The 72,089-nt window shown below is 33.9% G+C and overlaps 3 protein-coding genes across 5 annotated transcripts; 2 read left to right on the plus strand and 1 right to left on the minus strand.

Moving 5' to 3' along the window:
* Positions 1–23,899: 23,899 nt before the first annotated feature.
* On the plus strand, positions 23,900–33,821 carry LOC139844444 (CHD3-type chromatin-remodeling factor PICKLE-like). Of its 2 annotated transcripts, XM_071834666.1 has the most exons (31): positions 23,900–23,982; positions 24,262–24,331; positions 25,197–25,340; positions 25,422–25,559; positions 25,643–25,797; positions 25,883–26,044; positions 26,130–26,374; positions 26,462–26,557; positions 26,650–26,786; positions 26,887–27,087; positions 27,163–27,270; positions 27,379–27,429; positions 27,853–27,952; positions 28,056–28,198; positions 28,306–28,403; positions 28,563–28,701; positions 28,770–29,006; positions 29,769–29,891; positions 29,996–30,105; positions 30,194–30,275; positions 30,372–30,566; positions 30,666–30,810; positions 30,927–31,032; positions 31,145–31,219; positions 31,504–31,565; positions 31,658–31,734; positions 31,854–31,984; positions 32,064–32,382; positions 32,887–33,019; positions 33,112–33,185; positions 33,273–33,821. In XM_071834666.1, exons 3-31 carry the CDS (start codon positions 25,200–25,202, stop codon positions 33,579–33,581), a joined length of 4,092 nt encoding a protein of 1,363 aa, XP_071690767.1. In that variant the 5' UTR covers positions 23,900–23,982; positions 24,262–24,331; positions 25,197–25,199; the 3' UTR covers positions 33,582–33,821. The 2 variants fall into 2 exon arrangements, with proteins under 2 accessions (XP_071690767.1, XP_071690768.1); XM_071834667.1 differs by lacking the exon at positions 24,262–24,331 and having other exon boundaries at positions 23,905–23,982.
* Positions 33,822–36,782: 2,961 nt separating this feature from the next.
* LOC139844445 (Golgi SNAP receptor complex member 1-1-like) lies at positions 36,783–41,046 on the plus strand. 2 transcript variants are annotated; one of them, XM_071834669.1, is made up of 6 exons: positions 36,783–36,876; positions 37,641–37,871; positions 38,658–38,825; positions 39,873–39,986; positions 40,063–40,181; positions 40,960–41,046. In XM_071834669.1, the coding sequence occupies exons 1-5, from the start codon at positions 36,838–36,840 to the stop codon at positions 40,174–40,176; spliced, it is 666 nt and encodes a 221-aa protein (XP_071690770.1). In that variant the 5' UTR covers positions 36,783–36,837; the 3' UTR covers positions 40,177–40,181; positions 40,960–41,046. The 2 variants fall into 2 exon arrangements, with proteins under 2 accessions (XP_071690770.1, XP_071690769.1); XM_071834668.1 differs by lacking the exon at positions 40,960–41,046 and having other exon boundaries at positions 40,063–40,335.
* A 665-nt stretch (positions 41,047–41,711) lies between these two features.
* Positions 41,712–43,561, minus strand: LOC139842236 (putative F-box protein At1g47730). Its single transcript, XM_071832403.1, has 3 exons — positions 42,502–43,561; positions 42,210–42,295; positions 41,712–41,783 (listed from the first exon to the last, which is right to left on the minus strand). Exons 1-3 carry the CDS (start codon positions 43,559–43,561, stop codon positions 41,712–41,714), a joined length of 1,218 nt encoding a protein of 405 aa, XP_071688504.1.
* Positions 43,562–72,089: the final 28,528 nt, after the last annotated feature.

The raw sequence follows: 72,089 nt of genomic DNA on the forward strand, positions 1-72,089 counted from the left end.
ATATATATATATATATATATATATATATATATATATATATATATATGTATAATCATAATTTTAATTAATAATTATTCTCACTTATTCATTATCATAATAATAATCATAAATACAACAACAACAACAACAACAACAACAACAACAGCAATAACAACAACAACAACAACAACAATAATAATAATAATAATAACAACAATAATAATAATAATAATAATAATAATAATAATAATAATAATAATAATAATAATAATAATAATAATAATAATAATAATAATAATAATAACAATAACAATAACAATAATAATAATAATAATAATAATAATAATAATAATAATAATAATAATAATAATAATAATAATAATAATAATAATAATAATAATAATAATAATAATAATAATAATAATAATAGACAAATATGACTACCTTAAAAATCAAGCTTTAAAAAAATACGTTATTGCCCGGACTCGAACCCGCGACCACCCGCTCACACAAAAACACAATCAACCATCCTGCTACATCTATTTTTCTGATATAATCTACACCCAAATTTTATTTAAACCGTTCCTGTTTATCTCCTATCTTCTTCTTCATAATTCAAACGACCAAAAGTAAATCAAAATCATAACAGCTGGATATTTTGATTGACATAATATTTGTAATTGAAACAGAAATGATCTCTAGTAATAGATTGAATTAATTGGAACAAAAATAATTAACCAGCTGTAAAATCAGTTCGTGAAGAACACACTTGAACTCAAAATCAAACTCGAATTTTTAGAAGGTTTTAGACCAAGCTTACAACACGAATTATGTTTTAAATCACACCTAGAAACTATTGGAGACTTCAATTGATCTTAAAACATAACAGAAAAATCGAATTTTACTAAGAACAGATTGGTTGACTTTTTGAAAATTAACTTTGACCTCAAAATTCTTACTCAATACTAAAAATTAAGGTTTGAAACTTTCCAGAAAGTTTAAATGAAGGATTTAGAATAGAACTACATTAATAGAATTTGAAATTAAACTCAAATTCGATGTTTTAGAAAAATGTATGAAGAACGGGGGTCGACTTGTGTTTTTCTATTTAATTTACGAATTATTGTGAGGATTGAATTACTCTGAGTCATTTAGTGGATTGTACTAATTATAATTGTTCCTAATTTGTTTGCATTAGCTGGATTAGGTCGCGTAATCAAATCAGACAGGAAGTACCATCACTCTGTATTAGATGAAATAAAAAAATAAAACAGATAGGTACTCTCAACTGAATTCTTGGATGTTATGGTGATTTAATTCGTGATTGGTACTGGATTTAGAAATAGGAATCAATCATCTACAGTTTCTGAAAAGGATATGAAACAGAATACGTTTTTATATGTGTATAATTTGTGTATAACCATATATATATACATCTTTAGCTGTATATGCATTTATTTATATAAACATATATATATATATATATATATATATATATATATATATATATATATATATATATATATATATATAACTGATTTTATATAGCTGGATATCGATTATCTCTATATCATAATAATATTAATTATGCAAACATTAATTTTAATAATAGTAATGGAACTAATAATAATAAATATATATAATCTTGATACTAATAAAAATGATAATAATCCTATTATTAATGTTAATAATAATAAAATGTATTGTTTTCTAATAAATATTAATTATAATAGCACTAATAATAATTATATCAAATATAATAATATTATATATTAATAAAGATATTAACTATAAAATGGTAATGATATCCTTATTCATAATTCATAATACTAATAATAATACTAAATATGATGATATTAATATTATTAATGATAATAATAATATTAATAATAATAATAATTTATACATATCAAATCTCATATTCGTACCATAATATTATTAATACTGATATTTATAATAATGATAATAATAATAAAAATAATAGTATTATTATAATAATTATATTTTAACTTGTGGTTTAATACTTTACTATTAAATAGTACTAATTATGTAATATTTAATAATTAGATAATATATACATATAATATTTATATCTTTTATATATATTCCACTATACATAATAAATATTTACAAAAATATTTTATATATATATATATATATATATATATATATATATATATATATATAGTTTTAATTTAATAATCACTTAGTTATGTTATTTTATATTTTTGATTTCAATTGATTAATATATACATTATTAACTCAAAATTTTATATATGCACTTATATTTATATTTATATAAATATTTACATAATTATTTATACACAATTGTTCGTGAATCGTCGGGAGTAGTCAAAGGGCAATTGCATTCATGTAAACTGTTCCAAAGTTTTCTAGACTTAACATTACAGACTTTGCTTATCATGTCAGAATCATGTAAAGATTAAGTTTAAATTTGGTCGGAAATTTTTGGGTCGTCACACTTTGAATCCTTCCACAAGCACTCGACAATCCATAAAAATTGCTAAAACATCCATATTCGTTCAAACCAAAACGTTGACTACAAAGAACAAAGTTTGACTTTCTCGAATTCGGACTTGATTCTTTGAATTAGAAGCTGTAATTTGACAAATAGCACAACGAGATGAATTAGAAACGTTCTGTAATTTTAGATTTCTGTATTTCATTACGAATTGATTCAGAATGATCGATTTTATTGTGTTTGGTTAAAAAAGAAACACGTTAATTAGTTGTTGTTAATATGTTCCGAACGATCTCGAAAGCTAGGAATCGGATATTAAACACTTTTCCGATCTCAGATCTTGCAGGGAAGCATGAATCGATGATGTTGATGAATAAGATTCGGTATGTGTTAATCTGATGTACAGTTCGTGAAATTGATGTTGATATTGATGAAGATAATCTGAAGTTTGAAGATGATGAAGGTGCTATGTATCGATCTGATGATGTAGATCCGATATTGTTGAAGATAGATACGGTTTTTTTCTTATTTTGATCGATGAATATGTTAGAGATGAGAGACAGATCGATGATGATAGATGTATCTGTATTCGGTACAGTAAAACAACGGGATATAGAAGATAGGGATCTATGATGTCTTCCAATTGAATAATTTTCTTGTTTAACTTTGAAAGTGTGGGTTTATGTTGGTTTTTTAAATCAGAAAGATCTTTTTCTAAGAATTGAACTTTTTTCGCAAGACGTTCTGATTTTAGATGATAATCAGTCCTTTCGACTTTAATTGGATAAATATTATTTTTAAGATCTTCCAACTCAAATTCCATAGAGCTGAGTTGGACTTTCAATCTTTGCATCTCCGATTGTAATTTAGATGATGAAGGTTTGGTCTCATTAAGTTTGATTTTATCTTTTAAAACCTTGTTATCAGATTTTAAACCTTTGACTTCTTTTGACATTGAGACCAGATTCTTCATCAAGTCATTTTGCATTTTTATAAAATCAGGTGGGATTTCAGTTGATTGTACCTCATCATCATCAGATGTGGAGTTAGAATTCTCCATTGCTTCCTTTGTTTTGATGAGCTTAGTCACCTTGCAAACATTTGCATGTTCCACCTCTGAATCTGAATCATCAGTCCAGTTAAACCTTTGCCATCAACATTTTCTTCTTGTAGTAAGTTGCATCCTTTTTCACGAGAGTAATGACCAGCTTTGCCACAATTGAAATAGATTGAATCTTCCTTCTTGGAATCATCAGCACGTTGATGTTTTGATTGATCAGGTTTCTTGTAGTAGGAGGAAGAAGATGAGTTCTTGCGTTGATTGCTTGATTTGCCTTTGAACTTGTGTTTGTTCAAGGCTTTGGTGAACATGACAGCCATCTTGACTAATTCAAGGTGAGAATCATCAACATCAGAAAGATTCAACTCTTCAGAATCAGTTGATTCTTCAACAAGCACTTTCTTGGATAAACTTTTAGAAGTAGTAAATGATTTGCTCTTCTTTTTGGCAATCAGAGCAAGTGGATCACCCGGAGAAGACTCTTTCCTTCCCTGTTGAAGTTTAGACACCTCTGGTTGATAATGCATAAGAACTCCAACAAGCTCATGAATAGTCATCTTGTCAATCTCTTTGGTAGATCGAATGATGGTTCCATAAGGAAGCCAATCAACATTGAGCTTTTTGAGGAATTTCATGTTGATTTCAGCATTTACTTTTGTAATCTTGCACCTTTTTAACTCACTGAAAACACCATTGAAGCAACGGTAGGTTTCCTTGAGTTGTTCTCCGGGTTCCTGCTTGAAATCTTCATAAGATCCAAGAGCCTTATTCAGTTTAGTAACATCGGACATGTCATAACCTTCTTGTTGTCGTTTGATCTGATCCCATATGTCTTTTGATGTGGTGTTGCTATCAACATTTTCAAACAACTCATACGGGATAGCTTGCATAACAATGTTCTTAGCCTCTATGTCACCCTGAGCTCTCTCACGTCTATCACCCGAAAGTTCATAGACTGGAATTGGCATACCAGTATCCGGATGATACTCTACAACTAGACCATCTCTCAGAGAAGCCCATATGTACTTTGCTTTCTCACCCTTGTAGTCTATGTACTGAGTGATACGGTGGATCCACTAAGTATACTTGCCATTAAACAACACTGGAGGTCGGGAATGTGATCTAATGATCAATGTATCTTGAGTAGACATCTTAAAATTGAGGTAGATTCGGTAAAGATTCGGTATTAAACACAATCTAAGATTAGGGTTCACAAAAATCTAACAAAAGTGTCAGATTCGGTACTGTAACAGATTCGGTAATGGTTCCGTACTGTAGCAGATTCGGTAAATGGTTCGGTACTGTAGCAGATTCGGTAAACCAGATTTTGTATCAGAAACTGATTAGTAACACAAGTATCACACCCAGATTCAGTATAGATTCGGTAACCACAAGACTTGAAGCCTCAGAACACTTAAAACCAAAGGATTAAAAGTAACCGAGATTCTGGTTCGGTATTTGACTCGGTAGTCAAATTCTGTAAGATTTTGAATGCAAACACAATCCAATTCCTTTGAATTAGATTCGGTAACCTTGCTGCACAAGGAAACAAGTTAGTACAACATAGAATATCAATGATACCTAATGTCAACTGTAGCAGTTGACAAACCGAGTCTAAGTATAGAACTTAGAAAATCAATCGAATCCTATCTCAAACCACACCAATTAGCTGCGTATGATCAAACCGAATGTGATAGAATCACTAACACACCACAATCTGCAACACTTAAGATGAATTTCCAACTCTGAAGCAGATTCGGTATGGCAGTTACGATACCGAATGTTGATCGAATCTTCAAAACTTGAAGAATTAAAGAAATTGAACCGTCAACAATGTGATTAAACACTTCACAATCATAACCGAATCCACAAACCTTCACTAACACACAGAATCAAGCTGGAATTGATCAATACCGAGAGTTTTAGCCACGAACTCTAAAAATCAACTTGATTCTTCATAATTGTTGTTAAAAAGCTGTAATGATAATCGAAACTCTTTCTAATCAATCTAATAAACCTTCTCTGAACTTATCACAATAATCTGAACGTCAGATTATCAAATTCGATGTTACCGAATCTGATTCAATTTAACCGAATGTGATCAGATTCTGTAATCTTCCATCTCTGGATCGATATAGTAATGTAATATAACTCCCTGGGAGCTCTGATACCAAATGTTGGGGTGTATTGGGATGAATATCGTATGAATGTATGAATATCTATGAAGATTGATATGAATATTGAGAGGAAAAGTCAATTGGTCAAGATTGACTTTTCCAAAACTCTCTTGAACTCTTTTAGGTGCTTTGGCTATGTGTGTGAATGGCTCACTTCTAAGGTTGCCTTGTTGGATATTTATAGCCCTCTTCAATATCCCACCATTACAAGGCTTAGCACACAATCTATGCAATTCTCGGGGTCCTAACAAACACAGATGATTAATTACCTTATAATTTTCGACTTTATAAAAGGTTTTAATCACGTTTATTGGTGGAAGGACGATAATAACGAGGTTTAATATCATAGACAGAAAGTGAATACGAAACGATAATCATCCCTAACTAACATTATTAAATCATGGCAAACAATTAAGCATTTACTAACATATCATGGCAACAAGTATTTCTAATATTAATAAATCACAAACATCGAACACGAATATTATAATAAATTAATAAAAGAAAGGATAGATGTTACCGAATAATGTCGGCAGAATAACACTTGTATTTCTTCATAATATCCATAGCGTTACAATGCTCAATAGCTTCTACTACTAACTACATACTAATCTCCTATTGATCACTAGAGAGCGGCAATAGAGAGATAATTATTTTCCTAATCTCTGTATTTTTCTCTCTCTAGAATTTAGAGAGAAAGTAAAGAGAGAACTAATCTCCTACTGATCACTAGAGAGCGACAATAGAGAGATATTTTAGAGAGAGAAGTGAAGAAGGTGTGTGTTGAAATGGTGGGATGCAGCCCCCATTTACAGAAAATGCTTGGTGGCAAAGTTATAAATAAGTTGCTGAAAAACCCCTGGCAGGCCGTTTGGCAAGCCGTTTGGCAAGGCCGTTTGCCAGGGCAAGCCGTTTTTGGTGCACGTTTGCTGGCAAGTCGTTTTTCCTACTGGAAAGCCGTTTGGTAAGCCGTTTTTGCTGGATCGTAACTTATCTTTCACCGTTTTCGCTCTAGAATCTTCGTTTTAGCTCCGTTTCTGACGATTCTTGCACCCACGCATTCGTAATTAAATATCCTACAATATGAGATTAAGTAAATAAACTTTTCCAAAAATTATAAAATAAGTTATTTAAACGCGATTTAATCGTCTTAGCCGGTTTTGCTAGTTTTTCCTCGTTTTTCCTCCATTTTTAGTGATTCTTGAAACATAGTCTTTGTAATGACATAATCTACCAAATGGAGCAAATAAATACTTATTTAGATGATAAAGTCAATTATTTTATCATCTGGAATACCCTAAAGTTCATCTTAGCAGCATATGCCAAGAACAATCTTATAGCTTCCATCCTAGCCACCGGTGAATATGTCTCTCCATAATCCAAACCTTCTTCCTATCTAAAACCTTGAGCTACCAATCTAGATTTGTTTCTGACCACAATCCCATCTTCATCCATCTTATTCTTAAACACCCACTTGGTACCAATGATCTTCTTTGTTTCATCGTCAGGTTTAGGTACCAATGTCCAAATCTTATTCCTATCAAACTGGGAGATCTCTTCTTGCATAGCTCCTGCCCAGCTAGGATCTTTCATTGATTCTTCTGGACACGTAGGTTTAATGGTAGACACAAAATTTACATGCATACAAAAATTGATGGTTGCATGTCTCCTTGTCTTAACACCACTAGCCAGATTACCAATAATCTGCTCAATTGGATGTTCCTTAGTCCATCTAGTGTTATGAACATGTGAGCTTGTTGTAGAACACACAACATCTTGATCATCAGCTGGTTCAGCAGTATGTACAGTAGTAGAAGACAGTTGTTCATTATTAGTGGAACCAGTACCAGCTTGTGATTCTTCAGAACCAGAAGACCTCTGCTCAATTGGTAGTACTTCAGTAGAGCTAGTAGGTCCACATGGTTTAGACACAGATGGAACAGAATATTCCATCTCATCTTCAGAGAACCCAGTAACCTGGATTGGAGAGGGAGTTGTTGCTTGTTCTTCATCATCATCTAGAGCTTACTGAGTAGGCTCTTCAAATAGTAACTCCTCATCTTCTTGACCAAAAGATGAAGTGGAGGAAGTTTCATCAAATGTGACATTAATGGATTCTTCAAAATAGCCCCTTCTTTTGTTGTAGACCATATATGCCTTTGACATGTTAGAATATCCAAGAAATATTCCTTCATCAGCTTTTGCATCGAACTTGCCAAGCTGGTCCCTATTGTTTAGAATGTAACAGGGAGTACCAAATACATGAAGAAATGAAATTGAGGGTCTTCTGTCTTTAAGAACTTCATAAGCAGTTTTCTGATGTCTTTTCACTATTAAATATCTATTCTGGGTAAAACAGGCAGTATTCACAGCTTCTGCCCAATATGAATTTTTCAACCCAGACTCAGCCAACATAGATCTTGCTGCTTCAATGAGTGTTCTATTTCTTCTTTCTGCAACACCATTATGTTAAGGTGTTCTCACAGCAGAAAAGTTCTGTGAAATACCTTTGTCAGCACAAAATTCTTCCAATGTTGCATTTCTGAATTTTGTACCATGACACTTCTTAGCTGCTGTACTAATTGCCCATTCAATAATTCCATTCTTTTGATAAAATTGATAATTTCATCAGTAGCTTCACTCTTTTGCTTTAAAAAGAATACCCAAGTGTATCTAGAGAATTCATCAACAATAACTAGTGTATATTTCTTCCCACTATAGCTGGCTACATTAACAGGACCAAAGAGATCCATATGAAGTAGGTGAAACGGTTTCTCAACAGATGAAATCTGCTTTGACTTAAATGAAGCATGGTGATGCTTTCCCTTTTCACAACCAGGACACAATCTGTCCTTCGCATAAGACATGGTGGGTAGCCCAGACACTAAACTTTTACTTGATAATTTGTGAATATCTTGAAAGTTGAGATGTGAGAGTCTCTTGTGCCATAACCACTTGAAGTTGTCTGCTGCCTTTGAATAAAAATAAGTATCAGTTGTTGTGACTGTTGTGTTCATGTCAATTTGATACATGTTCTCATGTCTTTTTGCTGTCAGCAGTGGCTTCCCTGTCTTATCAAAAATATATGAAACGATCCCCAAACCGAATTAACAATTAACTTGTAAAAATACGACACTTTTTTACATTGAATTAAACCACCACATTCATAGGTTGCATACATTACTTGTTCAAATTCAAAAGCGAGTTTAAAAAAAATACAACAATATAGTTATTTACATCATCGGGTACACAAGACCCACAGGTTTAACCAATTGTTTTAACCAAAATGACCCATTAACGAGCATGAACGTCGGGACCATTACCAAAAGCGCCTTCTTAAATCCGCCACAAACAAGCTAGGACAAACTCTTACCCTTGTCCTTCGAGGTGCCACAATCTATAAAAATAGTAAAAACAACGAGGGTAAGCAAAGCTTAGTGAGAATAGTAAGTATACAAGTATGCATACAACTTACTAACTTGACTTACCGCACAACCATTAAATATATGAATAAACACTAAGCACCACAATCACCTAGCACAATTAGTCCAAATAGCATGCTAGACGCAACATGTACAAAAGTCCAACACAATCATGGTTAACCATTTTCACTAGGGAGCGGTTCGTTAGAGGAACCACCGATCGTTCACAATAACCATTAGTGTCATGACACACGTTTTGCACTAACCCCGCGGTGTCACGACACACGTTTCACCATAAGACCTATGTGGTGTCGACACACGAACTTGAATGAAACCTCGACACATGTGGTAGCACTCTAGTGCACCCCGACGCATGCGGCAACACTAAACCACAACAAACTCAAGCAAGTAAATTATACACATAGATGCATAAATATTCCACTCACCTTTGCCAACTTGAGCAAATGCCAACACTTTAGCTTCACTACATACTCGACTCAAGTCACCTATCAATTACGCATAATAACAAGCTAAATCAAACATAGCTCTAATGACCCACAGTGGCCCAAGTGCAATTTCAACCCAAATTGCACTAAACATTCCAACTAAGTCAATCAAGACCCAAATACCCCCAAATCACTAATGGCTAGTGATTTGGTCCCAAAAACACCAAAATACAATTTAGAATCAAGTGCTAGGAGCACCTCAAGACCCAATTCAAACAAAAGACCCATTTTGACCCAAATCGAGTCTACACCCATATCATTCCTCCACACATACACCATTGGGTCCCAAATACCAACAAAATCACTAACACTGGTGATTTTACCCCAACTTGCAAGCCCTAACTAGACCAGAACGTTTTTCAACCCAAAACCCACCAACAAGAGTCAACCAACACCCACACTAGCTTCAAACACCCATTTGTGAGCTATATGGGTTATATCAAGAATATGTAATCACAAACCCTAACCTCAAATTCAAATGAAAATCGGAGTTAGGACTTACCACTAGTATCAAAAGATAGCTAGGAACGAGATGAAGAAGATTAACACTTGCACTTTGGAGAAATTCAACATCTTCTTCCTCAAATCAAGCTTTCTCTCACTAAAGAAGCTTTCTCACTCTAGAATAGTTGAGAGTGTTTGATCGATGTGAAAAGGAAATTAAAGTGAGTCTAAAATTGGTTCACTAGTCATAAGGCCATTCTTAAGTGAAAAGACAAGATTACCCCCACTTAAACCCTTTTTAAAGGCAAAATTCAGCCTTTTGCCCCACAGATAGGCACGTCACGACCTCCTGGCCCGTGGCGTGGCTTGTAGAGTAAATCGACATCAGAAGATATCCCAAAATCATCCTTCAGCTCAAAGCAGGAGGCGCGGCGTGCCATTTTCTCCACGCGGAGCGGCTCACAGTACAAATTGATATCAGTAGCTTTTAAACACAACCACCAGATATGGCGTATAGCCGCGGTGTGGCCTGGAGCCACGTGGCGCGGCTCCCCCTAGTATTAAAGCTTGGGGTGTTACAACTTTCCCCCACTTGGACCCGATCGCGTCCCCGCGATCAACGCAGCATGTAACGAAGGCAATTGCTCCTTTATAAAATCCTCGGATTCCCATGTACACTCGGACCCCTTTCGGTGATGCCATTGCACCTTATAAGTCTGCAAGCTCTTATTTCGAATCTCTTTAACTTTCTCATCGAGAATAGCAACCGGCTCTTCCACATATTCTAATTTGTTAGTTAAAGTAATTTCGTTCAACGGCACCCACATCGAGTCATCTGCAAGACACTTGCGAAGATAGGAAACATGAAATGTGTTATGGATTCCCGCAAACTCTTCGGGTAACTCCAAACGATACGCAACTTCACCAACACGAGCCAATACTTTAAAAGGTCCAATAAACCTAGGAGCAAGTTTTCCCCTCTTTCGAAACCTAATACACCCTTCCATGGTGACACTTTAAGAATTACCATATCAACTTCATTGAACTCAATTGGTCACCTCCGCTTATCCGCATACGACTTTAGCCGAGCTTATGACGCTTTGAGGCGGGCACGAATCACATCAATCTTTTGGTTCGTCTCGAGAACCACTTCGGTACCACCAATTTCCTTTTGACCCATCTCGCCCCAAAAAATCGGGGTTCGGCATCGTCGCCCATAGAGCACCTCATACGGTGGCATTCCAATACTAGCATGATAGCTATTATTGTACGAGAACTCCACCAATGACAAATGCTCATCCCAACTTCCACCAAAGTCAATTACATACGCCTGAAGCATATCCTCCCAGGTTTGGATGGTCCTTTCGCTTTGGCCGTCCATTTGAGGATGGAAAGCGGTGCTCAACTTCACTTGAGTACCCATTTCGGTATGAAACTTACCCCAAAATCGAGAAGTAAAACACGTATCTCGATCCGAAATAATAGACACCGGTACCATGTGTCTCGAAATCACCTCTTTAATGAACAACCTTCCCAATATCTCCAATGAAATCGTCTTGTGTATGGGAAGAAACAAGGCACTTTTCGTCAACCAATCAACGATTACCCAAATTGTTTCATATTGGGTTCTCGCCGTTTTTGGCAACTTAGTGATAAAATCCATGGTAAGATGCTCCCACTTCTACTTCAGGATCTCTAACGGTTGCACTATACCATATGGCTTTTGATGTTCGGCCTTGACTTGCAAGAAAGTAACAAATTGCACAACATACTTAACCACATCACGCTTCATACCCGGCCACCAATACTCTTTCTTCAAGTCAAGATGCATGTTTGTAGCACCCGGATGAATAGAATACTATGATTTATGCACCTCATCGAGTAGCACCGCGCATTGTCCACCCAATTTTGGCACCCACACCCGGACTTGAAAGCACAATAACCCATTCGTACCTAGGACAATCGACTCCGTTTGTCCTTGAATTCGCTCTTCACGCTTATGATTAACAATTGCCTCAATTTGAACCTCACCGAGTTTCTCGAGAAATTCATTTGAAAGAATCGCTCGCAATGATTTTACTTGCAAACTTGGAACTTGGTTCTTCCTGCTTAACGCATCCGCAACCACATTAGCTTTACCCGAGTGGTAAAGTATCTCGTGGTCATAATCTTTCAACAAATCCAACCATCGCCGATGACGGTTGTTCAAATCACGTTGATCATAGAAGTACTTTAAATTCTTATAATCCGAATAAACCATGCACTTAACACCATAAAGATAATGGCGCCAAATTTTCAACGCATGAACCACCGCTACCAACTCCAGATCATGAGTCGGGTAGTTCTTCTCGTGCTCTTTTAGTTGTCTCAAGGCATAAGCGATCACCTTACCCCTTTGCATAAGAACACAATCGAGCCCACTAATCGAGGCATCACAATACACCACCATGTCTTCCACCCCTTCTGGTAACACTAACACCATGCTTGGCACAATTTGCTCTTCAATAATTGAAAAGCATTTTCTTGTACATTACCCCATTCGAACTTCACATTCTTCCGAGTTAGCTTCGTTAATGATGAAGCAATCTTGGAAAAATCTTGAATAAACCGATAATAATAACTGGCCAATCCGAGAAAACTTCGGACTTCTGTAGGTGTAGTCGGCCGTTCCCAACCTTTAACCGCCTCAATCTTCCCCGGATCCACTTTAATCCCCTCGTGATTCACAATATGGCCAATGAATTGTACTTCCCTTAACCAAAATTCACACTTAGAGAATTTCGCATACAACTTCTCCTTACGCAACATCTTCAACAACTAACGCAAATGATGCTCATGCTCCTTCATACTCTTTGTATAAATGAGTATGTCGTCAATGAACACAATTACTGACTTGTACAACATAGGTTGGCACACTTGGTTCATAAGGTCAATGAATGTTGCAGGCGTATTCGTAAGACCAAAAGGCATCACAACAAACTCAAAATGCCCATAACGCGTCCAAAACGCCGTCTTCTCTATATCTTCTTCATGGATCGCATTTGATGATAACCTGATCGCAAGTCAATCTTAGAGAAATAATGCGCACCTTGAAGTTGATCGAATAAATTGTAAATCCTAGGCAACGGATAACGATTCTTAATCGTCACCTTATTAAGCTCACGGTAATCAATGCACATAAGCATACTACCATCGTTCTTCACAAATAAGACTGGAGCACCCCATGGCGAGCTACTCGGTCGAATAAAACCCTTTTGTAACAAATCTTGGGTTTGGTTCAACAATTCGCGCATCTCGTTTGGTGCCAATCGATAGGGAGTTTTGGCAATGGGATTTGCCCCCGAAAATTAATGCGAAACTCCACTTGTCTTACCGGCGGAACACCCGATAAGTCGTCGGGAAAAACATCCTCAAATTCATTAACAACAGGAATAGTTTTAATGGAAGGTGGCTCATCTCGAGTATCAACCACATGGGCTAGATAAGCCATACCTCCACTATAGACGAGTCAACGTGCCCGAGCATAAGTACAAATAGGCACGGGACGCTTTCGAGCTTCACCATACACGATTAGCTCTCCCCCACTTGGGGTTCTTACCCTTACAAAATTCTCATGACAATCAAGATTAGCTCTATTATGATCGAGCCAATCCATACCCACCACGACATCAAATTCACCCAAGGTAATAGGAATCAAGTCGATATCAAACCTCTCGGTTCCGAAATCAATAACACAATTTTTATATACCCCATTAGCCACCGAGAACCTACCATCCGCGATCTCTACTTGCAAAGGAAAGTCTCGATCACATAAGGGACAATCTAAAGTAGCCGCATATTTTAAGGAAACATACGACATATCGGCACCACTATTAAATAGAACCTTAGCGGGTTTAGAGTTAACCAAGAAAGTACCTGAAACCACCTCGTTGGACTTCCTAGCATCATCGGTAGTCATCATGAAATTTTGACCTCTCGCGAGCCCAGCCGCCTTTTCTAACCGCTTGTGTTGTCGTTGCTCTTTTCTACCCAACACAAATCAGGACACTCGGATTTTTGATGACCCTCCTTTCGAAAATTAAAACAAGTAATCATCTTAGAAGAGGAATTAGTACAATCATGGGCTAAATGACCACTTTGCCCGCAATTATAACACCTTGGAACACTATCACATGAACCACCCTTCTTTACACTCCCCACACTCTCGGCTCCACTCTTCGCCTTCTTACTAGGCGCACTATTCGACTCAAATTTCCTCTTACTAAAAGCAACATCACTCGCTTTCGGGACATCGGACTCAATACCCTTAGCCACATCAAACAACTCGGAAAAAGACTTAACGTGGCCAAGACTAATCTTCTTACGCATATCATCATTCAAAGTCTTATGGAAGTCCTTCATCAACATACGGTTGTTCCCGTTATATTCGAGGCAAAACTGTACTTTAGCAAGAAAAGTAGCCTTTAGAGTGTTTAGGTCCATTGACCCTTGTCTCAAATTTCGCAATTCATTCCGAATTCGGTTAAGATCGGCTTGAGTGCGATACTCCAAAAAGAACTCGATCTTGAAATCATCCCAAGACAAACTCATAAAAAGCCCTTCAGCCATCACCAAAATTTTATCATCCAACCAAGTTTTCGCCGCACCCCTTAATAGGCTCGTAGAAAGCCTTGTCTTTTTATCGGGTAGGCATTCACTTACCCGGAAGCACCCTTCAACATCAGATATCCACCTAGTGCTTATGAGAGGATCGGGATTCCCTTCGAAGATTGGAGGCTTAGTTAACTTGAAATCTTTGTAACTAAACCCCCTCACATTAGTGTTGTCGGGAATACCATGATTAAGGAACCCCTCGTCGGCACCTCCTTCGACTTGAGGCATTGGAAACCTCTTTTCAAATTCTTCCTTTACCGCCTCACCCACACGTTCACGTATGAGATCAGTGATTTGTTCATCCACAGTTTGTTGAAATATCTCCTTCACCTTCTCGGTGAATACCGCGGAGTAACTCTCAAGAGCGGCCTCAATTTTGGCCGTGAGGTCATCATCATTATTCGCATTCTCATGACTCGGACCCTCAAGATCCACTACACTTCGTGTACTCATTCTATAATTTAAAATAGATTAGATCATGATAAAAGATTCACCGCACACACTTAATAACCCCATCTTGCTTGAAGCTCGTTGTACTTCATTCGTTTGACACGATGTGCAACGGTACTAATGGTGGCCAATCATTAATACACTTGCGCATCCTATCAAACTCTTTAATACAATGACATCTCACTTGATGTTAATCAAATACACGCAATTAAACAAGCACACACACTAAAGTGCCTACAACCATCCCTTGGTCCCGTAACCCGAAAAGTCATGCATAAAATGTCCATTCAATCTAAGTCTAGGCTCCTGTCCTGAGGCAACCTAGATCCCTTAGGTCATGCTATGATACCACTTGAAACTATCCCCAAACCGAATTAACAATTAACTTGTAAAAATACGACACTTTTTTTTACATTGAATTAATTAGGGGTGTGCATGGTACGGGAAGAACCGAAGACCGTACCGGACCGAATAGATTTCGAACCGAATTGAGCTTTTTCGGTCCGGTCCTTGGTCCATAATTTTACAAATTTTCGGTCTTCGGTCCGGACCGAACAGGACTAAAACCGAAAAAAACACTAAAAATACCGGAACCGTACCGTACCGAACCAAACCGATAATATTTGGTCTGGTCCTCGGTCCATGTTTTTGCTTCAAATTGGGATTCGATACGGAGCCGAGCCGAACAAGTTTGGTCCGAAACCGTACCACGCACACCCCTAGAATTAAACCACCACATTCATAGGTTACATACATCACTTGTTCAAATTCAAAAGCAGTTTAAAAAAAATACAACAAGATAATTGTTTACATCATCGGGTACATAAGGCCCATAAGTTTAATCAATTGTTTTAACCAAAATGACCCATTAATGAGCATGACCGTCGGGACCATTACCAAAAGCCCCTTCTTAAATCCGCAACAAACGAGCTAGGCCAAACTTTTACCCTTGTCCTTCGAGGTGCCACAATCTATTTTAATAGTAAAAACAACGAGAGTAAGCAAAGCTTAGTGAGAAGAATAAGTATACAAGTATGCATACAACTTACTAACTTGACTTACCGCACAACCATTAAATATATGCATAAACACTAAGTACCACAATCACCTAGCACAATTAGTCCAAATAGCATGCAAGACGCAACATGTACAAAAGTCCAACACAATAATGGTTAACCATTTTCACTAGGGAGCGGTTCGTTAGAGGAACCACCGATCGTTCACAATAACCGTTAGTGTCACGACACATGTTTTGCACTAACCCCGCGGTGCCACAACACACGTTTCACCATAAGACCTATGTGGTGTCGACACACGAACTTGAATGAAACCCCGAAACACGTGGTAGCACTCTAGTGCTCCCCCAGGTATTAAATCTTGGGGTGTTACAATAGTGCCAATTCTCCTTCTGAATTGGACTATCTTACTTTTGTTTATTGGTTGGCTTACGTTGAGTAAGTTGTGTTTAAGCCCAACGACATATGCTACATTTGAAAAAGTAACATTCCCATTTGTTAAAGTACCAAAACCCTTTGTATAACCTAACGAATTATCTCCATATGAAACAATTGGACCATCTTTTTCCTGATAGTCCATCAGCAGGGACTTACATCCGGTTATATGTCTCGAAAAACCACTATCGAGATACCACATTTGCTTGTTTTGAATGCCCTGCACAGTAGCTAAGAGATTAAACAACTTAAAGATTTAACTGATTTTGAATTTCTTCGATTATTTTCAGTTATTTCTTTCTTGATTTATCTTTCTTTAGGGGTTATGTAGTAAATGCTTGAGGGATCAGTAATCTCATCATTTGAAATACTGATATCCTTAGCTTTGACTTCACTCTCCAAGATATCTTTCATGAACGGTGGTGGGGTCACTGTAGGTCTGACAAACTTATTTGTTAAGACCTTTTTACCTTTAACTATCTTGGCATAAGTGTTTGACAAGACAGCTTCAGGATCAGTTTCAAGAGTAGGGTCCATAAAAGCAACTTCTGCAAGAGCAGCAACAGTATAGTCACCGACAAAGAAAGCTTTAACTTGGGCAGACACCTGCCCATTAACACACTTGGCCGTGCGTTGAGCTGATGTACACCATGAAACAACAATCTTTTTAAGACTATTCAGCTGGTCTTTGACTTCTGCTGCCTCAACGTGAAGAGAATTTAAAGCAAAATTTTGTTTCTCAAGCTTGGAAATTTCATCTTTTACGATTTTAATTTCATCAATTTTGCCTTTAAGTTTCTCATTTAAAGATTTAATATCAATTTTAAAAACTTCTTCGCGTTTAATGCCTCTGCATAAATCAACTCTTAGATAGTCAAACATTTCAGCTTTTTCATCATCAGTATAAGTTCAAAAATTATCAATCTTATACAATATTTCATATTTCCATTGAGGTGAATCCCCTTTTTAAGTCAGCTTCCCTCATGTCAGCTACAAATGTACTACCATTATCATCCTCGTCAAACTCCTCAACCTCCTTGGCCATCAAATATAGCTTTTTACCAGAAGCATAACTAGCACAATCATCATTAATTTCACTATCAAAAGATGAAGATGAACTGGTTTCAACCCAATCATGATGCTTAACAACTAGTACCTTTACTGGGTTCTTCTCCTTTTTATCAGCCTTTGAGTTTTCCTTCATATGAGCCTTCATTGCCCTGTACTTGTTCTTGTACTTTTCAGCTTTTGAGAAGGAGTTAGCATGTGATGAAAGTTTCCTCGACATGCATTCAGCTGCAAAGTGTCCAATCTTCCCACAATTGTAACACTCAGATTTGGGTCCCTTGATTGATTTGCTACCATACCTAGCACTTGGTTTCTTACTCACTTTGTATGGCTTGTTGGTCCTATTACGATTGAACTTTTTGAACTGCCTAGCCAGAAATGCCATACCTTCTGCAAACCCTTCAACATCATCATCATCATCATCATTGCTTTCCTCAGACCCAGTACCACTACCCTCATCATCTTCAGCTGTCTCTTCTTCTGCCATCAACTTTTAAACCAGTAAAGCTTTTTGAGCTTTCTTTTTAGCAGTAGCAACAAGAGCAGTATCATCTGATTTTACAGATTTTGAAGTGGTGGGGGCAGACTTAAAGTTTTCTTTTAAGTTAAGTTCAAGTTTGGCCTCTGCCTTCTCATGGTTCCAAAGTGTACCATAGAGAGAATACATGTTGAAGTTCTTTAAAGTCTGAGTGGTTCTTAAGGGGTCAGTGATGCGTTGAAACAGTACCTTTATTTATGAACGAATTTGAGTTGTTTTGTTACACGAATTGATTTATTGTATATATAATATTTTAATGAATTTAGGTTGGTTTCAAACATATATAGGCAACTAGTCCTATCCGTGTAGTTTAGTTTGTTGGTAAATCCGGTTCGTTCCACAGGGAGATAGTGTTCAAATTAATTTTTTAATAGTCTTTGAGGTTAAACTTATTTAAAGGGGGTTTTGGATTAGGAATTTATAATACTACATAATAATAATAAAATATAACTTAATCCTAATTTAAGTGAACTACTTATTAATTTATACGAATACATTATTTATAATTATTAACTTAAAAGTGAATTAATTGAAAGTATACTAATAAGTTTATTACTAAATGATAATTAATAAAATAATAACTTTTAATAAAACTAATTAATTAGAATTTTGTTTTGAGCAATTATAATATAAATTTATTTAAATTAACTAAATAACATATTTTAATAAAATTAATATAAATTAATAGGAATTATAATAATTAACTAATTATAAACTAATTACTAATTATAAATTATTATCTTAAATACTAGTTATAAATTAATAACTTAAATATAATAATAAAATATTTAAAACCCTAGATTTTAACCTAATTGCTACAGTACTCGTATTAATACTTACGCGTTTCGCGTAATGATATACGCGTTCCGCGTGTGTGTTAAAACGTACGCGTATCGTGTGATGTATACAGGATCCGCGTATGATATAATCGATGTGACAAAACAGTAATGTTTAAACTGAATTATAATGTTGTATAATTTTTTTTTGTTTTACTGAATAAATATACGTAAATAATAATAATAATAATTAGCAATATATAAATGGGAGTGTTTACTTAAATGTGTCACTTCTAGATTCATGGATTGTTTTAAGTTTAAGCTCGTATTAAAATGTTTAGTATAAAACTTATATTTTCCTTTCGAATAAATATAAAGTTTTGGCTAACTAAATTAAATCTAATTTTCATTAGATTATATTTAGATAGTTACTAATCCTTAAGTATTTAAATTGAGACCCAACCCAGTTTTGACCTTCGCCAAAACCCAAATCATAACGGTTTCCCTTTTTACAATTTCACTATTATATGACTAGTGATATTACCCAAACCACCGAACTTTACTTTTAATTTAGTGTTAGTAAATTAGTTATAAGTTCGTCTAGATCACTTTTAATGTTGAAGCTTAATTTATAAAAATAAAAATAACTTTCATTATTTTAATCTAACAAATTAAGTGACAGGGGTTAAATATCCAAATACATAATAATGGTTCTTTTAATTAGGCTCAATGTTAAAAATACTAGAGTTACATTTTAATTTTTACAAATGATAACAATCCATTTCACTAGGGGCTCTACATCTAAGCAAACACTAGGGAAATTAGCTACTCATTATACTAGGGTAAACATGAAAATATAAATCTACAAACATAATAATAACGATAAAAATTGATAACGATAATTTTAATAAGATATACTTACGAAAGTCTTCACTCTCATTTACTTTAAACGGTAGAAAATTACAATAACAATATCCCTTTAGCGCGTACAATAATACCCTTAATCACGAACAATACACCCTTAAAACTAAAACTATCCTAATTATTGAATTTTGGAAATTAAAATTAATACAGAGTAATTGAAGGAAAAATAAACAGAATAAAAGGTTGTGTGGAATTTTTGAGTTGTATGAATTATCTACTGTCTTGTGTCTGCCTGTAATGTGTAAGTAGTACTCCGTATTATAAGAGTCTGAGATTCAAGTAGTAGGTAAATTTTGAGCTGTTAATTCCTTTTCTTCTGTAAAGCTGAAAAGTAAGTTATATTAAACACAAAAGCAGCCGTCCCATTTGCATTTGGAATCTGGATCTGGACAGGAGATTACGCGTTTCGCGTAGACACTCACACGATACGCGTAAGACTTAAATACTACGCGTTTCGCGTAAACCTTCACACGTTTCACGTAAGAGTAGTCGACAGTTTTACTATTTTTATTTTTTCGTTTGTTCTCTGTTGATCCCGTGTTTACGTATATCGACTTGGAACTTTTCATTTGAACTCTTCTCTTCGATCATCTTGAACTTGCATTCGGGTAAACATTATCTTGATATATATTTGGTTTAAATCCGTCGTTTTATCGTTGTTTTATCAAACTTCAAGCTCGCGTTTACTTTTGTCATTCTTCTCGTGAATTATGCATTTGAATGTCTTCGTTTCGATAAATACTGATGAAATATAAATGATATTGCGTCGAAATATATGTATGTTTAAAGCAATATCAGTCAGTAACAGGTTTCTATTTGGCAGGCAGTGAGTCAATAAATTTATTAACCTGTTCAAAATCAGTATAGGTGATTTTCAAGGTAAGCAGGTCAGCAACTAAGGAGTTAAACCTAATGAAGGTTTGCTTAAGGGTCTTACTCTTGTAGGCAAAGAACATTTCATATTCTCTTTTCAAAGCAATAATCTTATTTTGCCTAACCTCATCCATACTTTCATATGTAACATCAAGATAGTCTAACATAGCTTTAGCATTTAGTTTTCCCTTAATCAGTTTGAACAAATGGTTAGGTAATGTTATAGCTAACAAGGTTCTTATCTTAGGGTCAAGTCCAACACGACGTTTGTCCTCAACATCCCATCTATATGGGATGAGAACAACTTCTGTGCTAGGAATAGCAGGAGTGCCTGCTGTAGCAGGGATACTATCAATTATCTCAGTATGGATGAATGGACCATCAGTAGCAATGCCAGGCATGAGTGGGTCAACATACTCAAGATGGGGCAAGAACCTAGCCTTCAAGGTTTCATACTCATCTTCATCAAATTTAGGTGGTCTATTAGATGACCCATTTTCAAGGTAAGTTGTATTGGTGTATGCAGCCATTAGAAAATTCAGATCTAAGATATGAGATTATCAAGACTGAAGCTTTAATACCAGTTGTTGGTCCCTTGATTAACAACGGGAGTATGGTAGGGGGTGAATACAATTCTTTTGTTTAACTTAACAATTATAGCAGTTTAGTATTCAAGCAAGTAATCTAAACTAGAGTCAAAGGTAATTTTCAATTGTTTATTCTTTATTGATATGAATCACAAAGAGTTACGACTATCCTTGGCGGAATGATAGTTGGTTGGTACAGATTATACCTTAGTTATAGCTATAGAGGATATCTTTAAGCTATTACAAGTTTGGACTCTAAATAAATAAACCCACACCACTAACTGTTACAATAGTGGATACTTCTATTTATAGTAGTCCTATTATCCAGGTAATTGTTCCATTGTCCATTGGTACATAGGATGTATGTACTTGTGGAGACAATTGCATCAGAGAGCGTGCTCTCTTCTTTCCTCTTTGGTAGCTATTTGCAGGAACACACCAATTCGGTTTGGCACCACTATTTGAATAAACAAATAGAATGTTGTGTTCCTTAGGCATTGACAAAGAATTACACATGTCTGCACATGCGTTAAACTTCTGCATTCCCACGTGGTCTTGTAAGGTCACTTGTCAGCTGCCGACACGTGTCCTTTTTTGTTCAACTTTGTCTTCGACTTCTGTTGAATAGTACAATTGATGTAGACCACTCAGAAAACCACTATGCTTGTAATGGAGCATAGATGTCTTTGTGTAGTATGCTACTTATCAGCCATGCTAGTTCTTCTGTGCTGAGTTACTTGATCTTCATGATTTTCTGGGCACTCATCCTGTGCTAAATGAAGAACACTGTCTACCTTGTGCTGGTAGACTAGGCAGCATACTAAACACTTGACACAACAGCAAATGCTGTCTATATATAACTAAACCTATGTTGGCTGCACATAACATTTTAGTGTACATATTTGCTGTTTTTGTCATAATTAAATCCTTAATTACTTTGGGGACTCAACAACATTTGATATTTTTCGAGCTTGGGGGCTTATGATCCAATAAAAATAAACTGGTAAGTTAGCTAGTGGATGGGTGAAGATACTATTGGAAAAATTGTTCGTGTAGGGTAAAATAATCGATGACCGGATATATCATTGAATCGTGGTATCACTTTTCGAACGTGATTATTCGACTCTTATTGTCGGAATTACACGAATATCACTTTGGTATAAGACAAAGATTATGTTATTCTTTTTGGCACACAGGAAGAACCCGTCTCGTTGGATAGTATTAAGAGTGTGGCTGGAGTTTTCGGAGACGTTCTTAGCGTGGCAAAATCTTCGAGCAAGTTGCGTCAAGCTTGTACTAATGTTGGCGTGGTTCATATGTTTGTACACACATCCATGATAGGTGTACCAATGAATCGTGTAATTTAAGATTGAAGAGGTTAAGGACGTTTTTACTCTTGATAAAGCCCCCCGGTGATGGCTTTCCTTATGATTTGCTCACTCAACCGAATAAAGATGTTTTGAACCTCCCTAAAATTGGACCGTTGTTTATATGGCGATGTTGATCACTTCGAAGCTATTGTTGAGAGGTCTCCGATCGATTTAAATCGTGATCCAGATTTGTTGGTCTCGTCGTTTCGATATTCACCTGACATCAATGTTTATTTGTATCAATTTGCTTCGGTGATTGATGCACTTTATGGTTTGGGCGTGGTACGCCACTATTTTGTTCTCTTGATCTTAAATTTTCTCGCGTTAGTGAGGATTGCGAGTACAATTGCGTGAGGTACATACATAATGTTCTTTTGCATAATGCTTCTTTGAATTCGAGGTTGGGCTAAATGGAGGTTTCTTTTTGTGTCTCGCCTTCGACGCTTGCGAGCAAGGGTATTCTAAAGGGGTCGTCGGCGTCCATTATATCTGATTCGGATGTAAACTTATCTCATGTTGGTGATGGTGCTGGACTTTTGGATAAACTTGGTTAAGATGGTTGAAGTGGATGAGGTTGGTGATTCGGTTCCCAACTCGACGACAGAGGTTTATATGATTATTTCGTTTCCAATCGTGAGGTAAAGCCATTCAAATTTATGAAGTGAATGGTAAACTTCCCAAGCCTTTCATAAGTACAAGCTTAGTCAAAAATTTTGTAAGTGTATTAGTAATTTGTTTGGAGGGGTCGATCATTCAGGTTCTTAGTTGGTTTTGTTTTCATTTTTGACTTTTTTTTTTTTTTTTTTGTGCTTGGTTAAGAAGTTGGTTTATGGTTTATTTGTTTTGTTGGGCTTGTACCATTTTTTTGTTTCATTAGTTTGTTGGGTTGTTTTCATGTTTTTACGGGCTAGCCCATTTTTGTTTATTTGTGAGTTTCGATAAATGTTCATTATTTCTCAATAAAGTTTTTTGTTTTTCGGAAACAAAATAACTTAAATTAAATTTAAATTTTAAATTTTAAATTTTAAATTAAATAAGAATAAAAATAAAAAATTAAATTAAATTAAATGAAAAAGGTAATAAAAAATGGTAAAGTGAAAAAATAGAGGTGTAATGAAAAATAAAAAAGAGAGAAATATAACTTTATTTACGCTCAAGGTTTTCCCCAAATTCATCCACTTCTTTATTCTGGGATTCAAACACAGAATCTGGTCATCATCAGGTCAAATTTTATACGGATTACCATCTATTCATCACTCTTATTTATTTTTTATTTTTAGCTTATTGTTGATTGTTGATTATTAATTATTAATCATCTATTCTATATCTATATTAGTAGGTAGTATTAATAATTACTGAATTCAATTATTTTTAATTTCATACATACATACATACATACATACATACATACATACATACATACATACATACATACATACAGACACGCGTTCGCATTTTAATTTCAGATTTAGTGAAACATTAACGCCCAGTTCCCCTGCAGTTGTGAAATCATTGCTGAATTTTGATTCTGTGACTGAAACCCTAAATTTACTAGATCGGTGTGTTTTCAGGTAAGGTTTGCTAAATTGTTTTAAAATTTCTTGTTTTATTAAAAGTACATGCTTCTAGGGTTCGCATTTTATTTGCTTTCAGGGTTTTGTAATTTTAAAATTGAGCTTGTTACATTTCTTCTAATTGTATGAATTTGTAGCATGTAATTGCTGTGTACAGGTAACCCTTGTAGACATGATATTTTGTATTTATTTTTTAATGACCATTAAAAACCCTAACTTCGTACATTTTCGGTCCCCTAGTGATTTTTTGATTTAGGAATTTATAAGTGTGCATCTGAATTTTCTAACTTTATAAATACCTATCAATGAGAAATGCAAGGTTTAACATATTAGGGTTTCATGTTTCAGTTAAATTGCTCATCATAAGAGTCTTCGATTTATGCTTGAATTTGCTTTTTAATTTTGTATTCTAAATGCCAGTTTAAGTTTAAGTCATAATTAAAGTATTCAAGTTAACTTGTATTCCAGATCTTGTTCACGAAGTCCCTACCTTTATGGTGGTTAAGTAATACAGAAGATTTACTAGGTTTACCTTAAAAGGCCCTAACAACGCTAGATCGGTTTTATTATTAGGGTTACTTTAAATGTTCACACGTTATCTTTTTACCATTTGAGGGCAGCCATTATGGCAATTATACAAATTTCGTTATATAATCTTGCCCTTTAACAAAAAACACATACTTTTGGGGCACATTTGTTTAATTCTACGGACTGTTCATTGTAAAAATCTGATCTCAAACACAAAAGTTGAGTTTAATAAGATACTTTTATAAACATGCTTTCTCTTTCATTTTATAGCAACTTATTACTGTTTTTTGTTGGTCAATGAAAAGTAATAATAAAGTTGTTGGTTATGTTACAGAGGATGAGTAGTTTAGCTGAGAGACTTCGTGTTCGATCAGACTCAAGGCCTCGCTATAGTCTGGATGAATCAGATGATGAGTCAGATCTACTCGATAAATCCAAGAAAACCAAGCAATACGAGAAGATTATTAGAGATGATTCGGTACATACAACACATATTGAATATTTATTTACACATGCATTTGCATATATTTAGGTAATATGTACTTTTTTTGAATTATAGAAAGAAGATTCGTGTAACGTGTGTGGTGAATCTGGGAATCTACTCAGTTGTGAAACGTGCACTTACGAATACCATCCTAAGTGCTTACTACCGCCTCTAAAAGCTCCTCTTCCTACTCAATGGAGGTGTCCAAAATGCGTATGTATTAAAATATCAAAAAGATTTTCATTTTATACTTTTATATACTACAATTTCATTTTATTAATGTATTGTACTTGTAGGTTAATCCTCTGAATGATATTGAAAAGATTTTGGACTGTGAAATGCGGCCTACGATTGCTGATGATGGCGATGCATCCAAGCTTGGTTCGAAGCAGATATTTGTAAAACAGTATCTTGTTAAATGGAAAGGACTATCTTATCTCCACTGCACATGGTATATGTTACTGTATTAAACATCATACTTATTCTAATATTTCCTTTTTTGGATGTTTTTAAATTTAAAATCGTCTGTAATATAGGGTGCCAGAAAAGGAGTTTATAAAAGCTTACAAGGAACTGCCTCGTTTAAGGACAAGAGTTAATAATTTTCGCAAGCATATGCCAGTGGGAAACAGCTCAGAAGATGATTTTGTTGCAATTAGGCCAGAATATACAATGGTTGACCGTATTCTTGCTTGCAGGTGAACTTTTTTACAAATTAAATATTAAAATTAAGAATTTTTTTTTAACGGGTACTAAAATTAAGTATGTATTCTGTTGAATTAGGCAAGAAGAAGGTGAGGAGAAGGAATATTTAGTAAAATGGGTAGGTCTTAACTATGATGAATGTTATTGGGAATCAGAGTCAGATATCTCATCATTTCAAAAACAAATTGAAAATTTTAATAGACTTCAGTCTAAACATCGCAAACTAAGGAAACAAAAAAGCAATATTCGTGATGCTGCTGACCTAAAAAAGAAGGCAAAAGAATTTCAGCAATTTGAAAAAAGCCCCGAATTTCTTCCTGGAGGTGTGCAAAGTGTTTCATTTTCGTGATTCTGTTATTATTTTATATAAAGTTTTTAAATTTTGTTAAATGTTTATGGTATAATCGTAGGTGAGCTTCACCCGTATCAGCTTGAAGGATTGAACTTCTTACGTTTTTCTTGGTCCAAACAAACACATGTGATACTTGCAGACGAGATGGGTCTTGGTATGTATTTCTCGATCTTCAAATTTTTTCTAGTTTTTATCAGTGTATGATTGTTTTATTACAGTAAATATTAATTTTCATGTTTAAATCAGGAAAAACCATACAAAGTATTGCCTTTTTAGCTTCTTTATATGAAGAAAATGTGTCCCCACATTTAGTAGTAGCACCACTTTCCACGTTGCGAAATTGGGAGCGTGAATTTGCCACGTGGGCACCTCATATGAACGTCGTAAGTCACACAATCTTTCATGATACTGAACAGTTAGATAGGTTATGTCAGTTTTTTTTTTTTTTTTTTTTTTAAAGAATGAATAAGTTTGGTGCTGCAGGTTATGTATGTTGGAACGCTTGCTGCTCGTAATGTCATAAAAGAATATGAATTTTATTTCCCAAGGTCTTCTAAGAAGGACAAAAAGAAAAAGTCGGGTGAAAGTAAGCAAGATAGGATTAAATTTGATGTACTATTGACATCTTATGAAATGATCAACATAGATAACGGGTCGTTGAAGGCAATAAGCTGGGAAACCATGGTAATTATTTGACTTTTTAAATCAATGTTTAGAGTATTTGCATGTTTGTTTACCGTATTTTTTCTAATTGTGTAGATAGTGGATGAAGGCCATCGTCTTAAGAATAAGGATTCGAAGTTGTTTTCTGCATTGAAACAGTTCGACACTAGACATCGTACATTGTTAACCGGAACCCCTCTTCAGGTTTGTTGTAGTGTAGTGTCATTCATGCTGGTCAAGGTTTGTTTTATGAGATATATTAAGCGTGTTACCTTGGTTTTAATTTTGATATATATTGCTAATGTCTTGTAGAACAATTTGGACGAACTTTTCATGCTTATGCACTTTCTTGATGCTGGGAAGGTTAGTTTTACTGAAACTTTTTAGCACTGACTGTCTGTAACTTTAAAGCATCTCCGATTTCGCCTAAAATTTAAAAGCAATCTTTAATTAGTTAGACTGTTAATAACAATCATAAGCAGAGATTAATAGAAAAATTAAACCATAACAATATGGTATCAGCTTTAAATTTCTCAGTTAGCTCGTTTAAATAAGAGTTTTCTTACGAATTAATTGTTTTTTTGTTGGTTGTATAGAACAATTGCTTTCATAAACATTTGGTGGGGTGAATGGTGTTGCTCCATATTTTTACACCATTTTGGGGTCTTGGTTGGAACTTGGAAATGAAATACATAACATTTTGACACCATTTCAATGTTTGATTACATTGAAAAGGGCTGTATATTAGTTGTTTTTGTGTGCTAATTTTATTACAATATATTGCAGTTTGCAAGTTTGGAGGAGTTTCAGGAAGAGTTCAAGGATATCAATCAAGAGGAGCAGGTTTCAAGGCTCCATACGATGTTGGCCCCACATCTTCTAAGAAGTAAACATCCTGAAAACTTATGCACGTTTTATTTAAGTTGAATTAAACTTGATAATAAAATAATACTAATCTTTTGTGTTTTTTGGGTGATTAAAATTACTAGGAGTGAAGAAAGATGTCATGAAGAAGCTACCTCCTAAAAAGGAGCTCATTTTACGTGTAGAATTAAGTAGCAAGCAGAAAGAATACTACAAGGCAATTCTAACTCGTAATTATCAGTTATTAACTCGCCGGGGTGGTGCTCAGGTGAATTCATAATAATTCATATTCATAATTATAATTATAATTGTGAAATAAATTTATTATTTTTGCTTGACCTAAATTAACATACAATGTTTATTGTTGAATTTCAGATTTCTCTTATTAATGTGGTTATGGAATTGCGTAAGCTCTGTTGTCACCCTTTCATGCTGGAGGGAGTTGAACCGGAAGACACCAATGAGTTTTATAAGTATTCTTTTATCTTTATTTATTTATTTATCTATTTATTATTATTACTGTTATTATTATTATTATTATTATTATTATTATTATTATTATTATTATTATTATTATTTTGTTGGTGATAAGAAACTGTTTATAAGTTGGGCTAAAATTTATCGTTGTGCAGACAATTATTGGAAACTTCTGGGAAATTGCAGCTATTGGACAAAATGATGGTGAGGCTGAAAGAACAAGGGCATAGAGTTTTAATATACACACAATTTCAGCACATGTTGGATTTGCTTGAAGATTATTGCAATAACAAGGTAGGGACTGTAAACAAGTTTGACCTTTTAAAAATTTGAACTTGGTCTGATTTTTATGTGTTTTTCAGAAATGGCTTTACGAACGCATTGATGGAAAAGTTAGTGGTGGAGAAAGACAAGTTCGAATTGATAGGTTCAACGCCCCTAATTCCTCAAGATTTTGCTTTCTGCTATCTACTAGAGCTGGTGGTCTTGGTATAAACCTTGCGACTGCAGACACCGTTATTATTTATGACAGCGATTGGAACCCTCATGCCGATCTACAAGCTATGGCTAGAGCTCATCGTCTTGGACAGAAAAATAAGGTCAGTTATCGTTACACTAGGGTTTGTTCTTTCTGAATTCATAGCATGGGTCATTTTTAGTACACGCTGGCCAGGTTGGTTGACCCAAAACATAAGCGCTATTTTTTGAGTTCTGTATCAATAGTTATTGCATTAGTTACGCCTGCAAGAGTAATATTTGTTTGACCCATTTCCCCTTAAGCTAGTGTGTTTTTTTTATTTGGCCTATTTTACATGTTCCCTTATTAACTAGTTCATTTCTGGTTGACCCGTTTGGCCCGTCCCTCTTTTAGCTAGGTTATTTTCTATTGTCCCGTTTGGCCCGTCCCTCTTTTAGCTAGGTTAATTTATTTATTTTGCCGAATTGACGACGTTAGCTAGTTTCTTGGCCCATTGAAGATTTAGCACAACTTAAATCGATCTGATCCTATGTGAATGGGTTGAAAGTGCCACCCTTAAAGAGGAGGAGGAGGAAGGGGGGGAGAAGGGGAGGGGGGGGGGGGGGGGGGGGGGTGGTGGTGGCGGTTTGCAGCTTAGCTAATGTGATGGAGCTTAAGCTTAACAGTTTGTTAGCTTATATGCTTGAAATGCTCTTTTTCTTTCAAGTTCTGTCTCACTGGGCTCACAAATTGGCTTTTTCACCTTAAAAAAGTTACAAAGCTAAAATTTTGGGAAGAAACTGGCTTTTCACCTCAAATAAGCTAAAAAGTCCTCTTAAGCAGCTAACCCTAACACCCACTTTTTGTATATATTTCTAACATTGTTGTTAAACACCATTTTCAGGTAATGATATTCAGACTCATAACAAGAGGAACAATCGAAGAAAGGATGATGGAGATGACCAAGAAGAAAATGGTGTTAGAGCATTTGGTTGTTGGCAAGCTCAAAAATCAAAACATCAACCAGGTATGTTTTTTACAGCTGGACACCATTTTTTAGATCAAATATATTGCATTGAGAATAAAAAAAATTGTCGGTACACATTTTAGAATGATCTTATTACAATGTAGGAAGAGCTGGATGATATCATTAGATATGGCTCCAAGGAATTATTTGCTGATGAGAATGACGAGGCGATGAAATCAAGACAAATTCATTATGATGATGCCGCTATTGATAGGTAATTTTTGTTGTATTATCAATCAATTATACTTGTGATTTCTGCATATTGGTTTTTACCTTTGTAATTGTTATAATTTGATTGATAGATTACTAAACCGTGATTACACTGAAGATGAAAATGCTACAATGGATGAAGCAGAAGAATCCGGGTTTTTGAAAGCTTTTAAGGTTCTTGTTCCCATTGCAATCTGACATTTATTGGCAAGTATATTACTAGAATAAAGATTGTAATTTTATGATCCACTTATCTTGTTTTATCATTAGGTGGCAAATTTTGAATACATTGAGGAGGTAGAATCAAGAATGGAAGACGACATGGAGCCGTTATCAGAGAACAAAAGTGGAGCAAGTAATCCCGAAAGATCGAGTTATTGGGAAGAACTCTTAAAAGACAGATATGAAGAACACAAAATTGAGGAGTTCAATTCAATGGGTAAAGGAAAAAGAAGTCGTAAACAGGTCGGTCTCCTTTTTGAATTCTCCTTTTAATTCATGCAATTTCATGATTCTAATAAACCAAGTTGAGATCTTTTTTAATGATGTTTTTTTAATGTTCAGATGGTGTCTGTTGAAGATGATGATCTTGCTGGTTTGGAAGATGTAAGTTCTGATGCTGACGATAATTACGAAGCTGAGTTATCTGATGGGGAAAATTCGGGTGGAACAGCGCCTGTGAAAAAGCCTACCAGGAAGAAAACACGTGGTACGTTTTCTGGTTATACTTAACTTTTTGCATAACTTGCAAAGTTTTATTTTATGTTATTATTATATAAAGGTTGAGAACATTTGATGATGGGTTATTTTAATCTCTTTTAACAGTTGACAATGCTGAGCTACTTCCTCTTATGGAAGGTGAAGGGAAAGCCTTCAGAGTACTCGGATTCAATCCAAGTCAACGGGCCCAGTTTGTTCAAATCTTGATGAGGTATATTCTTTTAATTTGATAAACAAAGATAAAATGACAAATATTAAGAGATATAATGAAATGACGTATATACACCTTTTTGATGGTAGTAACTATGTTTGCTGTGTTGCAGATTTGGGGTTGGAGACTTTGATTGGGCTGAATTTACTTCACGCTTGAAGCAGAAGAGTTATGAGGAAATTAAAGCGTAAGAGTTATGCCAGATTCAAAATTCTTTTAATTCCATTACATTTGACGTTTGATTGTTTTAATGGGACTTCTTAAAGATTACCAAGAGTTGTTATAGTTGTGCATCAACGTTATGCACACCGTATTACAATAGTAATATATTTTAAGACTATTAAGCTAAAATGTCCATCCTGATCTGCATTCTGAAATGTGCATTTGGAAGCTTTATGTTTGTGCAAAGGTTTTTGTTAGTAGATTGAAATATTCAAAATGGTTTTTTGGTTTATAATTGACATTATGCAGTTATGGAACTCTTTTCTTGTCGCACATTTCCGAAGATATTACAGATGCAACAACTTTTTCAGGTAAATTTTTGTGGTTAGAACCATAATTAGTTGTCACTCTACTGTATTCCATCATAAAACCTAATCATTTATATGACTTATCTTCATTGCAGATGGTGTGCCGAAAGAAGGGCTAAGAATAGAGGACGTACTTGTCAGGATTGCAGTCTTGCTACTTGTAAGAGATAAAGTAAGTTCCAGCCTTCGACGAACAACAAACTATACAAATTTATGTAGCTAAATGTGTTTTTTGTTGTCTACTTTTCAATTATCTAATCTTTTGTGGGCCCTTATTTTTTACTGCTGCAGGTGAAGTGTAAATCAGAGAGTCCATCTGCACCCCTTTTCACAGACGACATCATTTATCGTTATCCAGGTTTACGAGGTTTAAAATTCTGGAAGGAAGAGCATGATCGCACCCTACTCCGTGCTGTTTTAAAGTAATTTAATTTTTCAATATTAATAAATTATTTTCCATTTGATTCTGTTCTAAAAAAAAAAATAAATATTTTTTTGTAGGCATGGTTATGGAAGATGGCAAGCTATTGTTGACGATAAGGATTTGAGGGTGCAAGAAGTAATTTGTCAAGAGTTGCATCTCCCTGGTGTAAATTTGACCGTCCCTGGTGCATCTCAACCTCAGTTGACCACCCCGGGAAGCGGTGGTGTTGATGGTCAAACCGCAAATTTGGGAGGTACGCAACCGCAAGATACTGCTGCTGCAAATAATGCGTTGTATCACTTTAGAGAGATGCAGAGGAGAGTGGTTGAGTTTGTCAAGAAACGGGTCCTCCTCCTTGAAAAAGGACTTAATGCCGAATATCAAAAAGAATACTTTGTAAGTCGATTGTTACACGTTTTATTTCTTTAAATGTTTGTTACGTTTTTTGCAATGTATTTGAGACCTGTATACCTGTATTCTTTTATTTGCTTATTATCTCAAACGCAAACTACTCAAACTTCACCCAGAATGATCTATTTTTTTGCTTAGAATATCTTATATATTTTCGTTGAGTAGATGGATATTATATTTTATTTGACCTTTTTTTACCACTGCTATTGTATAAAAGATTTACAGAAAAAGCTTTATGGGCAAACCCCCATTTTGACCCCTTGCCAAATGCCAACCCAAATGACCTGCCCATCTTCTCACCTTCGTTTTCATGGGTTCTCTTGTCTGTTATTATTATTTGTTAGTTATTTATTGCTTATTATTGTTATTATTTTTATTTCATTTTCTTATGTTTATTAAGTTCACTGATTTTCCAGGACGTAACGTGTTATCTTCCATTTATTTATGTTTTTGGTTGCTCATTTGGTGATTTGTTAAACATGATAACAGGGTGACGAAAAGCCCAATGAGATTCGAAATGATGATATGGAGACTGAACAGAAGGTTGCAGACAAAATAGCCACAAACCACAATGAAACATCTTCCCAGATGATTGGTCAACTGCCTAAAATTGACATTCTCTGTAAGTGTTTGAATATAGTCATATAAGACAAAACGATAGCAGTAACTACAGTTTATTCCTTGATTTCAATATATCTCTATGTATTTGTATAGCTCCAGAGGATATATCTGTGGCTGCTTGTGATGATAACAAAGATCGTTTGGCAACAGCCCGTCTTTATAACGAGGTAATTAACCACTTCTCTAAATTATCATAACGTTTTATCATTATTTGTTAAACGGGTTTTGTAATCTTTAAATTGTACATTTTTCAGATGTGCAAGGTAGTTGAAGAAAACGCTCTCGATTCGGTTGAGGCGTATTTGTCCAACAAACCCGCGGGTAACAAGATTAAAAAGAATCTTCAACCACTAGAAGCTATACATCAAGAATTAACCAAAATCCTCACTGAAAATGAGAAGAAAAGCAATGGTGATGTGGCAACTTCAAGTACAGCTCATCATGAAGCCAGTCTAGCAAATGGTACTACAAGTGCTGACGTGGAAATGGAAGATGTATTGCCTGATGGACAAGATAAGTCAAGTGTGGAAAGGCAAGGAGATGATGTCATTGTTTTGGAGTAGGACACTATTGTTATAAATTCTTGTTAGACTTTCAAAAAGATATGAAGTTTTATACAAAAGTGGGGTTAGATCTCCTTCAGCCATGATTTCAGTTTACTAATCAAAGTTTATTACGAGGATTAGGTGTTTAAGATTGTGTAAGCTGTTGATTCACCAAGGAAACACCAATGTTGTTGATTTGAATAGTTGACTTTGTTGTTGACCATAGGAACTAAAATATTTTGGCTCCATTATTATTATTGTTATATTTGGAGTTTATTATTATGTTGAACGTTATAAATTTCCAGTTTTTTGGTGCTTGGAAAAGTTAATATGCATTAATCTGATTTGTTTTAGGTTTTTAATGTGAATAATCGAGCTTATGCTTTTAACTTATAGTTTATTAATATGCAGTTATGTTTTGTTCTAAAATACTATACTAAAAAGCTTAACTAGTTGAAAATTGAAAGTCAAACTTTTTCTGGAGTTAGTTTAAAGTTAGATCTGGCATCATTATTAAAAGTTTATGAAGTGTAAACTAAGAAATGTTGGTCAGTCTTATTTTAATAATAACAAGCATTATTCGCTGGTGGAATAAAGGTAAAAGGAAGAATAAAAAAGATACTAGTATTTGATTTTTTATTGTTTTGCAAAGATAAAAACTGGAAAAATTGTTCAATATGCAAACGACATGCCGAGTTACATGGTATTTCAGAATGCTATGTAGCATCGATGATATGTATTTGACCACTGAAAAATTATCCATTTAAGTGGAAAAGACATCCAACGATAATGCTAGATGATGTTGATCGTATGATAAGTGGAATGACACGCTTACTTTGATTCGATGGGTTTGTATAACAATATCAATGTTCTAAACCAAACAGATTTACGCAGTGCTTTACTAGAAGATAGAGCTCCAGAGGTAAGGTATATTGTATTAATGTGAACGGAGTTGTGTTCAATAAAATAATTTTACTTCGCGGATGGAATTTATTAGGAGAGGGCAAAGCGTCGTTGTCTTATAAACGTCTGGTTGAGCTAAAATAAATATAAAATACTAAAGGTTCCGTGAAGCTGCAACAAATGATGCATAATGAGCATTTTGTGTTCTTGAAGGTCGTTTGGTAATATTGAAAGTTCTTCGAGACCATACTCTATCAACAAAATATGCCGAAATATTTACGTTTATGTTATTCTACACATTATGATCACCGAAGTTAACAGGTACAATTTATTCTCACTTGAAGAAAAATATCTCGCATACTCTCATAACATGCCGCAATATTTGTGAAAGGAGAGGGTTGACTCTCGTGAACATATACAATTTGGAGTATTTTTCATAACAACAAACTTTCAACTTTTACTTGGATCAGATGTGGCAGGCCTTGATTCTATTTCTGGGCCTAAGATGGATCATGAAGTTTGTTTCATGATGGCCAATATCTGCGATCAAAAGGGAACATGAGGTGATTTTGGGTTGGATTCGGGTCCAAACCGACCAGCTTCTATTTATGCGGGAGGGCCGACGTCCAAGGTTGGACTTGTATCCGTTGATGGGCCTCTTTGTAAGAAGATTAAATATGGTTCTTTTGCGATTGATGATGTCGATTTGGTGAATCTAGATTCGACAATTGACAAAGATGTTAAATTCAGGGATATTATTAAAAAAAATGCCCACTGTTAATTTGAAGTCAAATGTCCTTTCTAAGGATCTAGTCGAAGGGGCTAATGACGTTTCAAATGATTTATCGGAGCCGAATGATGATAACATTACGTTTGCGATTAGATTGGATCGATTGAAAAGGGAGAAAAAGGAAAAGAAGAAAGAATTGTTGGCAAAAAGTAAGGAAGATTTGTACGTTGAAAGGCCTAAACCAATTTTGTTTGGTCGTAGTGGAAGGTGTTATTGTGATTGCGAAGTCCCCTCGTGTGACGGATATTGTAAAGCGTGATATGTTATGAATAAAGATGTTTCAAGATGTTTACTTAGTGAAGCTAACCCAAAGTCAAGAAAGAAAGGGAGGCTTCCTCTTCGGGTGCTTACAAGCTTAATGATAACTTTGGTGACGTGAATTACGGGGACACAATTCAAAACTTGTTCATGGGTTATCAATATGGAAGAGAAGGCGGCTCATCGAAAATCGGGAGAGGTAATATGTCCGTGGAGGCTTTTGCGGCATTAGATAATATGATGAAACGTTTGGCCGAGGTGATGGATCTACTAATGGTTTATCTTACAGGATTGAGAATCGGTCTGGGAAGAATTTTTTGAAAGAGACGGTCAATGGAATATTAAAAAGGGCGGGTACCCGAGGTTGATTGTTGCGATCCGTCTTGTGTATTCTTCGGTTGGTCTAGTTCATTGTATTTTCGTGTAACTTTTGGTTTTGGTTTTCTTAGTTTCTTTGTAAGGTTTTTTTGGGATGTTAGGGATACTCATTTTTATTTAGATGCTGCTTTCTAAGTGTGAGCTTTCCCGTTTTCCCTGTCCTTCTGTATTCCTTGTTGAGAGGTTTTCCTTTGGAAAATGACCTCAGTTTTATATAACTTTTCGTTATTTCACCAAAAAAAAAAAAAAAAAAACCCTCGAGTTTAACAATTAATTTAGGACCGACTGGGATGGCAATGAGCGGGAAAAACCCGTGACCCGCGGGTACCAGTGGGCGTGACGGGGATATTTATAAAAAAAATGTACCCGCGGGCACGGGGCGGGTAAAATTTTGTACCCGTTGGCGTGTCACAAGCGAGTCGCGGGTGTCTCATACCCATCGCGGGTAAAATCCGGCCCGTCAATTCGTAAGTTTGAGCTACTTGCGGGTATATCCGTTTACCCGCATACATATACTTAATTATATACTATATAATTTAATTTTTTAATGTATTTTCATAATTATTCACGGGTTTACCCATGAGTAATGGGTATCTGCAATTAAAAATTAGTTAAAATGCACATTTTATAAACCCGCGTGTCGCGGGTACGGGTAGAAAAATTCACCTATATTAACGGGTAAACAAGTACTCGCGGGTAAAGAAAAAATGGATATCAAGTATCCCTGCCCGTTGCCCGAGTTGACATCCGTTAATGAATTATACATACACGAAAAGGTTATACACACGGAGTACTTTTTTTTGCTCGTCCAAATAAGATGGTTTCGTCTATAATCATCTGTCGGTCAATCACAATTCCAAACAATTAAACTAAAACAGCATTTCATTTCATTTCATTTCATTTATATCATTCAATAAAATTACTCTACTTCTATTTCTCCTACATATGGATCCACCAACCTCTTGGGACTCCCTGCGAAAACAGGTACTCTATCTTTTTATACTTAAATTTCTTGTCAATTTTGTGTTTTTAATTGTTAAATTTCACTTTTTTACAACTGGGTCTTTGCTGTTTTGTGGATTTATCTCACCTTTACTTGGAAAATGCTGAATTTGAGATCAAAATCAAGATTTTTATTGCTACTAGATTATTATCTTGTTTACTTTGTGTTTTTGATTTTTCAATGTTTTTACAAATGGGTGTTTGTTGTATCATTGATTTATCCCACCTTTACTTGAAAAATTGTTGACTTTGAGATTGTAATATGATATTAGGATTGGATCTAGATTAGGATCAAGTCTATTGGACTTGAATATGTTTGAAATGGCTTTATTGGATCAAGGGATTTAGGTGCTAGTTTGTGTGCATACTAAAATTAAAAGCTTCAAGAAGTTGTAACGTTATTGATTCAAGTAATTTCAGATTTGGAATTAGACAATTACTATTACAGTTACTTGATGTTTAAGTGCATTTTCAGTAATTGTATTTGAACTTGTGTTTAAATGTAAGATTTAAATTCAAGATAGTTAGGTCATTTTACATTTGTGTGGTGGTTAGTTTTGTTATTGCCATTTTTTTTATGACCCAAATGTAGTTAATTTGACCATAATTAATCAGAATATAATTGGTTCAACTAAAGTCTGAAAAAACACTGATTATCGGTAATTGAAATGGTTAGTTTATAAGTTTGTTTGAGTATTAGAATGCAAACGCCCCCTTAGATTTGATATATCTTTATGCGTGTGTAGGCAAGGAATCTTGAAGCGCAGTTAGATGACCAGATGCATTTGTATCGTAAATTAGTCTCAACAAAAGTTGACGATGGTAACGAGCATGACCTTGGATCGGGGATAGAACAATTACTGAAACAACTAGATAATGTAATTTCCCAAATGCAAGCGTTGGTGTCTTCAGGTGGATCGGAAATATTTTCTCATACTTTGACTCGTCATCAAGAAATTCATCGTGATCTAAGTCAGGTATCTTCTTTTCATATGGCTCATTGCTCGTTTCATTCGTAAGTGTACCAACCTTTCTACAATATTTAAACTTGTTAGCATCGTTAGGTGTACAAATGCTGGAATCTAAGTATATGTGGATATCAGCTACAAGTAATTGGTTGATTGAGGTGTAGAAATGATTTTGTACTAGTTAGATCACTTAATATTCAGTATAACAAGAATGTAATGCGATATTGCGATGTTTTAATGATTTTCAGCTCAATGCTTCATTTTTGGAAACTACTCCAATTGTTCAATTAACCAATAATATGGACTTCCAATTAAGCAATAATCTGGATTTTATTAAGTTTGTTGTATTTTTGGGAGAAAATTGTAGTGATCTTTTATTGTTATTGCTTCATCTTTTGGGCCATTTATATTATATCTTATCTTATAAATTAAAAATTAGGAAGAAATGGATTCAAGAGGTGCAACACTTGCATGCTTCTTTGACTGTCGTATATTTCTATAAAAGCTTTGTTCCTTTTTATCTTTGTATTTTACAACTCATTTTTCATAATTGAAACTTTTAATTCATACAATTCACATTCTAAATGGATGAGTACGTATGTTTGCCACATCCAAAACGTTAGTATTTTTTAGATGCTGAACTTACGCAGGCTAAAGTCATATGCTTTCTTGATTTGTAGGCGCTATACAAGTTCATTAGGAATCATTTATTGATCAAAACATCTTATGACCTTTGTCTGATTGCAGTGAAAAACACACATTTTCCAATATTCTTCTTATATTTTGTTATTGTAGGAGTTCAATCGACTTCGATCTAGCCTTAGAGCGAAGAGAGAGCATGCATCACTACTCGAGGATTTCAGGGAGTTTGACAGAACAAGATTAGATCTTGAAGATGGCGGTGCATCTCAAGAACAGTCTCTTCTTAAAGAACGTGCTACTCTCATCAGAAGTACGGGCCAGGTCTGTAACTGGATCCTTCTCTTTGTATAATCATCTCGTGAGTGTTACTTGGATCATCTATAACGTTTAGTTATATTTGACGTCAACCATATCCAAACAAGACACTAATTTGGTGCAAATATTTTTGGCGTAACACTATTCAATTAGTTCAGTTCACCATTTTACACCAAATTTTAGTGTAATGATTCCCTACACCAAATTTGTAAGCCTGACACTAATTAAATTATCTACATAGAAAGGTAAAGTTATCAATCTCGATAAGATCCTTTTGGAGCCAGTGAGTTTTGTTTTAACATTCTTCATTATATATTGATTTGTAATTATTGCTGATAAGTTAAGTGATTAGGCCATGTTTGATTTTGACTTAACTGGCTTAATAGATTGAAACTTAATATAGAGAGTCATTAAGTGCAGTTTGTTTTTGACTTATTAAATAAGACGCGTCTTAATGAATGAAATTCAAATAGATGTGAATTTACATCTAGTTCAGTTTATAATTTATTAGTAACTGCTCGTTTAATTACTCATATAGAGGACTAATTTGGTAATTTTAATTTTTCATACGGTTATTCAGCACATAAAACGAACAATTATTATTTATCAATCACTTATTTCTCACATACATCTTATTCATTCAGACAATTGAACTCGATAAGAAAAAAAAGGCCTATAATGATAAGTCTTTGATATTAATATTTTCTTAGTTTTATGTGTAAGATGGTTCCTTAAACCAATTATTGTGTAATTCCAAAGTACCTAGTATATGAAGAAGATGAAAAAAATTGATGATACATTGGAATTGAAATATAATATGTGTTTTAAAAGGATTAAATTTTTACTCTAATATCGTGTGAATATTTTGGTGTAAACTGGAGATGCTTTTAAATGGTGCAAATCTGTGAATAAATGAAGATATCGTATACATTTTTGGTTCTATAATTCTATATTGACCCCCAAAAAAGTGTTAAAAAAACGCTATAAGTGAATTGAATTAAATTGAATTCTTAGAGATCAAATGATGTACTAATCATATCATGTGGATTGCAGATGGATGGTGTAATATCACAAGCACAAGAAACATTAGGTACCCTTATGTTTCAACGTTCAACATTTGGCGGCATCAATTCAAAGCTTACCAATGTCAGCAGCCGTCTACCAACAGTAAGTAAAGCATCTTAAAACTAATTTTATTTCACTTAAACCATGAATGAAGTACATTTACTCATTGGTTTAACAGGTGAATAGTATTCTATCAGCGATAAAGAAGAAAAAATCAATGGACACAATCATTCTTTCATTAGTCGCCTCAGTATGCACTTTTTTAATCTTGATTTACTGGATAACAAAGTAAAAAAGGTATCTTCAGGAATTTGTTGAAGTTGAGGTACCATGTATGTATAACTCAATGACTCAGATAGTTATTATTATTATATAGGTATATTGCATAAGTATATGTATCTCCCATTCTTTTTGAGGACTCCGTGTGACGTAAATGTAGTTGAATCGACATTTTTTGCAGTTATATGATCAGTGTCTCCAAACATTCTTAAGTTGTCCCCATTTTGTTGGTGTCGTTTTCATGATAGCTAGATATCTTTTAGGTCCTCATATATGAGAAAAAGAATGTACAAGTAATGTTTTAAGTTACAACTGTATTAAGCATATTTTCAATACTATACAATTTTTCAAAATTATACTCCACAAATATGTTAATCCAACTTTATAAGATTTTTAACGAGGGGCGGAAATATGTAGGGGAGGGGGGTATCTGTTCCATGTGGCTTTGTAATTTTTAGTGCAACAATTTTGGATTTTTCATTTTTTATTCTCAAAAGTCTATATTTTGACCTCTAAGACTCCATTTTTTGCTCAATAACCTTCATATTTTACTAAAAAATTTATATTTTGTTCAAAAATTTTCATATTTTGCCTAAAAATCTCTATATTTTGCACAAAATACATATCTACATTTTTAAAAAAGGTTTTTCGTCCCCGGTAGAAAAATTTCCTGCTTCTGCCACTGTTTGTAATGTAGAAGTGTCAAGACTGTTTGATAGTGTACTATTTATAAGGAGTATATGATATGTTACTTCCATATCTAAAGAAGAATGTCACTTATGTGTGGGAAAAACAGAGAAACAAATCGGGTCGGGGATATCCAATTGGGTCAGGAGAAATTCAAAGCAGTAGCACGTGTGATGTCACGCATTCTGAAAGCATAAGATGGATCGCATGAATTCTTGATTATACAAGTTTATATTACTGGTAATTAAACAAATGTAAGGTATTCAAAACTGATTCTGTCGATGTCATTTCTAACAGAATTTGTAATTGCAATGTCAATCCTTTAAAATTTTAAACATTACCTGTCATATACTATATCGCTTTCCAAGTGAAAAAAGTGATTTAACAATGACTGATACTTCTATCTTCTATCTATAGTTCTATACAATGATTAATGATGATGATTTATTATACAACTATAGATATTAACGATACAACCAACTTATTATACATATATATACCGTTTAAATATTCTATACATGTATATGTTTAAAAAAAGAATTTTACTAATATATTAGAGTTTCTTGTCATATATAAAAAAAATCTAGATTAGATTATTATGATATCAAATACTATTTCTAAGCACTAAATTCAAGCATAAATATCTTATTTAGGTGATTAATAGTAGTGTATGGATAGTTATTACTAGAGTACAAACATAATATGCATGTCTAAACTTCTTAAAGATAACCCCACTTCAATCTTTCTGGCGTTTGTGTAATACCAACACCTCACAAGAATTTACCTGCAAACGCCAAATTACAGACGTTTATATGGCGCTTGTCATGTCATTTCACGGTGGTTTTGTATACAAATGTTGTGTTATCCATATTTTATGTCAATGATTTGGGAGACAGTCAGAGCATCATTCTCAACATCAACAGAAAAGCGCACCTGAAAAAGACAAATTCATCTAAAAAAATTGGATAAGACATGAGCTCTAAAATCAATAGTTGGTAATCCTTCGGTCGTGTATTCCCGAATAATGCAGTTTTAGATGCTTCAATTGTCGATTTCAGCATATTTGTACGAAGAAGTCTTTCTTTTTCTAAAAGCATAAGTAGTAATCAATTTTTGACTAGGGTTCACTCAAGTAGTCATAATCTTATGTGGATTTTGTCTACGTATCAAACCCCTGTCAGCTTACAAAGCACAAACCATCAAGGTAAAGATAGAACGCATCTACATCTAAGAGTTGTTCATCTCATATTGCACAAACCATCAGGTTGTCATTTTGGTTAACTTCTCTTTATAGTATCACTCCTATATCTAGTTAAATGACTACATTTGGAGTAGTAACTGTAAGCCTCGATAACATACCAAGTGCAACAAAACGACGACAATTGGAGTAGTAAGGCTCACACTTTTTTTAGACGAAGGGAGTAACTCAATATAAAGCTTAATATCTAAAAAAAGAAAAAGCGAAAATTAATCCATGTACGTAAAAGAGCAAGACCACATCACATATCAAAGGAATAGACACAAATACTTGAGATTACATCAACGGATCGATCATCTCACTATCCATAACTTAAATAAAAACTAGAATGATTCCTAAATGACACTAAATCAACAAAATGAAAGATAGTTCAAGTGTATCACTTTTAATCACCCAGAAACAATGTTTCCATGTACGAACTCATAGAGAATGATCCCTCAATTCCCCTAATCCCGCTACACTTAAAGCATTTTGAAGAGGGTTCATAAATATCAACGGATGCTACATTATCTTTTCGATAATACTGTAGCCTCTCCAATATAGCTTCACCATTGTAACTAAATGCCATTGTCTTTACACAATCATAGGTTGTGTTTATAGTGAATAACCTTTTAAACGATTTTGTAGTACCACCCTCCATCATCCATACGTCATAATCATGTTTGGCAATGTTGTAATCGTGAGGAAGCAAAACAAGAGACTCCTTGTACTTAGACAAGTCCATGTATTTGTAACGCGCAATACTCTTAGGAAGATGTATAATTCCAAACTCTTCGTTTGTCACATCAAATGAAATAACTACCCAAAGTGCATCATCCGTATTAAAAGCACACCAATAGATAAATTCTCCTACACATTCATTCGACGATGAAAGTTGTAACGATTTACAGAGTACATTGCTTATTTTGCTAATTGATTGATTTTTCCAACACCGCATATTGCTCTGGATACATGGATTTCTCCACAACCTTGACATAGTGGTAAAAACGTCAATTGTCCAATTTTGCGTTTCCAACGGTTTTTGAGGAAATGAAATCATTACAAGCTTAGGTTCTCTAGTTTTGGGACAAACTCCAAATCCGAAAACATTTTTATACTGGTGGTCAGTTAGCACATCATCATGAGGTAACTTAAACTCAAACGATTTTCTAATCGAAGGATTCCAAATAACGGCATACCGATAACCGTAAAAACACAACAAACCTTGAGAGCTACCTACAAGTGATGATCCGGACATATTTTTAACAGAATTTGGAATAACGGCAGAGATGTCAGAAACATGTTCTGGAAATGTATCATCATTGACAACTGAAACACATTTCAGCCCACCCTCTCCGGTATCTTCATACATTATAAATAGGTGAGATTGAGTTGGACGAAGGTTGTAATCTGAAACAAAATGAGAGCTATCGATCAATGATTTCCATGGTTTGGAGACACTCCTGAACCGCATCAATGATTTTACCGGAAACCTTTGCATGATTTCTGTAACGACCCGGAAATTTCCGACCAAATTTAAACCTTAATCTCTATACGTTTCCGACACGATAAGCAAAAATCTTAATGTTGAGTCTAGAAAGTTTGAATTATATATTTGAATAATCGGTTACCCTTTGACTATGCCTGACGATTCACGAACAACTATGTAAACATACATGTATGTGTGTATAAATGCGTATATTAGATATAAACGATTTCAAATATAATTGTCAATGTTATCAAAAGTATTTCATATATAATTTTATACTTTAAGTTTAATTATCTAAGCTATATAATCAATTATCTAATTAGTATTTAAAACCTAATTGTATATATAGTTATATATAGTTATATATATAAATCTATATATGAATTTTATTTATAAATATGATTATATTGTAATATATAAATTATTCAATGAATATCATCATATAATGTCTTATATAATTATTAAATATTTACATGGTTAATGAATTTTAATTAATATGATTGCAAGAAGAATATAGTTACTATAATAATATTATTATTATTACTTCGTTATTGTTATAATATTTATGTTAATATTAATATCATTATTATGAATATTATTATTTGAATATAATATGTATATATAAGATTTGATACAGTTAATTTGTCTTATTATTATTAATATTCCTAATAAAAGTATTATTATAAAAATTATCATCTATTATAATTAAAATTATATCATCATTAAAAATATAATTTTGTCAGTTTATTTTTAACATAAATAATATTAGTATTTGTAATATTATTAGCATTATTTTTATACTAACAGCATATTTATAATTAGGATATTTATTATTTATTTATTTTAAAAATTAAATATGATATATAAGCGTTTGATATTTATCACTGTCTCAATCAGTTTAATTTTTTTTCTTTTCTCTTCTTATCCTATATACCCGTGATATTTGGATATTAATTGATGATTACTGTTTTGATTAGTTGTCATTTTTTTATATATATAAACATACACAAGTATCCTGAATTAGGGAGATAGGAAATCATCTTCACCACAACCGAACACTACCTCTCTATCTTCTTCGTCTTCAAGAAACCACCTTCTCCATTATTTTTATTCGGGTACCATCATCTGTCACCCTTATCCTCCCTTCACCTTCGTAACCTTAATCTTCAGGAACCACTTCACCTTCCTTTAGCCACCACCACTGTAAAATACAACCCACAAAAACCTGCAACAAGTATTTCGATTAATACTATTTCGGTATTTTTTTTTTCTTTTGGATCCAGCATCACAACTTCAACAACCGATCACCACCATAACCAATATCATTTCATTATCACTGTTACTGTTTCGCACCACCAAATAAGACCTCACACCCATCTTTATCCCCATGATCTTTCGGTTACCAAATACATCACAAAACCATCAAAGAACAACCCAAAAACCGTCACTACAATCCTTGTAACTTCTATTGTTTTTCTTCTATTTTCGGGTCATCATCTTCTCCGTATTACAATCCTATTGTTGAACAGCCACCTGCAAATTTCTTTATATTCATGTTCTATATTCGAAAACCAAAACTCACAAGCCAACCGTTTCTACTGCTACATATGAGTTTCTATTTCTTTTTCTGATCAACCGTCGCTACCCTAACCATCTCTCTTCACTCTCTCTATTTATCCTTCTTGTTTTCAATTGGAGTTCGAACCCAAACCGAAAATATTTTAGTCTGGTTATGAGAACTATTCCGATGACTTTTGATATTGTTCGAACTATCTGAGTTTTTAAAAAAAAAAAAAAAGATATGAAACCGATTGCAAGCTGTGTTTGGGTCCCTAACACGACACCCACTTGTTCTATAAATTGAAACCGTAAAGTTTGGTGATGATGTATGATTTCGATAATTATTGATGATAATAATACAGACGACCCCACTTGCCTTCTAAAAGGAACCGATATATATGTATATATATCACTAATTTAGTTGAGATGTAAAACGGGCCATTTAATTTGTCAAACAGGCCATTTAATTCGTAACAGGGCTTGGGTTATTGATGATGGGCCGTAAAAGGCTCTTGGGCCAAGATCTAGTGTTGAATCAGTAAGGAACCAAATAGATACGGGTTATAAGGAAATAAGAGGGTTTTAATACAGAAAAACAGGTATGGACGATTGGTTAAGGGTGTTAGGGTGTGAGCAGGAGGTCTTGAGTTCGAGCCTTGCAATGGCTATTTTTTTAGAATTCGATTATAAGGTAGTTCACCAATATTATTATTATTATTATTATTATTATTATTTTTATTTTTATTATTATTATTATTATTATTATTATTATTATTATTATTATTATTATTATTATTATTATTATTATTATCATTATTATTATTATTATTATTATTATTATTACTAAATATTCATTAATATTATTATTATTATTGTTATCTATATCAAAATCAATAAATGTAGTTTCATTAAAATTTTATAATTATTAGTATTATCCTTATGTTAACAAACCATTAATATTATTATTATTAATATTATTATGAGTATATAATTACTAAAATCTTATCATAAATATCACTAACAGTAAAATTTATATTTTACAGATATTGTTATAAATATTATTATTAACATTAATTATTATTATTCTTAACAAAAGTTAATATTTTTGTATACGAAATGAATATATGAAACTTATATATACTATTAATATAAAAAAATATATATATATAATTAATAATTTTATATGAATATTTGTTCGATTACAATCATGTATATTAATAAACATACAAATTATATAGGTTCGTGAATCCGAGGTTAACCTTATACGTGTTCAGTGATGTTATATGTATTTTTACTACAAAATACAGTATGGTGAGTATATAGTCCCTTTTTTTTAACTTTAAATATTTTGGGATGAGAATACATGCATTTTATGATTTACGTTATGGACACAAGTGACTAAAATTACATTCTACGTTGAGTTGTACCACTGCATATCTCCCTATAACTTGGTAACTACTATTTACAAGCGGTATTGTAAACGCGAATCCTGTTGATAGATCTATCGGGCCTGACAACCCCAACCGGACTGGACGACCAGTATTCAACGGTTGCACAGTACTTCATTTCGGTGACTACACTTGGTTCGGTGTAGTAAGATTTCATAATAAAGGGAATATGCGACGTTGATTAAATGTTAAGTATGGTTATCAAGTGCTCAACAACTTAGAATATTTTTATTAAAATGATTATATATATGAAATCTTGTGGTCCATAGTTATAACGCTGCTAGCATCAAACCTATATATCTCACCAACTTTATGTTGACGTTTTAAAGCATGTTATTCTCAGGTACGAATTAAGTCTTCCGCTGTGCATTTGCTCATGTTAAGGACATTACTTGGGGTCGATCATCGCAATGAGACCAGATTGATGATTTCGTCCAGGTGGATTAGGACGGGTTGTTAAAGTTGGTATCAGAGCGGTGGTCTTAGCGAACCAGGTCTTGCATTAGTGTGTCTGACTAGTAGTTGTTAAGATACATTAATGAGTCTGGACTTTGACCGCGTCAACATGTCAAAAGTTTTGCTTATCTTATCTAGTTGGAAATCATCTACTTATCATCCTTAGGGAATTGCCTGCTTATTATTCTTAAGTCTAGACACGTCTTACTGCATTTAGTGCATCGATAGTGTATAGACAAAATTCATATCCTAGTGTATGTGTTACTGCAGACATTGCCTGTTGCATTTCAAAGATTCTCCGTAATTTACGGGATTTTGGTATTATATATACATATGTAAATTATGTATTGAAGGGTATCAAATCTAACTTCTATAATCTATTCCAAATCAAAAATTCATTTTCCCCGATTATACAAGATGGATTCCGCATCTAGTTCGAATTCCTCGAATTTCGATAGCTATGTCGATATGGATTTTCATTCGAGCTCCGAAGGCAGCGTCACCGGAATGGATCAACCAATTTTCCATAATCTATTTTGGATGAATTGGGGATGGGTTCGTAATATACTAAATCACTGGAGACAAGAAGAAGGTGATCCATTCCATCCACCAAATTGCCCTCTTGGCGATGAACCTGAAGCACTTACCGGCGAACCTGTTCGAGAAACCATTTTCTCTCTCATTTCTAGAGTATCTCGTCACGATTATATACTATCCCATATTTCGGATCTTGTTCATTCACTCACTCCAACCGCCAATCATCCTGGTGTACTAACAGAAGTTAACGAACTTCGCGCTCGCGTAACGGCTTTGGAGAACATGGTACAAAGATTACAAACACCAGCAGTAGCACCGGCAGCATAACCAGTACCGCCAGCAACATCAACATCGCAAGCTTCGGTATCAGTAGCATCACCGACATCAACGGCATCATCATCATCAACACCAACCGTATCATTACCACCACCAACAATCACATCCACACCACGTGCCTCAATATCACCATCTGAACTTCGAGTATGATTTTTGTTCTACATACTGTTCTACATCGATTACCTTCTTTTTACGTATCGTTCTACCTCATTTATCTTCGTTCGACATGATGATTATGTAATCTCTAATGTTTTAGAGATCATGTAATCTAGTAATAATGATAAATCAAATGAGTTTAATATCTTATTGATTCATTAAATCCATGATTACATCTGAAGAAAATATATATGTAAGTATATTTTCATAAAGATTGTAATTAAAAATTCTTTCGTACAAACTGTTAATGATGAAAATATTTTAACGGGTAGGTAGTACCTGAGGAATAATTAAATTTCACATTAATAAGTTACACTGTACATTCTTCGAATCTGATTCAACGGTCATTTACTATCCTACTTACAACCACCAATATACGTATCCGTTCACCACAGAATAACCATTTCCATTCAAATTTCATATTTGGATTTTGATCTATCAGAATCCAACAAGTGGCATAATGAAGAAAATATTGGACAAAATAAAATTTGTTAGAAACAAACGGATTAATTAATTGAAATATTGTTAAGATTCCACGCTAACTGTTCCTAGCTAACTGTTCCCAGCTAACTGTTAATTCCGTATTACATTTTATTTATTGCAATTTACATTCTCGCAATTTTATTTATCGTCATTTAATTTCTGTTATTTACTTTTATGCACTTTATTTTACGCACTTTAAATAACGGGACACGTATACAATGTTTCGACCTATCATATCGACCCATCTATATATATATTACGGAACAACCATATGAAATGTCCCGTTCTTATTGATTAAAAACGTTCCATATTAATTGATTTCGTTGCGAGGTTTTGACCTCTATATGAGACGTTTTTCAAAGACTGCATTCATTTTAAAACAAACCATAACCTTTATTTCATCAATAAAGGTTTAAAAAGCTTTACGTAGATTATCAAATAATGATAATCTAAAATATCATGTTTACACACGACCATTACATAATGGTTTACAATACAAATATGTTACAACAAAATAAGTTTCTTGAATGCAGTTTTTATACAATATCATACAAGCATGGACTCCAAATCTCGTCCTTATTTAAGTATGCGACAGCGGAAGCTCTTAATAATCACCTGAGAATAAACATGCTTAAAACGTCAACAAAAATGTTGGTGAGTTATAGGTTTAACCTATAGATATCAAATCATAATAATAGACCACAAGATTTTATATTTCAATACACATCCCATACATAGAGATAAAAATCATTCATATGGTGAACACCTGGTAACCGACATTAACAAGATGCATATATAAGAATATCCCCATCATTCCGGGACACCCTTCGGATATGATATAAATTTCGAAGTACTAAAGCATTCGGTACTTTGGATGGGGTTTGTTAGGCCCAATAGATCTATCTTTAGGATTCGCGTCAATTAGGGTGTCTGTTCCCTAATTCTTAGATTACCAGACTTAATAAAAAGGGGCATATTCGATTTCGATAATTCAACCATAGAATGTAGTTTCACGTACTTGTGTCTATTTTGTAAATCATTTATAAAACCTGCATGTATTCTCATCCCAAAAATATTAGATTTTAAAAGTGGGACTATAACTCACTTTCACAGATTTTTACTTCGTCGGGAAGTAAGACTTGGCCACTGGTTGATTCACGAACCTATAACAATATATACATATATATCAAAGTATGTTCAAAATATATTTACAACACTTTTAATATATTTTGATGTTTTAAGTTTATTAAGTCAGCTGTCCTCGTTAGTAACCTACAACTAGTTGTCCACAGTTAGATGTACAGAAATAAATCGATAAATATTATCTTGAATCAATCCACGACCCAGTGTATACATATCTCAGTATTGATCACAACTCAAACTATATATATTTTGGAATCAACCTCAACCCTGTATAGCTAACTCCAACATTCACATATAGAGTGTCTATGGTTGTTCCGAAATATATATAGATGTGTCGACATGATAGGTCGAAATATTGTATACGTGTCTATGGTATCTCAAGATTACATAATATACAATACAAGTTGATTAAGTTATGGTTGGAATAGATTTGTTACCAATTTTCACGTAGCTAAAATGAGAAAAATTATCCAATCTTGTTTTACCCATAACTTCTTCATTTTAAATCCGTTTCGAGTGAATCAAATTGCTATGGTTTCATATTGAACTCTATTTTATGAATCTAAACAGAAAAAGTATTGGTTTATAGTCGGAAAAATAAGTTACAAGTCGTTTTTGTAAAGGTAGTCATTTCAGTCGAAAGAACGACGTCTAGATGACCATTTTAGAAAACATACTTCCACTTTGAGTTTAACCATAATTTTTGGATATAGTTTCATATTCATAATAAAAATAATTTTCTCAGAATAACAACTTTTAAATCAAAGTTTATCATAGTTTTTAATTAACTAACCCAAAACAGCCCGCGGTGTTACTACGACGGCGTAAATCCAGTTTTACGGTGTTTTTCGTGTTTCCAGGTTTTAAATCATTAAGTTAGCATATCATATAGATATAGAACATGTGTTTAGTTGATTTTAAAAGTCAAGTTAGAAGGATTAACTTTTGTTTGCGAACAAGTTTAGAATTAACTAAACTATGTTCTAGTGATTACGAGTTTAAACCTTCGAATAAGATAGTTTTATATATATGAATCGAATGATGTTATGAACATCATTACTACCTCAACTTTAGTAGGTAAACCTACTGGAAGTGACAATAAATGATCTAGCTTCAAAGGATCTTGGATGGCTTGAAAGTTCTTGAAGTAGGATCATGACACAAAAACAAGTTCAAGTAAGATTTTTACTCGAATTAAGATAGTTTATAGCTATAGAAATTGAATCAAAGTTTGAATATGAATATTACCTTGAATAAGAAAGATAACCTACTGTATATAACAAAGGTTTCTTGATCTTAGATGATTACTTGGAATGGATTAGAAAGCTTGGAAATAAATTAGTAAACTTGAAGGGATTTTTGAAGTGTTCTTGAAGTGTTCTTCCTATGATGATTATAGCTTGATTCTTGAAGTGATTTTTGATGAAGATGATGATTAACTACTGGAAAAATACGTTCATAATAGTGTGGGTGTGTTGAGAGAGAATTAGAAAGAGAATTGGAAGTGAAATGGAGTGAATGATGAGTGGTAATTGGTGAGTGGTGAGTGGGGTTAAAAGGAGTTCTAGTTAGTTGACTAGCTCATGGTAGAAGTTAAAATTGATTAGTCATACATGACATAATCAAGAGTGGAATCCCATGCTAGTTCCTATTGGTATATACCCATAGTAAGTACGTTTTGAAGCTGTGTATAATACGGGTAAAAATACGACTAGAATTCTTGATGAAAGAAAAGAATGGGAAAGTAACTGTAACCATTTTCGTTAAGTATGAGTGTTTTGATATATGTTTTGAAGTCTTCCAAAAGTATTTTAATACATCTAAATACACTACATGTATATACATTTTAACTGAGTCGTTAAGTCATCGTTAGTCGTTACATGTAAGTGTTGTTTTGAAACCTTTAAGTTAACGATCTCAATTAATGTTGTTAACCCATTGTTTATTATATCTAATGAGATGTTAAATTATTATATTATCATGATATTATGATATATTAATATATCTTAATATGATTTATATACATTTAACTGTCGTTACAACGATAATCGTTACATATATGTCTCGTTTCGAAATCCTTAAGTTAGTAGTCTTGTTTATATGTATATAACTCATTGTTAATATACTTATGGAGATACTTACTTATCATAATCTCATGTTAACCATATGTATATCCATATATATATCGTCATGTCGTTTTTACAAGTTTTAACGTTCGTGAATCGCCGGCCAACTTGGGTGGTCAATTGTCTATATGAAGCATATTTCAATTAATCAAGTCTTAACAAGTTTGATTGCTTAACATGTTGGAAACATTTAATCATGTAAATATAAATCTCAATTAATATATATAAACATGGAAAAGTTCGGGTCACTACAGTACCTACCCGTTAAATAAATTTTGTCCCGAAATTTTAAGCTGTTGAAGGTGTTGACGAATCTTCTGGAAATAGATGCGGGTATTTCTTCTTCATCTGATCTTCACGCTCCCAGGTGAACTCGGGTCCTCTACGAGCATTCCATCGAACCTTAACAATTGGTATCTTGTTTTGCTTAAGTCTTTTAACCTCACGATCCATTATTTCGACGGGTTCTTCGATGAATTGAAGTTTTTCGTTGATTTGGATTTCATCTAACGGAATAGTGAGATCTTCTTTAGCAAAACATTTCTTCAAATTCGAGACGTGGAAAGTGTTATGTACAGCCGCGAGTTGTTGAGGTAACTCAAGTCGGTAAGCTACTGGTCCGACACGATCAATAATCTTGAATGGTCCAATATACCTTGGATTTAATTTCCCTCGTTTACCAAATCGAACAACGCCTTTCCAAGGTGCAACTTTAAGCATGACCATCTCTCCAATTTCAAATTCTATATCTTTTCTTTTAATGTCAGCGTAGCTCTTTTGTCGACTTTGGGAGGTTTTCAACCGTTGTTGAATTTGGATGATCTTCTCGGTAGTTTCTTGTATAATCTCCGGACCCGTAATCTGTCTATCCCCCACTTCACTCCAACAAATCGGAGACCTGCACTTTCTACCATAAAGTGCTTCAAACGGCGCCATCTCAATGCTTGAATGGTAGCTGTTGTTGTAGGAAAATTCTGCTAACGGTAGATGTCGATCCCAACTGTTTCCGAAATCAATAACACATGCTCGTAGCATGTCTTCAAGCGTTTGTATCGTCCTTTCACTCTGCCCATCAGTTTGTGGATGATAGGCAGTACTCATGTCTAGACGAGTTCCTAATGCTTGCTGTAATGTCTGCCAGAATCTTGAAATAAATCTGCCATCCCTATCAGAGATAATAGAGATTGGTATTCCATGTCTGGAGACGACTTCCTTCAAATACAGTCGTGCTAACTTCTCCATCTTGTCATCTTCTCTTATTGGCAGGAAGTGTGCTGATTTGGTGAGACGATCAACTATTGCCCAAATAGTATCAAAACCACTTGCAGTCCTTGGCAATTTAGTGATGAAATCCATGGTAATGTTTTCCCATTTCCATTCCGGGATTTCGGGTTGTTGAAGTAGACCTGATGGTTTCTGATGCTCAGCTTTGACCTTAGAACACGTCAAACATTCTCCTACGTATTTAGCAACATCGGTTTTCATACCCGGCCACCAAAAATGTTTCTTGAGATCCTTGTACATCTTCCCCGTTCCAGGATGTATTGAGTATCTGGTTTTATGAGCTTCTCTAAGTACCATTTCTCTCATATCTCCAAATTTTGGTACCCAAATCCTTTCAGCCCTATACCGGTTTCCGTCTTCCCGAATGTTAAGATGCTTCTCCGATCCTTTGGGTATTTCATCCTTTAAATTTCCCTCTTTTAAAACTCCTTGTTGCGCCTCCTTTATTTGAGTAGTAAGGTTATTATGAATCATTATATTCATAGATTTTACTCGAATGGGTTCTCTGTCCTTCCTGCTCAAGGCATCGGCTACCACATTTGCCTTCCCCGGGTGGTAACGAATCTCAAAGTCGTAATCATTCAATAATTCAATCCACCTACGCTGCCTCATATTTAGTTGTTTCTGATTAAATATGTGTTGAAGACTTTTGTGGTCGGTATATATAATACTTTTGACCCCATATAAGTAGTGCCTCCAAGTCTTTAATGCAAAAACAACCGCGCCTAATTCTAAATCATGCGTCGTATAATTTTGTTCATGAATCTTCAATTGTCTAGACGCATAAGCAATCACCTTCGTTCGTTGCATTAATACACAACCGAGACCTTGCTTTGATGCGTCACAATAAATCACAAAATCATCATTCCCTTCAGGCAATGACAATATAGGTGCCGTAGTTAGCTTTTTCTTCAATAACTGAAACGCTTTCTCTTGTTCATCATTCCATTCAAATTTCTTCCCTTTATGCGTTAATGCAGTCAAGGGTTTTGCTATTCTGGAAAAGTCTTGGATGAACCTTCTGTAGTAACCAGCTAGTCCTAAAAACTGGCGTATGTGTTTCGGAGTTTTCGGGGTCTCCCACTTTTCAACAGTTTCTATCTTTGCCGGATCCACCTTAATACCTTCTTTGTTCACTATGTGACAGAGGAATTGAACTTCTTCCAACCAAAATGCACACTTTGAAAACTTAGCGTACAATTCTTCCTTCCTCAATACTTCTAACACCTTTCTCAAATGTTCACCGTGTTCTTGGTCATTCTTTGAGTAAATAAGTATGTCATCAATGAAAACAATGACAAACTTGTCAAGGTATGGTCCACACACTCGGTTCATAAGGTCCATGAACACAGCTGGTGCATTAGTTAAACCAAACGGCATGACCATAAACTCGTAATGACCGTAACGTGTTCTGAAAGCAGTCTTTGGAATATCATCTTCTTTCACCCGCATTTGATGATACCCGGAACGTAAGTCAATCTTTGAATAAACAGACGAGCCTTGTAGTTGATCAAATAAGTCGTCGATTCTCGGTAGTGGGTAGCGGTTCTTGATGGTAAGTTTGTTCAACTCTCGGTAGTCGATACACAACCAGAATGTACCATCTTTCTTCTTGACAAACAAAACAGGAGCTCCCCACGGTGATGTGCTTGGTCGAATGAAACCACTCTCTAAAAGTTCTTGTAATTGGCTTTGCAGTTCTTTCATCTCGCTGGGTGCGAGTCTGTAAGGAGCACGAGCTATTGGTGCAGCTCCTGGTACAAGATCTATTTGAAATTCAACGGATCGATGTGGGGGTAATCCCGGTAATTCTTTCGGAAATACATCGGGAAATTCTTTTGCGACGGGAACATCATTGATGCTCTTTTCTTCAGTTTGTACTTTCTCGACGTGTGCTAGAACAGCATAGCAACCTTTTCTTATTAGTTTTTGTGCCTTCAAATTACTAATAAGATGTAGCTTCGTGTTGCCCTTTTCCCCGTACACCATTAAGGGTTTTCCTTTTTCTCGTATAATGCGAATTGCATTTTTGTAACAAACGATCTCTGCTTTCACTTCTTTCAACCAGTCCATACCGATTATCACATCAAAACTCCCTAACTCTACTGGTATCAAATCAATCTTAAATGTTTCGCTAATCAGTTTAATTTCTCGATTCCGACATATATTATCTGCTGAAATTAATTTACCATTTGCTAATTCGAGTAAAAATTTACTATCCAAAGGCGTCAATGGACAACTTAATTTAGCACAAAAATCTCTACTCATATAGCTTCTATTCGCACCCGAATCAAATAAAACGTAAGCAGATTTATTGTCAATAAGAAACGTACCCGTAACAAGCTCCGGGTCTTCCTGTGCCTCTGCCGCATTAATATTGAAAACTCTTCCGCGGCCTTGTCCATTCGTGTTCTCCTGGTTCGGGCAATTTCTAATAATGTGGCCCGGTTTTCCACATTTATAACAAACTACATTGGCATAACTTGCTCCGACACTACTTACTCCGCCATTACTCGTTTTGACACCATTTGTTCCTTTCGTTCTATTAACCCCTGGTCCGTAGACCTCACACTTCGCCGCGCTATGACCATTTCTTTTACACTTGTTGCAAAATTTGGTGCAGAACCCCGAGTGATACTTTTCACACCTTTGGCATAGCTGCTTCTGATTGTTGTTGTTGTTGCGGTTATTATTGTTGTTGGGATGATTGTTGTAGTTGCTGTTGTTGTTGTTGTTGTTGTTGTTGTTGGGCCGTTTGTTGTAGTTGCGATTGATGTTGCGATTGTTGGGTTAATTGTTGCGATTATTGTTGTAATTGCTGTTGTTGTTGTATTGGTGATTCTTATCACCATTTTCCTCCCACTTTCTTTTGACTTGCTTCACATTGGCCTCTTTAGCAGTCTGTTCTTTAATTCTTTCTTCAATCTGGTTCACTAGTTTGTGAGCCATTCTACATGCCTGTTGTATGGAGGCGGGCTCGTGTGAACTTATATCTTCTTGGATTCTTTCTGGTAATCCTTTCACAAACGGGTCGATCTTCTCTTCCTCATCTTCGAATGCTCCCGGACACAATAGGCACAATTCTGTGAATCGTCTTTCATACGTGGTAATATCAAATCCTTGGGTTCGTAACCCTCTAAGTTCTGTCTTGAGCTTATTGACCTCAGTTCTGGGACGGTACTTCTCGTTCATCAAGTGCTTGAATGCTGACCACGGTAGTGCGTACGCATCGTCTTGTCCCACTTGCTCTAGATAGGTATTCCACCATGTTAACGCAGAACCTGTGAAGGTATGCGTAGCGTACTTCACTTTGTCCTCTTCAGTACACTTACTTATGGCAAACACCGATTCGACCTTCTCGGTCCACCGTTTCAATCCGATCGGTCCTTCGGTTCCATCAAATTCCAAAGGTTTGCAGGCAGTGAATTCTTTGTAGGTGCATCCTACACGATTTCCTGTACTGCTAGATCCAAGGTTATTGTTGGTATGTAGCGCAGCCTGTACTGCGGCTATGTTTGAAGCTAGAAAAGTACGGAATTCCTCTTCATTCATATTCACGGTGTGTCGAGTAGTCGGTGCCATTTCCTTCAAAATAGTCAAATGGAACAAGTTAATCATACAGAATATTAAGAGTAGTTGATAGTATTTCGTAGCATAATATGAACTCATTTATAAAAGCTTTTTCTTCATATTAGCGTTTTATAAGTTTAAATTCGGGTAGTACCTACCCGTTAAGTTCATACTTAGTAGCTAATATACAATTCAACTACTACAATTCTATATGAAAAACTGATTATAATAATATTTCGCGTTCAAACTTTTATACAATATTTTACAAACTTACAATACCGCTTATTTTACATAAAGCATGAAATATAGCACACAATAACTTTGATACAAGATAGTTGTGAAGATAATTCTAGCTAGTACACAAGTCGTTCAGCAAACGCAATAAAGACACGTAATTCATACGTCCAGAAATAAGTCATGCATTCTGGTTTTACTAGGACTACTTTCCATCCTTGGTCTTGTGGAACATAACCGTTATGGCCGTTGATAAGACAGCGTGTTGTAACGTCGTCAAAGGGACGAGGGTTACGTAATGTCCAACAGTCCCGTAACAATCTAAAAACCTCATTTCTTACCCCAATTACCGACTCCGTCACTTGTGGGAACGTTTTGTTTAATAGTTGTAGGCCGATGTTCTTGTTCTCACTTTGGTGAGAAGCGAACATTACTAATCCGTAAGCATAACATGCTTCTTTATGTTGCATGTTAGCCGCTTTTTCTAAATCACGAAGTCCAATATTCGGATATATTGAGTCAAAATAATTTATTAACCCATTGCGTAAAATAGCATTTGGGTTCCCCGCAATATATGCGTCAAAGTAAACACATCGTAACTTATGGATTTCCCAATGTGATATCCCCCATCTTTCGAATGAAAGCCTTTTATAAACCAAGGCATTCTTGGAACGTTCTTCGAATGTCTTACAAGCTGATCTCGCCTTAAATAGTTGTGCCGAAGAATTCTGACCGACTCTAGACAAGATTTCATCAATCATGTCTCCGGGTAGGTCTCTTAAAATATTGGGTTGTCTATCCATTTTGTGTTTTTATACTGTAAAATAGACAAGAGTTAGATTCATAAAAAAAAAATACTTATTAATACAAGCAATTTTTACATATATCATAAAGCATAAGCACACTATATTACATATATTACACCACACGAATACAACTATCTTATTCCGACTCGCTTGTTTCTTCTTCTTCTTCGGTTTTGGTTCGTTTTGCCAAGTTTCTAGGGATATATGATGTTCCCCTAATACGAGCCGTAATTTTCCACATTGGTTTAGAAAAACCTGGTGGTTTAGAGGTTCCCGGGTTATTGTTACAACTTAAGGACTTCGGGGGTTGGCGATACATATAAAGTTCATCGGGGTTGGAATTAGATTTCTCTATTTTTATGCCCTTTCCCTTATTATTTTCTTTTGCCTTTTTAAATTCAGTTGGGGTAATTTCTATAACATCATCGGAATTCTCGTCGGAATCCGATTCATCGGAGAATTGGTAATCCTCCCAATATTTTGCTTCCTTGGCGGAAACACCATTGACCATAATTAACCTTGGTCGGTTGGTTGAGGATTTTCTTTTACTTAACCGTTTTATTATTTCCCCCACCGGTTCTATTTCTTCATCCGGTTCCTCCTCTTCCGGTTCTGATTCTTCTTCCGGTTCCGACTCTTCTTCCGGTTCCTCTTCGGGAACTTGTGAATCAGTCCACGAATCATTCCAATTTACATTTGACTCTTCATTAATATTAGGTGAGTCAATGGGACTTGTTCTAGAGGTAGACATCTATCACATAATATCAAACGCGTTAAGAGATTAATATATCACATAATATTCACATGTTAAAAATATATAGTTTCCAACAAAATTTGTTAAGCAATCATTTTTCAAGTAAACACGGTCGAAGTCCAGACTCACTAATGCATCCTAACAAACTTGATAAGACACACTAATGCAAAATTCTGGTTCTCTAAGACCAACGCTCGGATACCAACTGAAATGTCCCGTTCTTATTGATTAAAAACGTTCCATATTAATTGATTTCGTTGCGAGGTTTTGACCTCTATATGAGACGTTTTTCAAAGACTGCATTCATTTTAAAACAAACCATAACCTTTATTTCATCAATAAAGGTTTAAAAAGCTTTACGTAGATTATCAAATAATGATAATCTAAAATATCATGTTTACACACGACCATTACATAATGGTTTACAATACAAATATGTTACAACAAAATAAGTTTCTTGAATGCAGTTTTTATACAATATCATACAAGCATGGACTCCAAATCTCGTCCTTATTTAAGTATGCGACAGCGGAAGCTCTTAATAATCACCTGAGAATAAACATGCTTAAAACGTCAACAAAAATGTTGGTGAGTTATAGGTTTAACCTATAGATATCAAATCATAATAATAGACCACAAGATTTTATATTTCAATACACATCCCATACATAGAGATAAAAATCATTCATAAGGTGAACACCTGGTAACCGACATTAACAAGATGCATATATAAGAATATCCCCATCATTCCGGGACACCCTTCGGATATGATATAAATTTCGAAGTACTAAAGCATCCGGTACTTTGGATGGGGTTTGTTAGGCCCAATAGATCTATCTTTAGGATTCGCGTCAATTAGGGTGTCTGTTCCCTAATTCTTAGATTACCAGACTTAATAAAAAGGGGCATATTCGATTTCGATAATTCAACCATAGAATGTAGTTTCACGTACTTGTGTCTATTTTGTAAATCATTTATAAAACCTGCATGTATTCTCATCCCAAAAATATTAGATTTTAAAAGTGGGACTATAACTCACTTTCACAGATTTTTACTTCGTCGGGAAGTAAGACTTGGCCACTGGTTGATTCACGAACCTATAACAATATATACATATATATCAAAGTATGTTCAAAATATATTTACAACACTTTTAATATATTTTGATGTTTTAAGTTTATTAAGTCAGCTGTCCTCGTTAGTAACCTACAACTAGTTGTCCACAGTTAGATGTTCAGAAATAAATCGATAAATATTATCTTGAATCAATCCACGACCCAGTGTATACATATCTCAGTATTGATCACAACTCAAACTATATATATTTTGGAATCAACCTCAACCCTGTATAGCTAACTCCAACATTCACATATAGAGTGTCTATGGTTGTTCCGAAATATATATAGATGTGTCGACATGATAGGTCGAAACATTGTATACGTGTCTATGGTATCTCAAGATTACATAATATACAATACAAGTTGATTAAGTTATGGTTGGAATAGATTTGTTACCAATTTTCACGTAGCTAAAATGAGAAAAATTATCCAATCTTGTTTTACCCATAACTTCTTCATTTTAAATCCGTTTTGAGTGAATCAAATTGCTATGGTTTCATATTGAACTCTATTTTATGAATCTAAACAGAAAAAGTATTGGTTTATAGTCGGAAAAATAAGTTACAAGTCGTTTTTGTAAAGGTAGTCATTTCAGTCGAAAGAACGACGTCTAGATGACCATTTTAGAAAACATACTTCCACTTTGAGTTTAACCATAATTTTTGGATATAGTTTTATATTCATAATAAAAATCATTTTCTCAGAATAACAACTTTTAAATCAAAGTTTATCATAGTTTTTAATTAACTAACCCAAAACAGCCCGCGGTGTTACTATGACGGCGTAAATCCAGTTTTACGGTGTTTTTCGTGTTTCCAGGTTTTAAATCATTAAGTTAGCATATCATATAGATATAGAACATGTGTTTATTTGATTTTAAAAGTCAAGTTAGAAGGATTAACTTTTATTTGCGAACAAGTTTAGAATTAACTAAACTATGTTCTAGTGATTACGAGTTTAAACCTTCGAATAAGATAGTTTTATATATATGAATCGAATGATGTTATGAACATCATTACTACCTCAAGTTTAGTAGGTAAACCTACTGGAAGTGAAAATAAATGATCTAGCTTCAAAGGATCTTGGATGGCTTGAAAGTTCTTGAAGTAGGATCATGACACAAAAACAAGTTCAAGTAAGATTTTTACTCGAATTAAGATAGTTTATAGCTATAGAAATTGAATCAAAGTTTGAATATGAATATTACCTTGAATAAGAAAGATAACCTACTGTATATAACAAAGGTTTCTTGATCTTAGATGATTACTTGGAATGGATTAGAAAGCTTGGAAATAAATTAGTAAACTTGAAGGGATTTTTGAAGTGTTCTTGAAGTGTTCTTCCTATGATGATTATAGCTTGATTCTTGAAGTGATTTTTGATGAAGATGATGATTAACTACTGGAAAAATACGTTCATAATAGTGTGGGTGTGTTGAGAGAGAATTAGAAAGAGAATTGGAAGCGAAATGGAGTGAATGATGAGTGGTAATTGATGAGTGGTGAGTGGGGTTAAAAGGAGTTCTAGTTAGTTGACTAGCTCATGGTAGAAGTTAAAATTGATTAGTCATACATGACATAATCAAGAGTGGAATCCCATGCTAGTTCCTATTGGTATATACCCATAGTAAGTACGTTTTGAAGCTGTGTATAATACGGGTAAAAATACGACTAGAATTCTTGATGAAAGAAAAGAATGGGAAAGTAACTGTAACCATTTTCGTTAAGTATGAGTGTTTTGATATATGTTTTGAAGTCTTCCAAAAGTATTTTAATACATCTAAATACACTACATGTATATACATTTTAACTGAGTCGTTAAGTCATCGTTAGTCGTTACATGTAAGTGTTGTTTTGAAACCTTTAAGTTAACGATCTCAATTAATGTTGTTAACCCATTGTTTATTATATCTAATGAGATGTTAAATTATTATATTATCATGATATTATGATATATTAATATATCTTAATATGATATATATAAATTTAACTGTCGTTACAACGATAATCGTTACATATATGTCTCGTTTCGAAATCCTTAAGTTAGTAGTCTTGTTTATATGTATATAACTCATTGTTAATATACTTATGGAGATACTTACTTATCATAATCTCATGTTAACCATATGTATATCCATATATATATCGTCATGTCGTTTTTACAAGTTTTAACGTTCGTGAATCGCCGGCCAACTTGGGTGGTCAATTGTCTATATGAAGCATATTTCAATTAATCAAGTCTTAACAAGTTTGATTGCTTAACATGTTGGAAACATTTAATCATGTAAATATAAATCTCAATTAATATATATAAACATGGAAAAGTTCGGGTCACTACACCATATACACTCTATATGTGAATGTTGGAGTTGGCTATACGGGGTTGAGGTTGATTCCAAAATATATATATGGTTTGAGTTGTGATCAATACTGAGACCGGTACACGGGTCACGATACGTATTAATTAATTCGAATATTATATATTAAATTATATATGAATTATTGAACTATTGGACTCTTGGACTGCTAACTTTGAACAATTAAAATGAATTAAAATATTGATTATAACATATGAAACTAAACAATTCTTCAAGTTTGCCACTTGATTTCATCTTAAACCTTATTTGTACCTTGACAATTACAATCCGCGTTCAAATCTTTCATAATATTTGAAAACACCTCGATCGGAAGGATGAACCAGCCACACGTCATCTACGGAAGAAAAGATTTATGCACCTGAAAAACTCTCGAATCCAAATTCATAGTTTAACACATACCGTGTTGAATCTTTTGCCATTTATTAGCAAAAACAACCCTAGAGTTCCTTTTCAAGAAGTTAATTTTGTCACAGCTCCACTTCGACTTCTCAGTGAGACTACTCCTAATATAACCTCGATAATTATACCTTGTCCTTTCGCCGTCGTTACCGGAGAACCTTTTATATTTCACAACATCATCAGCAGATGTACCAGCAACTAGTTATCTCTTTAGCGAAATCCGCAATCAGTATTTTGAAAATCTCGTAGAAATTCTCCCAGTTATACCGAAAACGTCTATCCCTAAGAATTAAATAATTCGAATGTGAAGTTTCTGAAAAACAGCCTGGACTATGAAGTAGTTCTTGAAATGCTGATGAAGCAGTAAAAAAAAAAAATCATAAACGACCTTAATAGTCAAAAGTTTACGATGAAGTACAGTATGTTGGAAAAGCCCAGAAAAAGAAAAGGGTTGAAACTGGAAAATGGATTGAGCAAAGTATGAAGGAGACCGTGGACAAATCATGAAAACTAAACCTGACTTCAAAGAATCCAAACGATTCAGTGCCTGCTGAAATCGTTAGTAAGAACCCTACTCCTTATTCTAAACCTTTTCAGATGATATTCTTTATCAACATCTTATCTTAGATATTATAAGATATCTTCATATCTTCCGTTATACATATTCTCCATATTGTTGGAGACATTTTCACAACTATCCTTATCTGAAATCATTTATCATTCCGTAATATCTGCGTTACAATATAAAAGAAACTAAGTTAGTTTCTAAAAATTCTGAAACCTTCGAGATTAAAATATGAATGTTTTGAAGTAATGTTGGGAACTGATGCATGAATTAGTATAATATAATGAAACTTGATCAACTTCATTATATTACAGTAAGTCATGATAAGTTTCTAATGGAATGTGATGATTCACAGTACCGTCATCATGTGCCATGTTACACGGCTCTTACATTCTATCCAATTCCGGAAATCAATCATAACCACGTCATCAGTTAAAACGATACCATATTACTCATTTCACTCTTTTGTGATAGCTTCACTCGTACGCTTCACATGATCGAAATGTTTTATCTATATCTATCAATAATGATAAAACTCCGTTATTATCTCATATTCGTCATGAAAACATTCCTATTGTTATTCATGACAACCTCTACCAAATTTCGGGGACGAAATTTCTTTAACGGGTGGGTATTGTAACGACCCGGAAATTTCCGACCAAATTTAAACCTTAATCTCTATACGTTTCCGACACGATAAGCAAAAACCTTAATGTTGAGTCTAGAAAGTTTGAATTATATATTTGAATAATCGGTTACCCTTTGACTATGCCTGACGATTCACGAACAACTATGTAAACATACATGTATGTGTGTATAAATGCGTATATTAGATATAAACGATTTCAAATATAATTGTCAATGTTATCAAAAGTATTTCATATATAATTTTATACTTTAAGTTTAATTATCTAAGCTATATAATCAATTATCTAATTAGTATTTAAAACCTAATTGTATATATAGTTATATATAGTTATATATATAAATCTATATATGAATTCTATTTATAAATATGATTATATTGTAATATATAAATTATTCAATGAATATCATCATATAATGTCTTATATAATTATTAAATATTTACATGGTTAATGAATTTTAATTAATATGATTGCAAGAAGAATATAGTTACTATAATATTATTATTATTATTACTTCGTTATTGTTATAATATTTATGTTAATATTAATATCATTATTATGAATATTATTATTTGAATATAATATGTATATATAAGATTTGATACAGTTAATTTATCTTATTATTATTAATATTCCTAATAAAAGTATTATTATAAAAATTATCATCTATTATAATTAAAATTATATCATCATTAAAAATATAATTTTGTCAGTTTATTTTTAACATAAATAATATTAGTATTTGTAATATTATTAGCATTATTTTTATACTAACAGCATATTTATAATTAGGATATTTATTATTTATTTATTTTAAAAATTAAATATGATATATAAGCGTTTGATATTTATCACTGTCTCAATCAGTTTAATTTTTTTTCTTTTCTCTTCTTATCCTATATACCCGTGATATTTGGATATTAATTGATGATTACTGTTTTGATTAGTTGTCATTTTTTTTATATATATAAACATACACAAGTATCCTGAATTAGGGAGATAGGAAATCATCTTCACCACAACCGAACACTACCTCTCTATCTTCTTCGTCTTCAAGAAACCACCTTCTCCATTATTTTTATTCGGGTACCATCATCTGTCACCCTTATCCTCCCTTCACCTTCGTAACCTTAATCTTCAGGAACCACTTCACCTTCCTTTAGCCACCACCACTGTAAAATACAACCCACAAAAACCTGCAACAAGTATTTCGATTAATACTATTTCGGTATTTTTTTTTTCTTTTCGATCCAGCATCACAACTTCAACAACCGATCACCACCATAACCAATATCATTTCATTATCACTGTTACTGTTTCGCACCACCAAATAAGACCTCACACCCATCTTTATCCCCATGATCTTTCGGTTACCAAATACATCACAAAACCATCAAAGAACAACCCAAAAACTGTCACTACAATCCTTGTAACTTCTATTGTTTTTCTTCTATTTTCGGGTCATCATCTTCTCCGTATTACAATCCTATTGTTGAACAGCCACCTGCAAATTTCTTTATATTCATGTTCTATATTCGAAAACCAAAACTCACAAGCCAACCGTTTCTACTGCTACATATGAGTTTCTATTTCTTTTTCTGATCAACCGTCGCTACCCTAACCATCTCTCTTCACTTTCTCTATTTATCCTTCTTGTTTTCAATTGGAGTTCGAACCCAAACCGAAAATATTTTAGTCTGGTTATGAGAACTATTCCGATGACTTTTGATATTGTTAGAACTATCTGAGTTTTAAAAAAAAAAAAAAAAGATATGAAACCGATTGCAAGCTGTGTTTGGGTCCCTAACACGACACCCACTTGTTCTATAAATTGAAACCGTAAAGTTTGGTGATGATGTATGATTTCGATAATTATTGATGATAATAATACAGACGACCCCACTTGCCTTCTAAAAGGAACCGATATATACGTATATATATCACTAATTTAGTTGAGATGTAAAACGGGCCATTTAATTTGTCAAACAGGCCATTTAATTCGTAACAGGGCTTGGGTTATTGATGATGGGCCGTAAAAGGCTCTTGGGCCAAGATCTAGTGTTGAATCAGTAAGGAACCAAATAGATACGGGTTATAAGGAAATAAGAGGGTTTTAATACAGAAAAACAGGTCTGGACGATTGGTTAAGGGTGTTAGGGTGTGAGCAGGAGGTCTTGAGTTCGAGCCTTGCAATGGCTATTTTTTTAGAATTCGATTATAAGGTAGTTCACCAATATTATTATTATTATTATTATTATTATTATTATTATTATTATTATTATTATTATTATTATTATTATTATTATTATTATTATTATTATTTTTATTTTATTATTATTATTATTATTATTATTATTATCATTATTATTATTATTATTATTATTATTACTAAATATTCATTAATATTATTATTATTATTGTTATCTATATCAAAATCAATAAATGTAGTTTCATTAAAATTTTATAATTATTAGTATTATCCTTATGTTAACAAACCATTAATATTATTATTATTAATATTATTATGAGTATATAATTACTAAAATCTTATCATAAATATCACTAACAGTAAAATTTATATTTTACAGATATTGTTATAAATATTATTATTAACATTAATTATTATTATTCTTAACAAAAGTTAATATTTTTGTATACGAAATGAATATATGAAACTTATATATACTATTAATATAAAAAAATATATATATATAATTAATAATTTTATATGAATATTTGTTCGATTACAATCATGTATATTAATAAACATACAAATTATATAGGTTCGTGAATCCGAGGTCAACCTTATACGTGTTCAGTGATGTTATATGTATTTTTACTACAAAATACAGTATGGTGAGTATATAGTCCCTTTTTTTTAACTTTAAATATTTTGGGATGAGAATACATGCATTTTATGATTTACGTTATGGACACAAGTGACTAAAATTACATTCTACGTTGAGTTGTACCACTGCATATCTCCCTATAACTTGGTAACTACTATTTACAAGCAGTATTGTAAACGCGAATCCTGTTGATAGATCTATCGGGCCTGACAACCCCAACCGGACTGGACGACCAGTATTCAACGGTTGCACAGTACTTCGTTTCGGTGACTACACTTGGTACGGTGTAGTAAGATTTCATAATAAAGGGAATATGCGACGTTGATTAAATGTTAAGTATGGTTATCAAGTGCTCAACAACTTAGAATATTTTTATTAAAATGATTATATATATGAAATCTTGTGGTCCATAGTTATAACGCTGCTAGCATCAAACCTATATATCTCACCAACTTTATGTTGACGTTTTAAAGCATGTTATTCTCAGGTACGAATTAAGTCTTCCGCTGTGCATTTGCTCATGTTAAGGACATTACTTGGGGTCGATCATCGCAATGAGACCAGATTGATGATTTCGTCCAGGTGGATTAGGACGGGTTGTTAAAATTTCAATTTGGATTTCAAATGGTATGTGATCCGACATTTCGATTTTGAATTGGATTCGATTTTTGGGATGAAATTGCTAGGGTTCTAAAGTATATTTGTCGCGAGAATTTTTAACCCCATTTTGCAAGTATTTGATTTTTTATATTAGCCCCTCAAATTCATACGCAGCTCATTTTCCATCCGTCTAATTTTAAGTTTCAACTAGTTTTGGAGGTACGTGCTACCAAATCCACATACACATAATTTCAATACTTTTAAATTAAGTCTACTTTCAAAAATAGATAAAAATAATCATTACCTTTTGTATATAAGATAAAAATATAGGTAAAGGGTAAGTAGTTAAATGATAAAGTAAATAAAAAGTATAATACAATGAATGTAATGTTTTAAACTGTGTATTTTTACCTAAAGACTATTAATATTGAATCGAGGAGTAACATATAACAATATTTTATAGTAATACTTAAAAAAGTAAACATTTTTTCTATTTTGTATGTAATATTTGTATATGTTCGGTTTCATATTGCCCGGAGGTTTCCTTGAAAGCAATCTCTCTACCCCTCAAAAAGAGAGATGACTTTCTCTGCTTTTGTGAGTGTTTCACTTGGGGTGGAGAAATGATTTTTTTTATTCAAGGATAGGTGATGGATTATCTACGCCTCACCTCTCCTATAACCTATACATGTGGAATTGAGTTTTGTTGTTGTGTACACCAAATTATATATTTTAAAGATAAATCAAAGAAATTATTTGCTCAATTACTCAACCAACGTTTTAACCTCCAAAACCCACCAATGGGCCTCTGGGCTGGTCCGTCTACTAAAAACCCTAATCAGACTATATATTATATAAACAAAATCACTTTTCCGTTAATTAACTCATTTCTCCAATTTTCTTTCTCCCTTCTCTCATCCCATATCCCCCATTCTCCTTCTCATTCTTTTCTTGTTATTCTTTTACTTATCATCTACTAAATGTCTAATATCTAATTAGGTAATTAAAATTAGTTCGTTACGAATACTTGGAATATTGAAAGTTTCCAGATCTGTTGTATAATCCTTTTAGCCCACACGACTTCATTTTAGTAAATCTAGTTTGTTTAAAAGTTATGCTATGGTGTATATGAAGCTCGTAAATGTATTATCATATATATATATATATATATATATATATATATATATATATATATATATATATATATATATATATTTTTTAGTTTTTCGACTCAAATTTTTGTTTGTATATCTATATACATAATATGTATATTTATAGTTGCAAAATACGGAGCAACTGTGTTTATCTATGGATTAATATTTTAGTCTCCATGTGGTAAGGGGAAAAAATATATTTTATACTCCATTGTGGAAAGGGGGAAAAAAATGCTACAGTGATTGCTACAGTGTCTACAGTGATTTTAGGCGAGTTGACGAGATATTATTGGTCTCCATTGTCCATATTTAGTATATAGTATAATAACCTATTTTTTTTAGTTTTATAAATAAAAATAAATGTTTATTGGAGAAAAACGAAAAAGTTCTATAAACTAAAAAGAACTTCATAAAAAAGATGAGAAGTATCAAAATTAAAAAATTATACACAATTTCCGTGTGCCAAATAAACATCAAACCTAACAAGAGCTCATAGTTAGATCTAAAATCAAGCGTTAAACCAAACCGCTATAAACGAAAGAAACTTACAAAACGCAAAGAATATAGTAATCAGTCAAAACTAATAATTCAAGTTTAAAATCCATCTAAGTAAGTGAAACAAAACAACGAAATCAAACTTCAAACGTGCAATCAAATGTTTTTGGCGAACTCTGTAGATCTTTACATTTCCCCCCTCAATCGGCCTTCGTTTCCTTTGTTTCTTAATATTTACCGAAGCCTTAGGTGGGTCTTTCTAATTAATAAGAATGGCATTACCATTCTCACACCCCATTTCATTCAGCATTGCATGAACTGCGGAAAATAGAGAATCTTACCCGGCAAGGGAAACTTTCACAGTAAAATCCTCGATTAAAGGTTTTATACCGATAACTTAATCAAATTTTGAAGCGACCGTAGCAAAATAATTAGGGCTCTTCGTACTAATACCATCATCTTGTAAGATTTCATTATTCTGATCAATATCATCAGTCCCCGGCTCCGATGAAGGCTTTCCAATCACGTAGGAATCACAATAAAGTCATCAGATGTTCTTCGAGTAGGAAAACCAACTCAAATTCTGGCAAAGTAGTTGGTGCAACCCGAACCAATATATCCTTGTAAAGCGGTCTCGGATGGACTAGTAACGAGGCTTTTAGCACCATGTCACTCACGACAATGTCAACAAACGGGTAAACGATAACTTACATTGACCACTACAATCCGAACCACGGGAACAAAAGATTAGAGGTAACTAAATTGCTTACTAATCCCGAACAACGACCATCAGCTTTGTCGCACAAAACAAGAGAGAGATCTTCCGTCATTATGAATAACTTGATTTAATCTTCCACGATCTTCGAGGGTATACACTTGGCATGGGCATGAAGCTTTTTGTTAATAGATTCCAAGTGATTTACGTATGGTGACAAACTAATAGTTGAACCCTTATTAAGTATTTGGGTACCTCAGTGTCGAAGCAACGATCTTTGACTTCAATTGGTTGGATGACCGGATATTATCACTGAACCAAACCACATGGTTTGACTTTGATAACAGGGAAACCTTTGAAATAAAACCATTCAAGCTCATTGACATCTAAGACTTCATTAAATCGAATGTAAAAAGCATCAGAATTAAAGTTGTTCTTGATTTCTTATTCCGCATTCACGGCCAAAAAAGGAGACACCAATTCAACAAACACATGAGCTATACCCAATTGAGATAACTCGAAAGACGACTTAGAGCAAGTAGTTTGTTGATGGAGCAAGTAATTTGTTGATCAAGAATACCTAGGATTAGGCTTGGGTACTCTAGCCGAGCGTCTTAGTGTAAGAGCAACCGAAATGGTTGAACCGGTTTTATTAGAAACCTCCTCATCACAAGAACTCTCACTATGTTCGGAATCATCATCACTTTTCGAACCATCTCCATCATTAGCATTTTCCGACGCCTCACCCTTATTCGGAAATTTTCATTATTTCCTAAACTACCACTAGAACCTGCAAGATCATCAATAGAACATCGTCAAAATTAACATAATTTGATTTAGGGTCCACCGTTTTCGGATTTCCAAAAACCGAGTCTTCATCAAAAGTAACATCGCGAGAGCGAATCACTTTTCTAGCCTCGTTATCCCAACAACGATAACCCATCTCATCCGAACCAAACCCAATGAAGTACACCTTTTTGAGTTAGCCTCAAGCTTGTCTTTATTTGCATCTTTGATCTTCACATAAGCATTACACCCAAAAAATCTAAGATGACCATAATTCACCATTTTACCTTGCCATTCCTTCTCGAGGATTTGTAAACCCAACGATGTTGAGGGTCCCCTATTGATCGAGTAAGTCTCTGTATTAACCGCATTCGCCCAAAACATCTTAGGCAAACCGACATGTAGTGTCATACTCTTAACCCTTTCATTCAACGTATGATTCTTACGTTCGGTGACCAAATTATGTTGTGGTGTCTCCAGTACCGTTTTCAACATCATAATACCGAGTTTAGCACAATGGTCTTTAAACTCAAGACTTTCATATTCTCCTCCATTATCCGACTTTAAGCATTTGACTTTTAAATTAGTCTCATTCTCTACCACAGCTTTCCATTTCACAAAAGTATCAAACACATCGGATTTAGCTTTAAGAAGATAAACTCATACCTTTCGAGTGGATTCATCAATGAACTTGACATACTAGGGAGAACCTCCGTGTGATTCTACATTCGTTAGACCAAATACATCTGTATGAACACTAGCTCCTACTTCACCAACTTGAGTGCATTCCCCGATTTTCCAATAGTCACCTTCTTTTGCTTCCCATGGACACATGGTTCGAAAACCCAAGTTCCACCTTTTTCAAATCCGGAATTCTCCCACTCGAAACAAACACCTTCATACTCTTCTCACTTATATATATATTTTTTCGAAAAGCAAAGAAGTATGTATATTAATCAACGAAATTTACAACAGAGGCATGGATACATATACAATTGCATTTGCATTCTTCTCACTCATATGCCTAAGTCTTCGGTGCCATAAAGTAGATTCGGCTCAACATCAACCGTAGAAACCATCGTGTCTTCATCGAACACCTCAACCATGTAAATTGTTCCCCTTTTATGTCCACGAGACACGACATGTAGCGACCCAAACTTTTTCATGTTTATATATATATTAAATGAAATTGTTATTTACATGATTAAGTGTTTCCAACATGTTAAGCAATCAAACTTGTTAAGACTTGATTAATTGAAATAGGTTTCATATAGACAATTGACCACCCAAGTTGACCGGTGATTCACGAACGTTAAAACTTGTAAAAACTATACGATGACATATATATGGTTATATATATAGTTAACATGATTTTATTATAAGTATGTATCTCATTAGGTATTTTAACAATGAGTTATATACATAAAAATGAGACTATTAATTTAAGAAACTCGAAAACGATATATATAACGATTATCGTTATAACAACGTCTTACTAGGTACATATGAATCATATTAAGATATTGATACACTTGGTTAATTTTGTTAAATGATAAGTAAATATATTATTAAGTGTATTAACAATGAAATACATATGTAAAAATAAGACTACTAACTTAATGATTTCGAAACGAGACATATATGTAACGATTATCGTTGTAACGACATTTAACTGTATATATATCATACTAAGATATATTATATATCATAATATCATGATAATATAACAATTTAACATCTCATTTGTTATAATAAACAATGGGTTAACAACATTCAACAAGATCGTTAACTTAAAGGTTTCAAAACAACATTTACATGTAACGACTAACGATGACTTAACGACTCAGTTAAAATGTATATACATGTAGTGTTTTAATATGTATTCATACACTTTTGAAAGACTTCAAGACACTTA

Source organism: Rutidosis leptorrhynchoides, chromosome 4, assembly GCF_046630445.1.
Source record: "Rutidosis leptorrhynchoides isolate AG116_Rl617_1_P2 chromosome 4, CSIRO_AGI_Rlap_v1, whole genome shotgun sequence".
NCBI lineage: Eukaryota > Viridiplantae > Streptophyta > Magnoliopsida > Asterales > Asteraceae > Rutidosis > Rutidosis leptorrhynchoides.

What these genes read in the sequence shown, in the direction of transcription:
- LOC139844445 (XM_071834669.1), top strand. Translation starts at nt 36,838, where the DNA reads ATGGATCCACCAACCTCTTGGGACTCCCTGCGAAAACAG. An exon ending in GGGACTCCCTGCGAAAACAG is followed by an intron (nt 36,877 to 37,640) that starts GTACTCTATCTT and finishes ATGCGTGTGTAG; the next exon opens with GCAAGGAATCTTGAAGCGCA. An exon ending in TCAGCAGCCGTCTACCAACA is followed by an intron (nt 39,987 to 40,062) that starts GTAAGTAAAGCA and finishes TTGGTTTAACAG; the next exon opens with GTGAATAGTATTCTATCAGC.
- LOC139844444 (XM_071834666.1), top strand. Translation starts at nt 25,200, where the DNA reads ATGAGTAGTTTAGCTGAGAGACTTCGTGTTCGATCAGACTCAAGGCCT. An exon ending in CTACTCCGTGCTGTTTTAAA is followed by an intron (nt 31,985 to 32,063) that starts GTAATTTAATTT and finishes ATTTTTTTGTAG; the next exon opens with GCATGGTTATGGAAGATGGC. An exon ending in AATATCAAAAAGAATACTTT is followed by an intron (nt 32,383 to 32,886) that starts GTAAGTCGATTG and finishes ACATGATAACAG; the next exon opens with GGTGACGAAAAGCCCAATGA.
- LOC139842236 (XM_071832403.1), bottom strand. Translation starts at nt 43,561, where the DNA reads ATGCGGTTCAGGAGTGTCTCCAAACCATGGAAATCATTGATCGATAGC. An exon ending in CATGGAAACATTGTTTCTGG is followed by an intron (nt 42,296 to 42,501) that starts GTGATTAAAAGT and finishes TTCTTTTTTTAG; the next exon opens with ATATTAAGCTTTATATTGAG. An exon ending in TCGTCGTTTTGTTGCACTTG is followed by an intron (nt 41,784 to 42,209) that starts GTATGTTATCGA and finishes TGTCTTTTTCAG; the next exon opens with GTGCGCTTTTCTGTTGATGT.